General features: G+C 40.7%; 1 protein-coding gene across 2 annotated transcripts; it reads left to right on the top strand.

The window, feature by feature from the left end:
* Positions 1–21,814: 21,814 nt before the first annotated feature.
* Positions 21,815–44,107, top strand: rdh12l (retinol dehydrogenase 12, like). Of its 2 annotated transcripts, none has more exons than XM_042067041.1 (7): positions 21,815–21,975; positions 33,165–33,280; positions 33,984–34,139; positions 34,233–34,337; positions 34,568–34,777; positions 38,001–38,193; positions 43,622–44,107. In XM_042067041.1, the coding sequence occupies exons 1-7, from the start codon at positions 21,962–21,964 to the stop codon at positions 43,722–43,724; spliced, it is 897 nt and encodes a 298-aa protein (XP_041922975.1). In that variant the 5' UTR covers positions 21,815–21,961; the 3' UTR covers positions 43,725–44,107. The 2 variants fall into 2 exon arrangements, with proteins under 2 accessions (XP_041922975.1, XP_041922977.1); XM_042067043.1 differs by lacking the exon at positions 43,622–44,107 and adding an exon at positions 41,554–41,674 and having other exon boundaries at positions 38,001–38,223.
* The last annotated feature ends 16,841 nt before the right edge of the window (positions 44,108–60,948 follow it).

The raw sequence follows: 60,948 nt of genomic DNA, 5'->3' as shown, positions 1-60,948 counted from the left end.
GGATAAAAACTTCTCCTGAGTCTCTCAGTTCTGGCTTTGTGACTACATAGGCGTCTTCTTGATTTCAGCGGTAGGAATAATCCATTGTTAGGATGAGAAGAGTCCTTCAGAATCTTTTGGGCTCTTAGGAGTACTCTTCTGGAATAGATATCTTGTAGAGCAGGGAGTTGAGTTCTTATAGTACGTTCAGCTGAGCGCACTACTCTCTGCAGAGTACTACAATCTCTAACTATGGAGTTCCCATACCAGGTGATGATGCTACCAGTGCCTTTGTAACGGATGCCAGCTAGCTTAGCTCTGCTTGTGGAACGTTGGTAAACCTCACTCCCCGACGCCTCAAGAGCTGGCATGCGAGCCAGTAGTCTGGGCTATTGGCTCAATTGTTAGCGCGCTCACCTCCCGATCCGAGGTGCTGCTGTTCGCGGGTTCGAGTCCGGGCGTGTGCAGGGCTGAATCGCGCAGATTCAACACAACGCAGGTTACATTGGTGCCGTGACCCGGATCGGGAGTGAGGTTTAGGGGGGTGAGTGTAACGGATGCCAGCTAGCTTAGCTCTGCTTGTGGAACGTTGGTAAACCTCACTCCCCGACGCCTCAAGAGTGCTGCTGGCATGCGAGCCAGTAGCCTGGGCTATTGGCTCAATTGTTAGCGCACTCGTCTCCCGATCCGAGGTGCTGCTGTTCGCGGGTTCGAGTCCGGGCGTGTGCAGGGCTGAATCGCACAGGTTCAACACAATGCAGGTTACACCTTCATGATGGATGTAGAAACTTTGAATTTCCTTAGCTGACGAAGGAAGTAGAGCCGTTGTCTGGACTTCTTCAGAACATATTGAGTGTTAACAGTCCATGTTAAGTCTTCAGTAATGTGGAAACCAAGGTATTTAAAACTTGTGACTCTCTCTACAGGTTGCCCGCTGATCATTAGTGGGGTATAACTGTAGTTCTGCTGCTGCCTTCTGTAATCCACTACCATTTCCTTTGTTTTATTGACATTCAGTGTTGCTTTCAATCTTACCCAGTTACAGAGGTGCTATTTCCTGATTGGCTTTTATGGCCCCTTTCTTTTTTTCCTTGTTTTTTTTTATTGGCAGGTAAGTGACAGGCTCGAGCCATGACTAAAGCAGGCACGGAGATGCGCTGATGAATGCCGTTTCCAACGAGAGCAGCGCTAGAATTTTACCGGGGCACTGGAGACTTTTACTAAGGCACGTGCCCCAGTGAATAAGATCTAGTGACGCCCCTGTAAGCTGGTGTAGCCTATTAGCCTACTATTAATATGCACCGACAGTAGGCTACGTGTAAATAAGCTATGATGTTATGCACGTAAGTGAAAAGGGCCTCGCACCTGTCAAGTTCGCACAGGGCCTCGCACCCCCTTGCGACGGCCCTGCAGCTCCTCCTAAGACAGCGGGAAAAAAGTTAAAACACGTGATAAACCCGGAAAAAGTTGACAGGTAGGTTATGTTTCGGTCCCGGTGATTATTTTTGAAATTGTGCAAACGACAGCCTTTTCAAGGCATTTCAAGGAAGGAGTGGTAGCATGCAAGCTCCCAAATTGACCCAGTACAGAAGGCTTCAATACATTGTTGGGGAGGGTCATGCGTTTTTTCTCAATCACTTTGGAGGGTCATAGAAAAAAATCTTGCTGGCGAGGGAGGGTCACGTCTTTTTTGACTAACGCTCCCAAAATTCCTCCGGTAGCCCCTTAAATAAATAACGAACAGTCCATTAGTCCATTTAAAATGTTTTTGTGTAAAGAAAAGTCTTTTTCCTTCTTACTATTCTTCTCAAATATATTCTCTACACTGTTTCCTCTATTCCTCTCCATTCCTCACCTAGTCATCTTGTCCTTTCCTCCAGCTCTCCCACATAGGCACCAACACTCCTCTACCATCCTAAGACATTCTCTCTCTCTCTCTCTCTCTCTCTCTCTCTCTCTCTGTGCCCCCTCCACTGTGGAGTGCCAGTCTGCACAGCTAGCCTCACCCTCAAGGAGCTAGAGTTACCTAAGGGCATCAGAGGGTCACCACTCTCGCGTTACCACCTGTTGGCGGTGGTTGGTGATTGGCCTTCTCCTGCCTATCTCCAGTCACCCTAAGGCCTCACAGCTCCAGGGAGAGAGCCCTGGACTACACTATGCTACAAGGCTACTGGCCAACAGAGGGGAGGAATGAAGGAGGCCTTTGAATGAATCTTTTGTTCAAGTGCAGACTAGTGGATCATGAATGTCCAAAACCTTCAAATGAATTTGGGTTTAGATACACGATAATGTGACTTATATGGCAAGCTGGAATCAAATCCTCTGTTTCATTGTTTAGCCTTAATCCCAAACGTTTTACTAAATGTTATTAGCAGTCTTCGAGTTTAACAGAGAAAAAGTCAAAGAAAATAGCATTAGACTATTTCTATTGATAATGCTACTTCAAGTCATTTATCCCTTTCGATTTCTCTTCATTTTGAAAAACACAGAGAAAAATCATCCAGAGAAAAAGATTATGATTAACTTGACTTGCATAATCTTTGTAAGATGTCATAACATTGGGAGTGGAAAGATAGTGCTAATTCCCAAAACATTATCCTATAAATGTCCTCAGTCATCAAATCTTTATGACACTTAATAGCTAGCCGAAGACAGGATCAATGGAGCAATGGCTATAACTCATGTTGCTAAACAACTACTCAGCTATACTCTAGCCTTTCATGTTGCTTGTCTTGTGTGGTTGAGAGGGTGTGTGCTGATGTGGTTATATCTTCTCTTTACAGACAGATGAGAAAGATGGTGTCTCTGTCAACAATGAACAAAAGACTGTATCAGTGTAACCCATGGACGTAATAGTTACAGACTCTCACACATAAACACCAAGACAACCCCCTTTCCCCAAACACACACGCACACATACACATGGGGGCTCACAGTGACATATACTGTACCTAAGCAGGAAATACAGGTCTGCTATTATGTAATCCAATCAATGCTGTTTCAAAGTACAACAATGAGTCTTCATCATGAAGGGATTATTTAAAAATCGTTTAAATCCTCAGCCCAGTGCATCCCCATGGTCGCTTTGGCTTAAGAAGATAAAAGATTAATCTGAAACTAAAAAAAGTCTGGACCGCTCATAAAATGGAAGCCACTGGAAATTGCCCTCGAAGGGAGATGGAAAATGGCTGGTATATGTAGCAGTGGAGCAATGGGAGTGTTTATGTAACATGTTTATTGTCCCCCGGGCAAAGATATACTTTGTAAGTCACTAAAACATTACAAGGGGTAATGCATCCCACATACAGGACTATATTTATTTCCATGGTCTTGTTTAGAGTAAAATACCTGAGATATGTTAGTGTAATTTCAAACCATTTGTGTAATGCATGATTTGTTGATGAAATGTATTGGCAAGACACGATTCTCCTTGTGACTTGATTATGACAGGTTTACACAATACAGAGTGTGTACAAAACCTCTTTTCTATGCCTCATCTCACCTTGCTTTGCCCTTCTTCCTTCATTCTTTCCTTCTTGTCTAGTTTCTCTCTCTCTCTCTCTTTCTCTCTCTCATTGGTAAAAGCTTTATATCGATGGCAAGGTGATTCCATCTATGTAGAAAAAATGGAAGAGTTTAGACAGGTGGTACAATTCCACAACGAGTGACCGAGGTCAGGTCTTGGAGCTTAAAGTATTCATTGTTGAGGCTAGGGAGGTAGTGGAATCCACTGGAAGCAGTTAAACATGCGCAAGGTGCAATGCAGCATAGGGCTATTGCTGGGCAGGTTGCAGAATGGAAGAGCAGGATTTGGTCTTGGTATCAGTTGGAAAGAAAGGGGTGAGTCTACAGCACAGAAGGTAACCAGCCACAACACTTTTGTTGGCTTTTGGTTTTTGAAGACAGTCACTGAAAGTAGCTCTAAAGAGTTAACTGAAAAGGCAAGCCCATTTGACTGAGGAATTTGTGGGTGTTTGTTGGTGCCACATCAAGGGCTTGCATTTTGTTTGGTTATGTTGCTGATTGGATTATGAAAGCCATATGACCGAAGACATTGTTAGTAGAAACCATCATTAATGTGGAGGGGGGTGGGTCTCTGGGTGGCCAGACACCAATGGGACCGATATATCATCCAACATCGGTATCGGCCAATATTGGCCTTATTTACTGATATCGGCGATCAGTAAATTTACCGATATACTGTATATGACATTTACCGATGGCAGTGGCTGATGTTTATCTGTTATGTTGCATCAGTTCTGCACTATGTATATGTTATGTGTTATGAAAGCCTTTTAAATGAACATTTTGTTTCCACTACAGTGTATAATTGCATACATAATAAATAAACAAACAAAGAAAAAATATTGGCATCTGTTATCAGCCAAATTGTTATTTTATGCATTGGTATCAATATTGGCCCAGAATGTAACAATCGGTAACCGCTTCGGTGTATCGTCATCGTCTTGCTGTCCCCCCTCTGTTCTGTGATTGGTTCCTTCGTTAGCAGCGTGAATAAATCGTGCGCAGGGAATAAATAAGGCAGCATGGGAAAACCCAGGCTATATGCCTAATTCAACAAAATACAGGTCCCTGCTTAATAACCCCAGTACAATGCTCATGAATGCTGCTCCGTTGATGATGCTGATTTGCGTATGAAAGTTGCATTGCTGGTGATTTTGTTTTTGTTGCTTTGGTTCTTTGGTTGGATATTCATGTGATAACGAGGGACGTTACGGATCCTGCGTACAACATACAACGTGTTTGCGACTGTCACCAGCCAACTGTGTATTGTCATTGTATCCTATTGTAGGCTTGGTTGTTGGTTTGCCACTGTAGGAAATTCCATACCAACATCACAAAAAAAGTAATACCTCTCCTGTGACATGAAGTGAGACCAAGTCAGCATAGCCCAAACCACATTCCTGTTCTGTTTCCTGAAGTGGACCACAATCAGAGATTGGGTATGATCATGTCCTCAAGACTGCTGACACCCCTATTCCCCTGTGGCGCCTTATGGTTACCATTGATGACAGATGTGATCGGATGAGATTACCATTACTGAGAATGTATGACAAGGATATAGTCAGGAACAGCACAGGGTTCACAAGAAATAAAGACAAGATAAACTGGATAATTGCGTGATTAGCTAGAGTGGTTCAGCTTGAGCTGTGCAGTGGTGTAGCTTTTGCCACTGTGAGTGTCTGGTGATGACTGAGCAATCATGTAGGATTTGTGAATTCTCACAGTTATGTATTATGTAACATAAAAAAAAACAAATACGTCAAAGATACCTAAATGACTTCCTCATACTTAAATGTTAGCATGTCAGTTTTATGACTGTGTATAAAATAAGTTGACAAGCAAGAATAGTTTTCTCATTGTGATGTAGCAGTCCTCAGCAAGTGTAAAGAAGACGGGTGTGTATATGGTGATATGCACCATATTATCACCCAGACACATACATACACACACACACACACACACACACACAAGCAATCTATCTCTTTAGATAACATTTATGAGACTTATACAGCCATCTGTCAATCCTTATCTTTAATTTTTGATATGATATCCCACAAACCCTCGCCTGAAAGCCCACTCAATACAGTTGGTGTTTACTGACCAGTGTTTACCCTGTCTGGTCTGATAACACAATGTAAATAAACACACACACACACACACACACACACACACACACACACACACACACACACACACACACACACATCCTCCACCTCCACACATCCTCCACCCTCCTGGAGACTTCACAATGGCTAGCAGGACAATGCACTGACCTACTGTGATGACTAAAAACATTGTGACGGTGATAAACACACATCATCCATAAATAGTCATGGACACACAGCCAGAGGGAGCAGCAAACAGTGACTCCAACGCCCTACACAAAGACGCATTTACTGGCCTGCTGGGCCCCGCATGCTTCTGCGGAAGGCAATATGTATTCCTTGTAAACAGAGGTTCCTCACAGGCATTGCATTGGGTATTATGTTGGACAAATCACTGATTGAGAGCTCATGAATGTGTATATGAAAGTCTTTGTGAATGATAAGATTTTGATATTCTTTTCAGAAATAACTTAATTTCAGCTCTGTAGAGCATAGCAGCGTCTGTCTGTCCTGATAAAAAATAGATCTCTTCTGCAGATATGGTTGTCGTCTTACATATGATAATTTATGTTATACCCTGAGTCCTTTCCCCCCTGCTCAAGCCAGTTTTACAGCGACTGGCTCTGTGGGGTGGAGTCTAATCTCTAATCTTCAGATGACCCCAAAACTGCTGTCACAGTGCACCAGATTCCCGATAATATATTTTAAGAAGCAGGACTTATCAGGGATGGGGAGGTGGGGTTAGATGCATCTGCTGCCATAGAGATGGCAGGCAGATCACATGCGAACTGGGGTGGATGACCAGTGAGAAGCACTGCTGTTTCATGAAAATGTTGTCGCAATGGATATAAAAAATCATAGACATTGCTGTGACTTCATTACATTGTGATTTGTGCATTCTTATTGCCAGAGGTATAGAGAATGTATACTTTATGAAATATAACGTGTAATATTAGAACTTTATAGATTGGGTGTTGTTACTTTATATACAGATATTGATTAGTAATTACATCTTACTGCCATAGAAAGCACACAATGAACGCTGACGCAGGGCAAGTTGTTGGAGAGCAAAAACAGCTGATCAATAAAACTGAATCAAGTATTTCATGATGGAATATCATATAAAGAAAGTGCACCAAACATTACAATAATCCAGTCCAAAACCGTGTTAGGTTTTTTTTTTTTTAATTTTCAAAAATGACAGCGCTGTAACAGAATCTCTCGTGGCTGATGAGTGATTGTGTAAGAGACTTAGAGAAGATGGAGCCACAGGAAATTTACACAGCAGCTTGGCTACAACAATAAACAGAGGTGGGATGTTTGAAGCCACAAGTCCAAACACAAGAATGAACGGGTGAATGGCAAGGGAAAAAGACACAAGGAGAAAGCAAAAGAAAGACAGATAGAAGAGGTTCCAAAACGCTATATCTCCATTTTAAAAAACATTAGAAAGTCATGTTATTTAATCGTGTATTTCAAGTTATATCAATCAACTTGCTTTTTTGTTGTTTTGATTGAGTAAGATAAATCAAATAACAATACCAGTTACAGTTCTACTGAAATTACTTGCGAAACAAAATGTAAAAAAATGATTTATGAAAATTCATTAAAATAGTGGATAAAGCGTTTTGGAACCAAACTCTTCATATATATATATTGAGAAAGAAAGAGAGAGAGAGGAAGAGTGAAGGAAATATCTGTTTTTATAAATGGTCATTCCTGCAGCTGTTTGACCAGATGGATAGAGTCCACTCTCCTTCTGCTTGAGTCCATGTTACATCAGAATGCTCTGCACACGATCCGCTGACTGTTTCATAAGCACTCTGGTTTCTCACAAGGCACATGCTAGGGTGCAAGCACTGCATTTGCAGCATAACAAACATGCCATAATGAAGGCACTTTGGGATGACCTTTCCATTATTTTTCACATCACATTATTAAAATATTGTACATTGTTGTGATTGTTTTGGGACTTTCATTAAATGTTTCAAGACTCATCTGTTATTCTTTCACTTAATTAATGAATTCTCTTACAGCCTAATGGTTTGCATGTGTATGGCTTTTGTTAATATCAAAACTCATTATTTTGATTATTTATATTATGGTGGTCTAGTGTTTATAAGTCGCTTTGGACAGAAGTGTCAACCAAATACCATAAACATAAACATAAATGTAAACATGAATATAATAAGAATTAATGGTGATATGCAAACTCACACACCATGAACTGATGCTGAGGGGCAGAAATGGCAAGTATTCACTGAACTTATGATGACCTGTTTTTGATTGATGACCTGCACGCATGCAGTTTGCAACCGGCGCCTGATCTATCCGATTTACCCACATGTGCGTGAGCATACACACGGACACGGACACACACACACACACACACACACACACACAAATACATTCAGTCATTCACTCATACAGACATACATGCACACAAGACAGATCTACACATACACACACACACACACACTGCACAAACATACAGCATCATATCTCTCTGTTGGCAAAGCAAACACAAATACCTCTGTCATTTGAAGCCATAACATGCTGTTCTAATGGACTGTCTGATTGCCATCACTTCCTCTCCGACGTCTTAACAAAGGTGGGGGTGAACAGTGGAGGGACTCTAGGGACCTTACACAACCCCTCATGGGCACACTGAAGAGCCAACCAGGAACAAATAACGCCTGTACAGTGTTCACTTGAATAGCTGGCTTGCAGTATTACAAGTTTTGGCTCTCAACTGGCTCACAACCACTTACAGCCTGTAAAGTTGTGCTGTTTCAACTTCTGATGATGGATAACTGGCTGGACTGCTTGTTCTACCATCTGCGTGATTTGACATATTACATACAAGTCCACTAATACAGTACATGTTTGGTACATTAAATGTATTGAGTTAAAATCCATGTAAACACCTTAATGACTAACAGCATATAATATCTTAACCGAATCCGTCGAAACCCAATTATGTGCTTATTACCAGGATTACATCTCAGTGTAGACATGTAGGCTATGTTCTGTACTTAATACATGCTATGAAGGGTTTTTTGACATTGTTTGAGAGATTTGTTCAAATGATTCTTTAGTGTAACATAAATCTGATCTGTATCTGGTGTCACTTCTAAAATAATTGTAATGTAAAACAGAGAGTGAATGTGTGTACCAAGCTTAGTCCTATAGTTGCTGAACAGTACATTCATTGATGAGTAAAGTCTGTTGACAATTGCAAGTTAATGGGGACTAAACCTGTCCATTATGTGTACAAGTATGTGAAATAACTTTTGGCATGCTGTGTATGAAATCCATAAATTCTACAGATTCTTTTTATTTTCTGCTGAAGAGTGCTGATTAGCTTGCACGTATCCATGGAAACTGATTTTAAAGTTCAAAGTCCAAGTATTAGCATTGGCAAACCAGTCAAAAGACATGTTCTGAACAACTGAAACACTCTTATGATCCTTTTTTGAAGGGTCAAGTAAGAGGCATGGGCAGAACATCATGGATTATAAAGCACACTTTTCAGAAACAAGCCAGCCAGCTATAGCACCTTCAAAAAGAGGCTTAACAGAGAACAAAGGTCTTCATTTATCAAATATTGAAAAAGGCCTTAATTGTATTAATCACCAGGGCATTGTGCTTTCAGACAAGCTTACTAATGCATGATTTGAGTCAATGAAGAAATAAACCCATTGAAGCCAGTCTCTTTCCCAGCCATTATTGAGAAAACAAAAGGTAGCCTATTGTGCGGAGTGCCGATTCAGTAAAACACATCCATGCAGTTGTGGGTCAAGGTGGTGTCTCGAGGTCTGTCCTGTTGAAAGCAGATCTCATTATCCTAATATAGAACACATCACTTTAAGCACCTTAGCTAAATCCGCAGCATTAGCACATATGCCGTTCATTAAAGACTCTTGCAGCCGCCAGCATCCGTGTCTGGAGAAGCCTATGCCTCGATGACTAGGATTAACAGGATTCAATGTAATTTACAGAAAACTGAATGACCTTTGTAAACATTTAAGACCACAGTAATTTGTTAATTTAGCATTTCTTAGCATTGCCTCCATCCCCCCAGCTGACTCTTAAAGTATGGGAGGCCAATCAAATTTTGAGCTTCCATCCAAGATGTAACAACATTCAGGGATGGGCAGTATTTATGATAGCCTACATGTTTGAAATACGTATTTCAAATACAAAATAGTATTTTGTAATTTGTATTTTATTGGATTGAAGAAAATGACTTCATATTCTGTATCAAAATATGTGTATTTTTGTTCTTTAAAGTACTGCCAAATATTTTTGGTAAAACCAATACTTTCGGTGATGTGATGACATCATAAAAGTGCAAAACAATTAATGTAGCCTCTGACTGGTGCTGGCTTCTGGGAATCTGCCCAGAGTTGTTATTAGAATATTGAGATTCAGGAAGATGATCCAGGGCTAGATCCGTTTCTCAGAATCAGTTTCCTCTCACAGCAACCTCAAGTTTTTTGAGAACACAGCAACCTCAAGTTTTTTGAGAACCCCAATCAGAACACATGGAACTGTTTATGTGGTTGCCCTGGAGCATTGCTCAAAAAGTTGCCCCATGCATTGCCCAAAGCATGACACATTCACATTTATGCCCCTTGGCGTCAACACACCATTTAGCGCTTGGTAACCAGTTAGTTAAAAACCAACTAAATCATGATCCTTCCTGATCAATAGCATTACCCAGTGCAATATCAAGCAATCTGGGCATGCACTGACAATGTCATAGACTTGTCTCCACTTTGTACCAGTTCAGTTTTTGACTTTTTTAGTGTATATATAGTAGGCTATGAGATGTAGCAGTCAGGTCAGGATAGTTGATCTGGTGACGTTTGTAGGCTTATGGCATGTGTCATATACAGAGAAAAGCTGTTGCTCTCAAACACTGTCCACTTAATCTCATCAGTACAGACCTGTACTGATGAATGAATAGATTATATGGAAGGTTTGCAAAGTGATTTCATGCTCCCTTTACAGTATTTTTAGTATTTTCAAAATACAAAAAAAACAGTATTTTATTTTAACAGTAGTTCATTTTTTGATACACTTAAAATTAGGGTATTTGATATTTTATTTCAACATACATTGTGATGCATTTTTGCCCAGATGCTTGATGTATTTATTCCTGACAATATTAAGGCTTTTCCATTTTGCAAACACAACATAATGAGATCAAGTTAATGCATGTATGAATGCTCCTGCTTTTGCATACAGATTGATAGGCTGTCAATGTCTTTCTAGTGATATACAGCTTTGTACCCATTTCCTTGTCACACCTGAAACAAGTTGTATTTAATGTAAAACCCTCCTCTTATCCACTCAACTGTATTCCACCAAGGGTGGTGAAAGAGGCATTTGAGAGTGTGGGTCCCTCCATCCTCTCTATTATCAATTCATCACTTATCTCTGGCCAAGTACCAACTCATTTTAAACATGCAATAGTGCAGCCCCTGCTTAAAAAGCCAGAGCTTGATGACACTGACTATAACAATTATAGACCCATCTCAAAATTGCCCTTTCTTTCTAAAATCCTAGAAAAGGTTGTCTTTTAACAACTCCAATCCTTTCTATCAGAGAATGAGATGTTAGACATCTTCCAGTCTGGATTCCGACCTAAACACAGCACGGAATCTGCTTTAATTAAAGTCACTAACGACTTGTTACTATCTGTGGATGCAAAGAACTGTGCATTACTTATGCTGCTAGCTCTTAGCGCCGCCTTTGACACTGTAGATTACTGCATTCTTTTAGAGCGCCTTGAGCACTGGGTTGGAATTTCAGGTACTGCACTGAAATGGTTTGCCTCCTTCTTAGAGGAAAGAACCTTTTCAGTTTCTTTCAATGATACAGTACTTCATCTTCATCTGCCCCTTTATCTTATGGTGTTCCACAGGGATCAGTGCTTAGTTGTATTTTATTCTCACTGTACATGTTGCCACTCAGTCAAATTATGAAAAAGCACGGTATATCCTATCATTTCTATGCGGATGATACACAACTGTTACTCCCATTTAAATGTGGTTCCTCTAGTGCTCTAAACCCATTGCTTGATTGCCTAAAAGAGATTAAACAATGGATGTTGACCAATTTTTTAAAACTGAATGAATCCAAAACAGAAATTCTATTTTTTGGTTCACATGAAGCTGCAAATAATGCAATTAGTGAACAAGGGTCTTTTGCCAGGTATTTAAAACCTTATGCAAGAAATCTTGGCTTTCTAATTGACCCTGATTTTAAATTTGAGAAACAGATTAATGCTGTTGTTAAGTCATCTTTTTACCACTTTAGAATCTTAAGCAAAGCCAAAACTATGTTTTCTTTCAAAGACTTTGAGATATTGATTCATGCCTTTATTTCATCCCACCTGGACTATTGTAACTCCCTTTATTTTGGTGTCACTCAGTCCACTCTATCCCGACTTCAGATGGTGCAAAATGCAGCTGCAAGGCTGCTCACCAAGTCTAAAAAGACACAACATATTTCTCCAGTTTTGAAATCTCTGCAATGGTTACCAGTGAAATTTAGAGTAGATTACAAAATTCTTCTTTTTGTCTTTAAAGCTTTAAATGGACAAGCTCCCCAATACTTAAGTGAGCTTGTACACTTTCACTGTCCTCCCAGAACTCTGAGGTCATCAGATAAACTACTGCTCTCAGTACCTCAGAGTCGTCTAAAAAATAAAGGTGACCGTGTTTTTCAGTAGCTGGGCCCAAGTTGCCTTTTCACATTAGATCTACACCAACTATTGGTGCTTTTAAAGCCAAGTCAAAAGAACATGCTATTAATGGCTTTTAAATGAATCGTGGAATGTAATTATATAGGCTATGAACATATTATTTTAGTTTTATTTTCCTGTTGTGCTTTTTTTGTGTCTTTGGTCAACCACAGGTTGTTTTAAATTGTGCATAAACTTGACTATGACTATGATATGGAATAGCATCCCTTTCAACAAGACAAACAAAAACAATGCTTGAACCTTCTATTTTGTTCCCAATCTACTTCCCCTTCATATGGAATGTTAAAACGGAAGCCTTGTGGGAACAACTATGATGCTGATCATGGAACTCTCTTGAAATGGTCAATACACATTTTTTCCTTTGTTACATCATTAAATTATCAATGGCCATTGTGTATCTAGTTTATGATCAGCTTTGATCATTGGTTTTGATTTTCTGGTATAAACAGGATACTATACTACAGCCTATAATCATATGGGATAATTCCATTTCCCTTTATTTCCAACAGGATTTCCTGTATTTACAACCCAAGATTTCAACGGGTCCTGTGTTTATGCAATCTGGCTGATCAGTGATAAGACAGAAATCTGAAAAACTTGCAGTAAACATGAAAAACTGTGACCTCAAAGGAAAGGCTAACCACCAGCCAGCATTATAGCCCTGGTTTTGCTTGTGATGGGGAAACACTAAGATCATGTTATAGCCATTATTTGGCCATACAAGTTGCATTCTGCTGGCATGTTTAGGCTATACACCAATGTCTTCAAAGGAACTTCAAGGTGATCACTTTAGAACAATGCTACACAAAATAATTAGAGTTACTGAGTACACTGCCCAATCTGTAACAGCTGCCTGGTCTACTTTGCAGAAGTGCACATGCACATAATTCGGCAGATAAGCTTAATTTAACATCTTTTACGCCACTGCCTAATCCAAACCACAAAATTGGTGACAGATATGACTATGTTTGCCAAGCCTATAAAATGCATAAAAAAGTAAAACCTAGATGATCACATTTGGGTCATATAAAGCCTTACACAAATTAATGTGCCAAAATGTATGTTTTCCTTTATGCTTAAGTTGGCTAAAACCATGCTAGTTAAGTCTATACCACATTGATTTTGAGGACAAACCAGCTAGCATTAGCTTGCTAGCTTGACCAACTTGAACTCATGGCCAACGCTAACTCTTAGGCCTAATGTAACTCTTCTTTCTTCTATTGTATTGCTCTAAGCTCTTTCTATCCCTACTACAGGGCTGGCAGGACCCAGTGTGATCCATCAAGCACTAAAAACCTGTCTCCAGACCGGGTGGGCATGGGAACACCATGGCCACCCATACAGAGAACTGGGCCTTAACATACATTAGCATTTTTAGCCAAAGTGAAAGTTGCATGGAAATAAATGTTATTGTTGTTGGGGTTTGTTTTCAGAAGGATTTCTGTTTGGCATAGGATGGCATGTTGCGAACTACCAATGAATTACACAGATATTGACCATACAGTCAGCAAAAGCAAGTTTCTCAGCTGAGCAGAGGACCCACAGCCTTCCTAAAATCCATCCTTTTTTTTTTTTTACTAATTCAATGGTGGACCAGAGAACATGAGCTGGAAAAGTGGCCATTATGGCACCATTAGACCCACTCGCCCACATTTAACCAATGGTGTAGGCTACTTGAAAATGACAACATTATTGTCTATTGACTCTGTGGCTCATAAAATATCCGTAACCATGGCAACGTGTTAATCTTTTATTATGGATTGGCAAGAGCAAAATATGTGGCATGGGACAACTGAGATCTTTGTTGTCCCTGTCAACAAAAGGTGTGGTGGCATTCTTTTTCACACTGCAGACAAAAATACTGGTGTGATGACTGGAACGAAAGTGACAAAAAGGTGCCTTTAAATGGAATGCCTAATAATTACGTCTGACTGTCTTTTGCATTAAACCTTCAGCTTACTATAACTTACATACATGTTATCTGATAGTTTAAAGGAGAATTCCGGTGTGATATTGACCTAAAGTGTGTTGAAACATGATACCGAGTGTGAACGTATGTCTCATAGCCCATCTCGGCTTGTCCCCTGCACTCCAAAATCTGGCGCTAGTTAGCCGATGCTACCAACAGCTTTTTCAATGGTGGTGCTTCGGCATCGGGCTAGCTATGCAAATAAATCACTGTTTTACACCATTTACGAGGCTCAATGTATCTCCACACTTCATTGATTCACTTTTATGCATGGTTTTTGTTGGATCGTGTCGTCACAGGAATGTATTACGGGTGCGAAATCATGATAAATGATCGACAAAACCTTATTGCTGAACAAACTAGCCATGAAGATGAACATGTTTTCAGCATGTTCTAGTTGGAATAGTAGGCTAGAAGCTAATGTAATAGTGTTATTTGATGCGATTTACCGTGATATTTTAGAGGAGGCTGAGCTTCCCCTGTAGTCTTAGAGCAATCGCCTCTGCTGCAAACGCTAAACTTCGTGAAGATACTGTCTGTATAAATCGTCTTGTAAGTAAACTACCAGTGCAAAGTTCTCAATGTCTCGTTTTAAATGTCAGGGCCCTCGGAAGTCTACCAATGAAGTGTGGAGATACATTGAGCCTCGTAAATGGTGTAAAACAGTGATTTATTTGCATGGCTAGCCCGATGCCGAAGCACCACCATTGAAAAAGCTGTTGGTAGCATCTGCTAACTAGCGCCAGATTTTGGAGTGCAGGGGATAAGCCGAGATGGGCTATGAGACATACGTTCACACTCGGTATGTTTCAACACACTTTAGGTCAATATCACACCGGAATTATCTTTTAAGCTAACACTCTCTGATGTTCTGAAGAGATTCTATCTAAGGGAATGGAAGTATACTATTTAAGTAAATTTGAACATGTTTTCAGATTACCTTAATGTCAGAGAGGGCTCTTAGCCCTTAAAAATAGCTTCCATCTGCTTCCAGACCCTTTAGCACAGGACCGGCGCAGTGATTTTACATGATTCAGTTTTGTTAATCCGTTTGCTAAAATATATATTTTTTTACAGACCAATGGTTGAAACCATAAGTTTAAGTATTGTTTGACTAGACTAAAAGGCCCATTAAACAAATTCACCTCTGATGGAAAACCACTCCTCTGATGAACCAGCCACATCAGATAGATTTTGTGATAACAATCAATCGTTGCCCCAATTAGTGTTTGTCAATCTGTCTCTGGCCCCCTGTGTGTGTGCGTGTGTGTGTGTGTGCATATATGTGCTTTTGTGTGTGTGTGTGTGTGTGTGTGTGTGTGTGTGTGTGTGTGTGTGTATGTATGCATTTCTAGCATAAATAATTTGACCTACCCTACCTTTCCCTCCTAAACTCAACCATGTAATAAGATGTGAAATAGATATCAATAGTGCACAGACTAAAAGCATCAAACCATCTCCCTGACTGGAGGACAAAATACATACAACAAATGGGATAAGAGTTGCCTGGAATTGGTGGACTGTTTAATTGGAAGCCGTCTGTTAAACAGTGTTAAAGTGTTGTGTCAGTGTTAGTCAGTGTCAGTGAACAGTTGTGTCAATGTTACTCTCAACCCTGTTTACAGTAGATACATATCAGGAATGAAACATATTCCCTTGTGGAAAGAATTTTGATGATTGCGCAGAAAGATCAGAAAAGAAGACGTGTCCTTCACATTGACGTTCACAGTGAACTCTGTCCGTGACCTGAAATAGCTCAGCGAGCCCACACGTGTGATTCAGGGGGATTTCAGTGGAAACTGCAGTCTCACATTTTTCATATGGAAAAAATAGCAGCATCTCACTATGAGCAAATGTAGTTTTGCCAGCCAGAGTAAATCATGTTAGACTCATTTTTTTTATAGTCACACTTGATGTCCACTCCATATCAATGCCCAAGCTGTGTTTGGAACCCTGTACATCTTGACTGTGTATGTGTATGTGTATGTACTGTATATGTATATGTGTATTCATATGTGTATGTACTGTATATGTGTGTGCGTGCGTTTGTGTGTGCGTGCGTGTGTGTGTGTGTGTGTTTGTGTGAAAGGGGGTGGGGAGGTTACTGAGTTCTTTTTTATGGAAAGGCTTGCTTATGTGCGTTGTTAAACGGGAAAGGCAGTACTATTTGTAATTCTTCCATTTATTCCGGGCACTGGTCCATGACTAAGATCCAAACTGGCTAGCCATCCTGCCTGGTTTAAACGTGGATGACTGCTCTGCTCTCTTTCCTGAAGGCATGGTTGCCTCCTTTCTCATCTGTTACGTCATTGGTGCCAACAAGCATATTGCTCCCTGTTCCTCAATTATGTCCAAACAGTGGCAACAGAAGACATGTACACTGACAATGGCAATGGTTTTCTGAACTGATGTTTTGTAGAAACATTCTAGCATTTAGTTTGTATGTTTAGTGATTATTTTGTTAATCTTTCAACCACTACACAGAAAGGGTCTGGAAGGCTCATTGCTACATTTTCTGACAATATATTTGAAATGGCTTTCAGTGGGCATTTAGGGGGATTTTCTTTTTTTAATGGAGTGCATTATGCAACGGACACTGTCTCTGAAGCTTACAGTATGATTTTATTTTTATTTTTTATGTGGTAGTAATGGAGCAGTAAGCAGGCCATGTGTTGGCAGAACATTCTTTATTGTGAGTGTCTGGCTCAGTGGCAGCACCACTGGCCGTTGGTGAGATGATTTATGTGCACATCACCTCAGCTGTCAACCGGCTTGCGAGAAAGCAGGCACTGGATTTAGCTCATCAAGGAGCTCTCATATCTCCCATCTGATCTGAACACATGGGTGCGGCAGGCACAGGGCGTCACGGGGCGGTTGGGAGTCACTAGTCTCTGTTCTAATGAGAGCAGAGTCCCCAGATCACAGATCTGTCCTGTGTGTTGTGTCCTGCACTCCTGATGAAAGGAGCGCCAAGAAGATAAGGTCAGAGCAGATTGGCGCTGTGTATGGGCAAAACTGAAGTCATAGCTAGCTTTAATTGGGTAGCCATACAATCAGCAAATCAACTTTTACTGAATGACCAATAAGCGATATACTGTAAACATTTATAACGTCATAAAGCTACTCCTGATGTCCTTTATCAAAGCTCATCCTTGTAAAAGGGGTTGTCTGATAATTTAGGAAGTGGCAAACAATTCGGGGGGGCATTTGCCTTGCAGTGGTGTAATCATTTACCGTTGACCTACAATATTGACTCCTTCAGACGACACTAAAAATAACCATCTCGCTGTCATCTAGTATTGCCAACGCCTGCTTCTTACACACCTTCTCAGTACTGCCATGCTTCTGACATTACTGCTGTAAGGACCCATTGAATATAGCTTAGTTAGTCATTAGTGTAATCATTGATGAAAAGCGAATTTTAGCTTTTCCCTCTTCTGAGAGTCTATGTTTATACCTTGTTTATAAACGCATCTGGAGAGATCAAAGAGTGACATCAAACGCAACACACTGTAGATTAAAGCAAGGAGGTTTGAGGAAGTTGAGATTGGTTATGCAACCTCTTTGGCGAACAGGATGCTTCTTTGACATACAGTACAGCATCAGGGCAGGGACGACGCTGTGTTTTCAGACCTCAACTCTTAAGGACTATTGTGCATGGTAGATTGTCACAGAGGGCTAAAAATAGCAGAAATTAGGTGGCCAAGATTGGGAAGAAATGAGATTTGGCATCAGAACACTGTTGGATAATCACTTGTCTTTGCACTGATATGTAGTCTCTGGAAATTGTAACTAAACTGATCAGATATGACAGAATGAGTCAGCTGAAAGGTTTTTCATTCTCATTTTATGTATTAAGTGGACATAATTACCATTCAACGCATTAGAAAAAAATGGGCCAATCACAGCTTTTACTGGAATAACTCTTTTAGGGAGCAGATTTGATTGAGGCAAAGGGTTTACATAACATGCATCCTTATCCATCAAATGAGGTTGAGCAATTACTGCCTTTGCTACTGAGAACAGTTGTGGGGATAGATGTGATTTGGTGGCAGCTGGAGGGCAGTATAGATGCCTGGTACAATGTGTTGGCCTGTACCTGACAGCCTATAGGGGTTTTACCTGGAAACGTCTGTATGAAAACATGATAAAATGGAAGCTTTGATATGTATTGGCATGCACATCATTTTTAGATACATGCAACAGGTTACACCAAAACACAGTTAAATGATCATACTTAGTGACACATAATATATGCAGATAAACAGTAAAATTCCAGTAGCAGATTATTAATTCTGAGATATATTGCCATTGAACTTAATAGTAAATAGTAAAACATAAAACAAGTCTTCACTATTTATAGCACTATATGCACCTGTGTTTTCTGGCACATACATGCATGCATGTGTGTGTGTGTGTGTGTGTGTGTGTGTGACTAAGGCAGTCTCATGTGCTCTTATCAAACCTACATCACTATGTTGACTTACGTTTAGGAAGCAAAAAGAGATACGAGGAGCAAAATTTACATTCATCAATGCAACCACATTTTTGTGTTTTCCATTTCCCCGCAGTTTGTTTTTGACATAACATAGGATTTGAAGGCAAGCCAGGTCAATGACTTTCTTCAGTCATTGTGCATTGTGATGATCCCACACACACACACACACACAGACACACACATAGACACACACACAGGAGCGTTGCAAGCGTGAGGGTTATGGGTGTTATTATAACATCCCCACTTTTGCTGAGACACAATTGTACCCCCCACACACACACAGACACACTTTTTGTCACGAAAATGTAGAAGTCAAAGACGTTGAAAGCCGCCCACCAAGCCACTTGTTGTTTCTGTTCTCAGATATGCTTTCTCTGTCTATGATCTGCAGCTTTTCTCAAACTACGGGCCTCCTCGCTGATACCGTGGGCTAGAAGCAACAATATTGAGATCAACAGACGATGTGGGTTCCTGTAACTATCCATGGAAACAGCATAGAAACTGCATAGCCTATAGTCTTTGAATTGACATTAATTAATAAGTGATACCTCAAAATTAAGCTGTTGTCTGTTAGGCAACTTATAGCCCAACAGAGGTAGTCTATATTGTAGCAAATAGCCTATTGCGGTAACAGCTTTAAAAACATCCACTTGTCTCGCTGGAGTGAACGCAGACCTTGCACAAATAAACGAATTAGTCAGATGACCTGCATCTCGGTTCACCTAAAGCTTTAGTTGTGGTAACCCATTTGCACAAAACATAATTTCTGAAATGTTTTCTTTATTGATAACATGAGGTATGTCTCCATGTAGGGTAGTGTCAAGCAGTGAAGTCATAGCAGGTAGATAATGTAGGCCTACATGTCACATGAACCACACAGAAGAGGGGCGCTGCTTGCTCTGTTCTGTCCCTCCCAAACTGCATCAAAATGGTGTGTGTTTAGCAACCAGAATTTCAAAATTTTCCCTGGGGAGAAACCCCCAGACACCCGCCAATATTGTCTGCACCCCCTCTCAGAAAAATACTTCCCTATCCCAGAACCCCCCCCCCCACACACACACACACACACACCCCAAAGCTTGATACGCCTCTGCACGCACACACACACACACGCACACACACACACACACACACACACACACACACACGTGCGCGTACACATTTTCCTGTGCATCAGGCTCTTTTATTTATTTATTTAGAGGGTCAAGATGGGTCATCCTGGTGTCATTGTTCTACTTCACTGGAATATTTTCAGGCGCCAGTATTTGTGAACTGACTTTGTAAACTGTTGTGGTTCAGAATTTGTAAACTGTTGTGGTTCTTCAGAATCAACGCAATGTGGACAAAATATCACAATAGCTCAACCATGACATTGCAACAAAAGAGCAAACGGTAATATGATAACTAAAGTGGTATTGGTAACCTATGCTGCTTGTATAAAGGACCCCCCCCCCCCCCTCCCATAGGAAAAGAGGGAAATTATTCAGGAAGCTGCGAATCTAAGGTTTAATTAGCATTTGTCCAATAGGAAATTCACAGGAGGTTTAATCGTAAGCAATCTAATAATAGTGCCTCTTCTCTTATGCCCATTCAATGGTTAGCATGGGAAGGAAATGCTTACTTAGGTACGCACTGTCAGATTAAACAGATTAAACACATCCTGTCTCTATGCCTCTCTTGCGTTATGTGTAGCAAGGTAACATCTCTCTGGTGGTGGTAACAGTAAATGTATAATGTTTACCCGAGCAAAGAATAAAATACACAATTGGGCAGTCTGTTCAAATCAAGTGTTGATGGTTTCTACCTTTGTTGGTCAAAAGGAAACACTGCCCCCTGTTGGAAAACAACTTAAAAGGATTAGAATGCTTTTGTATTTTTACTGTAAAAATGCCTTCACTTATCAAGTGGAGGGTAAACCCTAACTTCCTTATCAATTCTAAAGCAGAAGTCATTTCAACTTTCAACAGTGCTACTTTCAGCATTTTCTGTTAGTTCCGGACAGGTGATGGCTCCCTCCTCATGGTGAGAGTGACTTACACAGCCTAATTCAGATACCTCCTGGCTCCTGCTATACAACACACATAGTGTGAGTGTGTACACTGTGTGTGTGTGTGTGTGTGTGCGTGCGTGCGTGCGTGCGTGTAAGCGCGGGCGCGCGCGTGTGTGTGTGTGTATGTGCGTGCGTGTGTGTGTGTATTACTGTGACTCTGACAGTTATACAGTTACTGTAGGGGGCAATGATGAGGATTACTACCTGCTGGGCAGATTACAAAAACACAATAATAATCACGTAAAGTCATAAATGACCTCAGTTGAACTAAGGTCTATTTAGGGAAGGGCTGTCTGTGCTAGCCTACAAGCTCTATCAAAATGACAATTGACCACTGGTTTATTACATTAAGTCAGTAAATTGCAATTGTAAACCGACATTTGCTGGATGAAACGATGTTCGTCAAAACAGTTCCCAAATTAGAAGGGCATATCCATCATCACTGCTTTTACAAATACACGCGTAGGCTATGCTGCCATCTTGTGGCACAATAGCACCTAGGATCTACTTCACTCGGACTTCTTTCCGTGTTCATTTGAGTTGACCATTCACATTATTAATAGGCTACAGTAATAATTAAAGCTCGGTCAATTGATAACAAATGTTTATCACAAATATATTTAATCTGCTTTCGTTTGCCTATATGTCAGCATGTGAATCGAAATCTGCATTTGTCTAATTAGCCTAGGGCCTACCAATATTTCAGTAGCAAAGTAGACTTTGCGAAATCAATAATAAACTATTTAAAACAAACAAATAAAACATGATTATCAAAATATGTTGATGTATCGGCAATGCCCTACTCTTTGGTATGCCTATGTCTGTGGCGAGTGTGTCCAGTGTGAACGTCAGGAACAATGTATCCAATCATAAAATCTGACGTAGCGTATGTTTACTTCCGCATAGACTTAGTTGGAAACTGATTGGAAAGCAGTTCGATCCTGCTGGAAGTCTACATTGTTTCACCGTATCCATGATTTTGTGAGGAATTTGGAAGAGGCTGTGACTATTCGCAGTATCAATATTTTTTTTAACAAAGAAACATATCTACATTGCTAGCATGCAAAGTATAAGGTAGGCTAGAATTGTTTTCTTTTTTTCTATGCGACTAGCTTTTTAATCATAGGCTAGTAGAAGTAAAGTGAAGTGAAGTGGTGTAGTAAAATCATGATGATGTCTTAAACAGATTGACTGACTGCACGTTTACTGCATGTCTGGCAGAAATTAACCAGCCAGACAATAAATTACCAGATTTATGCTATGAATGGTAGTAGACCTGCGAATGACAAGAATCTGTGAAGTCATGATTGACAAATAGCCAAGTCACTGTGGGGTGTGACCATGGAGCAGAATTAACCTGACTCTCGCCAGATGAATTTCGTTCCGCTTAGCTCCGCCTAGCTTCACTCACATCTATCGAGAAGCCCCTGGCTGCAGCTTGCAGATCGAGGCTGGGCTCAATGTGGGGCGGAGCGCAACGTTGAGCTCAGCTCACCTTCAGCATGTCTTCTCACGCATGTCCGTGGGGCCTACCTTGTTTCCTACTGTCCAAGTTATATTAGTCTCAACATAATCTCTAGAAAGAATGCTTAAATCTATAAAAGCATTTCCTCGACTCAAAACACTGAGGTTAGACTCTCGCTGCAGGCTAACAGTACTACTGGGGTAGCCTATAATGCGTAGGGGAGAGGTACAATTGTAACAGCGGTACAAATGTATCAGTGTTTTATTCTCAAGATTAGGGGCCTGGGGGGTATTCCAGAAAGCAGGTTTACTGGCTTAACTGGGTATGTTAACCCAGAGTTAGCGGTAAACCTGGGATTTCAGTTCCAGAAAGCTCAAAAATGATCAGGCTATGTAAGTAGGGGAGAGCCGGGACGATTGAAACACGGGACGAATGAAACAATCCAGTTTTCTCCGAGTGTAATGATGATAGACCGACGTCCTTCGGTCAAAACATAGAGCATGTTAACCTCCTTCTATCAGCCAAATATCTTCCTGCTATGTCATTTTATCACGGAGTTACTGGCGATAAACGAGTTTTGATGCGCAAAAGTAAACTTCATTAGCGGTTACATTTTTTCGATTATCAATGAGTGTTTTTCATTTAAAGGTTTGACTTAATGCTTATTCAGTAGACCATTTAGTGTTCTCCACAATCCCAGACTTTCATATCGCATGCTTGTTTACATGGAAAGCAAAACAAGCTATAGTGACATATGTCTGTGTCGGGACGATTGAAACACGTGTTTCAATCGTCCCGACCAGGCTGTAACTCCATGTATTTTAATTAAATGCACAAATAGCTGTGTTTAAACAATCATTTATGGAGGTAAGACATAGAAAAACAGTTTTAGGAAGATGAAAATACATTTGGGCCCACCGGGGGTTGAGTTTTCCCATGTTATCCTATGGAGACTGACGGCCGGTGGGTTGTTAAGCCTACTTATTTGGATGTGCATTGGCCAAACCCACGTAAAAACCTAGCGAAACGACATTTTCAACAATATAAACATGATATAAATGGGAAAGCTTACCGTTCTAGCTATAAACATGGCAGAATCATCCACAGGGCATGATATTTCAAAAACCCCTTCATACACGCTTCATGATGATGGCAATGAGTTGTTAACAGACATGCACAAAGACGTATAGCTCTGCAACAATCTATCTAAAATAAAACCTTTTGGGAGTACCATTCATGATATGTAGTAAAATTTCGAAGTTGTTGGACGTTTATATGGCTTAAACTGTATGTTTCATTCGTCCCCTTATGTTGTTTCAACTGTCCCGACCAGGAGGGACGAATGAAACATTACGCACGTCCCACTTTTGTTGTAATAATTCCTGAACGGTTTTGTTCAAAGCTGAAAATGCATCTGTATTTGACAGAGGACAGTAGGTTACTAGTGACCAAATATTAGCTTTCAGTGTGGTACGATTGCTTTGTAAATTACGTTTAATTAAAAAGTGTTTCAACTCTCTCAACTCTTTTCAGCTGGCCATCGCAAATAATAGTGGAAAGCCGATTATGGAGGGGCATTCGGTCGGATTCTGGTGCTGTGGAAATGTGTAGCCTTTATGTGCAGGGTACAGTAATATGACATTCAATTCAACAAAAATTGTTAATATTGTGATTTTAATTTATTAGGCCTACTGTAGGCTATGTCCGATTTATTTTAGGCTATTCTTGCTCAGATGTTCAGCATACTGTAGGCCTATGTCCGATTTATTTTCGGACATACAGTACAGTATTCTTGCATCACCGATGGAATACATGAATGTCCACGTAGGCTACGGGCATTGCTATGAGACGTCTTCCTAGATCATCTGACAAAGATAACGAATTCCCTCGGCTGACAATATATATCTTCATCGAGAATATCGTCCGGGTAGGCTATATATATTTTCTGGCGGTCTCTAAAACCCCTCGCCCTGCGAAGAGAGTCCCTCACGATTTGCGCTCCAATGTCGTATGGATCATCCAGGTACGCCAACATATCTCGGGAGAAATTGTTAGTGGAGGGGTGGTACTTATAAAGGGTGTGGTTAACGGAAACCTCGGGTTAACCAAGAACATAACCTGGTTGGAGCAGGTTTGAGATGCAGCGTAAATTGCCATGGCAGCATACCTCGGTTAAAACCTATCCACCTTTCGTAGTACGGGTTAATCGGGAAGTTACGCCACACGTGATCAAGTTACTCTCGAAGTTACCCAGATAAGCCAGTAACCCCGCTTCGTAGTACAGACCAGGGCCGTAGTCACCATAGACATTGAGGGGGACGTGTCCCCCCCAATATTCAAATATGACCAAAATGTCCCCCCCAATATACGGACATAGAAAAATAAAGAAAGAAAATGCTATACTGCAGGAAACCAAGAAGCACCACAATCTGAAATGTAGTCAAACGTAAATAACGCACACATTAGTGACCTATGGTTCCAGAGAGAGTAGCATACACCCCCTGAGTGGTTTGTTCTGGTGGTTTTTTGTTATTGGTGTGCGCTATAAAAAGCTTCCATTTACTGTACCATAGGGCAGGCTACTGCGGTGCGGTAGTGCTATCAACAATATCACTAAAGCTACCGGTCCAATTCTCACAAATCTTGTTGGAAAGGTGGAGCACAGGCTAAGGAAAGCCCATTATTTTTTTCAGAGCCGATAAGGCATTTTCCATATTGTAGGCTATTTTCCTCGCAATGATAGCGAAAATGAAATAGTGCCCATTTATTTTAAATGATAAATTTGTGCATGCATGTGTCGCTGATTTCTTTCACGTCTTACAACATAAATAATGCATTCATATGCTAGTAGTAATGTCAGACATTATCCCGTTTATAGGCCTCTTAGAAATAGTTGTTGCATCTTGCATGTTACATTTAGATGTGCACTCAATCGCGCATCCATGCAGGCAATACGTATAGGCCTACAGTACAACTCAAATGTGGCGACGGCACACAATTTGTGAAAAAACGTTTACAATGCACTGGCGGTGATAGCCTACACTTAATGTGAATCGCAGACAATGACCAAAGAAAGGAATTTGCACCTCCATTCACCAAGTAAAGGCTGTAGTAGGCCTAGTGTTTCTACATGTTGGCACAAAACGTCATTCCTGTCAGAAAGGAGCCTATAATGCATGGGGTAATGTGAGGTGATTCAGGCAGAAGAGAGGCCTTAGCCTATTCCTGAATCCTGTCCCTTTCAAACTATGTTAAAATTGTGTGATTAGCCACCAGCATAATATAATCAAAATCAAAATACAAAATCCTATTAGGCTTTAGGTCCAAACCTATTAGTCTAAGTAAATATTTTCAGGTGTAATTAGTCAAAGAGCCATCGTATTCTGTGTAATATAGAGGTTAATAAAGATACTCTAGTTTGTAATTTCTTTTAAAATATTAATTTGGTAGACAAATGGAGTCATACCACACGTCTATGTCCAGGGATGGATTACTGAATGGGCCTACTGGGCCCAAGAGCTCAGGGGGTCCTGAAGCCCAAGCCTCTGCGTGAAGTTGCTTCTTCTCCACCCTTCTCTTTCAATTCAATTTCAATTCAATTTATTGTGCTTATAGAGCGCCAAAACATAACACATGTATCATGGCGCTTTACAGAATGTAGGCAATCAGAGAAAGAAGGGAAGAAAGGAAGAAAAGAAAAGCAAGAGAGAGGCCCATGGGTAACAGGGGCGAGGAAAAACTCCCTAGAATTGGATATATATATAGGAAGAAACCTCGGGCAGATCCACGACTCAAGGGCCTGACCCATCTGCCTAGGGTCAGTACATGACAGTAAGGTCTGTATACATGACAAATGCATATGATAGTCGGGTGTAGAGAATAAGACATGGTGTTAAAAGCACTTGAGCTGAAAGTTACAAGAGGTGGGATGATTACGTATCCGTTATGGTAATTTATTATTCCTGATTTAGTGACAGAAAGTTCAATAGTCCAGCGTTGGAATTGTCCAGGGGAAGGGAGTTGTCGAGGGGCATGTGGTGGGTTGGCAGACGGGCCAGTAATCCGGGCAGAGTTGCCATAGGCTGGTGGTGGGTCGCTAGGCTGTACGGGCCAGGAGTCCAGATAGGGGGTAGTAATAGGGCAATCGGGGATGGGACGTCAGGTGAGATGGTTGAGAGGAGGGCCAACACACGGATGGTTGATGACTGGTGATGATATACCTCACAAGTGAGGTACAGTAAGGGGGAAGAAAGAGAGATGTAGAGTGGGTTAGTATTACTGAAAATCAGAATGGTTAATGTCAATAAGTAATCAGTAGTACTATATATTGTTACAGTATACCATGGTGGGAATAGGCAAGAGAGGGAGAGTTGAGAGAGAGAGAGAGAGAAGGGGGGAGAGGAGAGGGGGGGGGGGGGGGGGGTTGTACGGCGTGACACATGAAAAGTCCATGACAGCACTATGCTATAGCAGCATAACTAAGGCATGGTGAGGGGTAGTCGACACCAGCGCAGGTATGGTCAGTAACCACCATCGCATGCGCGACTGGGGTGCCAGTCACACGAGGACTCAGCAGGGTGGTCCATTCCAAAAAACCCTGAGGTGGGTGAATTTCCACGCACCATACCTAACTATGGGAGGCAGTAAAGAGGTATGTTTTAAGTCTAGACTTAAAAATAGGGAGGGTGTCTGCTCGTCGAATTGAGGTAGGAAGATTATTCCAGAGGAGGGGTGCGCGATAGCTGAAAGCTCTGCCTCCTACTGTAGTTTTTGAGATTCTTGGAATTACAAGAAGGCCAGTATTCTGTGATCGTAGCGGTCTGGGTGGGTTATATGGGACTAGGAGATCTTTAATATATTCTGGTGCCTGGCCATTAATGGCTTTGTATGTTAGAAGTAATATTTTGAAGTCAATGCGACTTCTAACAGGCAGCCAGTGTAGAGATGCCAGGATAGGGGAAATACGTTCATATTTTTTAGTTCTAGTGAGTGTGCGAGCAGCTGCATTTTGTATAAGCTGTAAGCTCTTTAGACAGGTGTTATTGCAGCCAGCATATAGAGCATTGCAATAATCAATCCTTGAGGTGACAAAAGCATGGATTAATTTCTCAGCGTCTGGTAGGGATAAAGACTTCCTTATCTTTGAAATGTTCCTTAAATGATAAAATGAAGCTTTGGTAATCTGTTTTATGTGATTACTTAGTGATAGGTCTTGGTCAATTGTAACTCCTAGATTTTTAACACATGTGGATGAGGATAGTCGGAGATCAGTAAATGTAGCTTGTGATGAGGATAGGATATCCCTCATCTTTTTAGGACCTAAAACCATGACTTCTGTTTTATCGGAGTTCAGAAGCAGGAAATTGTTCGTCATCCATGTCTTTATGTCTCGTATACATGTGTCAAGTTTGGCTAACGGAGTCAATTCGTCAGGTTTTATGGAAAGGTATAGTTGTGTATCGTCTGCATAAGAATGAAATTTAATGCCATGTTTCCTATTTTCTGAGCCTAGAGGAAGCATATAGAGAGAAAATAACAGGGGCCCTAGTACTGAGCCTTGAGGCACCCCATATTTTACCATAGTCTGGGTAGATGGTTCATTGTGAACCTGTACAAATTGTCTGCGGTTAGAAAGGTATGATCTAAACCAAGCGAGTGCTGAGTCTTTAATGCCTATCGAATGTTCAAGCCTGTGGAGTAGTATGTTGTGGTCTATGGTGTCAAAGGCAGCACTGAGGTCCAGGAGGACCAATATTGATATATGTCCATTATCGGCAGCGATGAGGAGGTCATTAAAAACTTTAACTAAGGCTGATTCAGTACTGTGGTGAGCTCTGAAACCAGACTGATATAATTCTTGGATTTTATTCATATGCAAGAAGGTACCAATTTGTTTCGACACTATTTTTTCTAGTATTTTTGACAAAAAAGGGAGATTAGATATAGGCCTATAGTTGGCCAGGTTGTTAGGGTCAAGGGTAGGCTTTTTGAGGGATGGCTTAATGACAGATAACTTAAACGACTGTGGTACATGGCCTGATAGCAGTGAGTTATTTATAATCTGGAGCAAAGCATTGTCCAAGAAAGGGAGAGCAGTCTTCAGAAGATGAGTAGGAATAGGATCTAGTAGACTAGTTGTAGAATTTGATGAAGAGATTGTGGAAGTGAGGTCTAATATGTCAATAGGTGTAAATTAATTCAACGTTGTTCGTCTCATCTGTGAGTCAATTATGTTTTCGCTACCGTTCAGCAATGGAGTATGAATATTTGGTGAGACTGACTGGATATTAATCTTATCTCTAATTGTTTCAATTTTGTCATTGAAAAAGTTCATGAAGTCATTACTGTTTAGGCAAATAGGGATAGATTCGGTTACTTCGGTGTGGCTCTTCGTCAGGCGGGAGATTGTGGTAAAGAGAAATTTTGTATTGTTTTTGTTTTCTTCGATCAGCGAGGAGTAGTAAGTTGACTTGGCCTCGTTGAGTGCTTTTTTGTAAGTGATAAGGCTATCTTTCCATGCTTGGCGAAAAACTTCCAATTTAGTGGTACGCCATTTTTGTTCAAGTTTACGCGCTGTTTGTTTGAGTGTTTTTTTGTCTGTGTGGTATACCATGGAGCACGCCTTACTTCTTTTCTCATGCTCTTTTTGAGTGGTGCTACTGAATCAAGGGTTGAGCGTAATGAGTTCATCACATTATCAGTTAACAAGTCGACCTCGGCTGGATTAAGGAATGGGCTTTCTGATAGGCCTACCACATGAGTCCGGAATGGGGCAAGCGTAAGCGAAATTTTTTCTAGAAAGTCTGCATTAGTTTTTTCAGATAAGCCGCGGCTGTAGTATTCAGCTAAATTAGGTACTGCATGTTGTAATGTCATTGTAAAAGTAATTAGATGGTGGTCAGTTAAGGTTGGGTGTTGTGGCAAGATTGTTAACTGCTCTATGTTTATGCCGTATGACAAGACTAGATCAATAGTATGGTTATGTCGGTGCGTGGGTGAATTAACATTTTGGCAGAACCCGACATAGTAAATTAGGGATTGAAATGCAATTGTGAGAGAATCGTGCACATTATCCATATGAATATTAAAATCACCCAATATAAGTATTTTTTCTGTTTGGATAGTTAAAGTGGAAAGGAAATCAGAAAATTCCTCTAAGAATTCAGTGTAGGGGCCAGGGGGTCTGTACAATGTGACCACAGTTACAGGCTGATCAGTTTTCCAGTCTGGCGGTAAAAAATTGAGGACTAGAACTCTTTCCACAAAACTTACCAGAAGCCATCATTTAAAGGGTCATTTTTTAAAAATCTTCCAGGGGAGCAAGGCCCCTGACCCCCCTATCTTAACTGGATTTAACCATATGTCCGTCAACAGTTTGGAATAACCTAATTGACTAAGTTAACTAATTACTTGTTTGTGATTTTTAATAATATTTTTGCATGCAAGGAAATATATTGAAATTCTGTTTGGGGGTCCCCCAAACCCCGCCACAGATTTGGTCCCCCCCAATGTTGACATCATGACTACGGCCTTGGTACAGGCCCATGGTGTAGCCACGGAAACGTAAATAGACACATATCATGTAATTATGTAGAATATTACAGCCATCCAAATATGAATGGTCTACTTAAATACGACCAGAGATATTAAGAAAAAGGTGCAAAATTCAAGCATCGCGATTTTTTATTGATTCTTTCAATAGCAACTGTTTGTTTAAGTTTGCTTCGTGAAATTTGAGCGTGTGGACTTCAATCACATCTCATTCATATCTTCAGTCCCTCTGTTTCAATTTAACATGATGAAAATAAAAGTTGTAACACCCGTCTCTATGGCAAAATTAACTGATTTTATAGCGCGAACACTTCTGATTGCGAGTTATATGCGCAATCACACCCAATTAAATTTATGTAGCCTATAAACGATAGGCTATATAGAGGCCAATGTTATGTTCTCTACTCTTAGCAGACCTTATAAAGTATTCTATAAAGAAAATACCTATAGGCTAGAGATAAAATGCATTGATAATGTTATTGCTAGCCTATAGCATAGATCTATGTTTATGCAGACTGGATATAAGGATCTTTATAGCGTAAGGCCTACTTAGATTACCCAAGAAACGCCGATGGTGTAGCACAGATTCTAGAACGCTAGGGGGGAAGGGATATGATTAACGTGGGCAGTAGTTCAAGGAGGATACGCTTTAATAGAGTTGTAGCGTCGGTGGATGTACATGTTTAACGTTGAATGAGTGTCTCCCAGAATGCAGTGCGAGTGAATGCTATAACGTGTAATGTCTGTTATAATAGTTGTAGTTACGTTTACCATGTTGTGTATTTGTTAGCGTGTTAGTCTCTTTGGTTGTACCTCATGTGTTTATCCTCGTGTTGATGTGTGTGGTAAACCCTTATTGTGTGTTACATGTGCGGCTGAGACTACCCCTGTGTTGCCCTATGTAGTTATCCTAGTATGTCTGTGTACGTATGACTCTTCCTGTTCCAATAAATGGCCGTCCTGGCCAAAGGTGATTCTGGTCTGAGGGCGAGATCGCTACAGAGTTAAGCATTTCTTCCTTGTCCGGGTAAATAGACGGACACAGAGAGGTCAACGGGTAATGACGAGCTGATTTTGGGCTGAGCTCAACGTTGCGCTCCGCCCCACATTGAGCCCAGAGCCCAGCCCCGATCTGCAAGCTGCAGCCAGGGGTACTTGGATCCATCTGGGACCTCTTTCATTGAGAGTGATTTCAGCACGAGATTGTATGGTAGAGCCAATCAGGACGCAGGACAGGTTTCATAGATGTGACATAACGTAGAAGCGACTGTGAGACTGTTATCAGCGTCACGGGTTGGCTTCGATGTGAGTGGTTGAAGTAGCACGTCAATAGATGACGGACAAGTGGCTTATTCAATCATATGCAAGCATTTTTTGATTAGGCCCAGCCTTCTGAAGCAACACTCCAATGGATTGGTCCCAGATGGATGAGTGGAGCTAGGCGGAACTAGTTTAAGAAATGCATTTTTGAATGGCATTTAGCCATAGACAGTAAAAGATATGGACAGAGTCATCACGTAGACGTCAATCAAGGCGGGTGAAGCAAATTTCAACCGTTTCCTGTTGGTTGACGAGGCTTTCTGCGCAGGCTCAGGGGACGTAAATGTAACGTAGGCACGTAGTCTGACTTGTGTAACTCTTGTGATGGCTGCACCGAGAGATTGGGTATGTAGCTACTTACTTTGTTACCACCATGTCTACATTACTGTTCTAAATGTCCTAGTTGTTCGTAGATAAATGTGATATAATATAAACAGCACTCGCCACATTCATAGCCTAGGCTACTGTCAATCCATCAAAACTTCGCTGAAATGTTGTGCTCCGATGCTTTCGTTCTTATCCAGAGAATACGGTTATTTTGCTCCTGTGCGACGCTTTCACCCGCTCTGGCTGTATGCTTATTACGTCACTTTAGCATTGATTTCGGAAAAAAGTTTATTACTCAGTCTGTAAGTCAGTTATGAGGTTATGATGTCAATCACACAATGTTGTATTACTCCGGAAATAGAAAAAGTTAATATATTCTGTGATATATATACTCATATATTCAGCTGTAACGTTATTTGATGTCAAAGTGGCGGCAAAATTGAATGGGCTTCAATGGGGATGGCTAGGTGAACTGGTCTACTATTTAGCCTCAGATCCGCCATAGTGTCTACACTCTCCGAACGTTCGCCTGCCCCCTTGCATTTAGCCACCACTATAGAGCTGGTAAGTCCCGCACATCCGCTAAACCCCCAGTGGACCTCTAGATTGAAAAATCGTCAATGCAAGTGAATGTTCTGGTCCCGTTTGAATTGTGCCATGAATGTGAACATATGTTGTCTGTGAATTTTTAATATAATTTTTCATGTTACGAGTTTGACAGTATATTATATGATTCTTCGGCTATCAGTTGTGGAAAAGACATAACAACGTGGGCAGCCGTGGCCCACTGGTTAGCACTCTGGACTTGTAACCGGAGGGTTGCCGGTTCGAGCCCCGACCAGTGGGCCGTGGCTGAAGTGCCCTTGAGCAAGGCACCTAACCCCTCACTGCTCCCCGAGCGCCGCCATTGTAGCAGGCAGCTCACTGCGCCGGGATTAGTGTGTGCTTCACCTCACTGTGTGTTCACTGTGTGCTGTATGTGTTTCACTAATTCCCCGATTGGGTTAAATGCAGAGACCTCACGGGATCAAAAAAGTACAGTATATATACTTATACTATATACTTATAAGAAAGACTACATGTCGCCTGTGACGTAAGCTAGCTCTAATCGCTAACATTAGCTGAGATGCTAGTTTTTGTAACGGCAGGAATAAACACACATGGTAACAAAATTATTCGAAACATGTCTAGCTTCACTCAACACATTAACACTATGATACAGTGTGATTGTAAAGTTGTATGGTTCACTGTGTTCAAAGTCGATCATAATAACCCTCTACATCTCGACCAACTGATGGTTGTTATAGAAACCTAGTTAGCTGTCGTCTAGCGGAAAGTTGTAGTCCACAAAGTGCTCTCACACAAAGTTTAACCGCATCAAACTTCTACCCGCTCAATTGTAGCATTCTTTACACGAAAATGTATATTAAAAAATCACAGACAACATATGTTCACATTCATGGCAAAATTCAAACGGGACCAGAACATAATTATTTTCTCACATTCACTTGCATTAACGATTTTTCAATCTAGAGGTCCAGCGGGGATAGCGGAAAGGGCGGGACTTACCAGCTCTATATTTGTTAATCTGTGTTTTTAGAAATGCATTTCGCCGTGCATGGTCGTCTGATGTCAGACTTGATGACAAAACAGTTGTCATCACTGGAGCTAATACTGGGATCGGGAAAGAAACTGCTATTGATCTGGCTAAAAGGGGTAAGTAAACCTGGGTGACTAGGCTTTATTTTTTTTCAGGGTGTATTTTGACTCAACTTTTGCTCCATTATAAATATGACATGCTAGGCCAGTGTTTCCCAACCTTTTTTCCTTGAAGGCCCCCTTGCCTGTGTCTAAGACAAGCCCCCTACCCGAACTCCTACTGTACACACACACAAAAAAAATAAAGTGATTAATTACAAACTTATATGTTCAGAGTTCAGAGGTAATACATAGCTACATTAATTTAATTGTGGAACAAAAATATGTTTTAATTTAGATTATATAGATTTTTGATTATCCAGTTGGGTGTATTATTGGGATTTTATACATTTAATGAGTGCAAATATAATTTTGGTAACCTTACAACCTCAGCCCAGGCAACATTGTGGACCCCCTGCAATCTCTGGCAACTATCCTGGAAAATTTCAACTTCCAAGTGAATGATTATTAAATTATTAGTTTTTAATGTCTCTACCCTCTATTCCACACCTTCGTTTGCCATCCAGTCTCATAATTGACATTTGATTCTGTTCTTCAAACTCAATGTTACAGTAGGTCAAAAACCAACTTTGGCAAAGTGAATGATTTCAATGATAATTGGTAATAACAAAGACAATCTGCAGTATGGTCTCAAATTAAGGAGACTTTTCATTTTGAAGAATTCAACATCTGTTTGCTCAGATTTTTTGTTTTTTTGCAGGTGCAAGGATCATCATGGCATGTCGAGACATGGAAAAAGCCAGTGGTGCACTGAAAGACGTTACGGAAGCTTCTGGAAACCAAAATGTGGTGATACAGAAACTAGATCTGTCAGATACAAAATCAATTCAGGAGTTTGCAGAGTTGATCAAAAAAGGTAGGCCAAAAGAAGAATGACGTATGGGTGGTCTTATGCAATTGCAGTAAGTGTGTTTTTTCATTAACTTGGGTTTTACATCTTCATTTTCAGAGGAGAAGCAACTGAACATTCTAATCAACAATGCTGGAGTGATGGTGTGTCCATATGGTAAAACAGCAAATGGCTTTGAGATGCAGATCGGTGTGAATCACTTTGGTAAGGGAATAGTGAATGAATGTAGTTCTACTTATTTTTAGGCAAATTTTATTAGCATACATTGGTTAGGTTGGCTGTATATACTTAGTAGGAATCACAGCTTCTAAAAGCAGGGGCATGTTATCAGAGTAATTTTCCTAATGTTTTTCATTATACCTCAGTCACTTAGGCATAGCTTGCTAAAGTGTGATAATAAAACAAATCCCTCTTCTATGGCTCTTACCTTGCAGGACATTTCCTTTTGACCTACCTGCTCCTCGACTTGATAAAAAAATCTGCCCCCGCCAGGATTGTCACTGTCTCTTCCATGGCCCATTCATGGGGCACAATCAACCTCGAGGACATCAATAGTGAGAAGAGCTATGACAAGAGGGCAGCCTATAGCCAGAGCAAGCTGGCCAATGTCCTGTTCACACGCTCACTGGCCAAGAAGCTCACAGGTCAGAAATTCAGCAACAGAGAAATGGTCTAAACATGTGAGAAATATAAACTGATGACTAGTGTATTGTGACTGACTGTCATATGACCAAAAATCAAAAATCAGTTGTAGTTATCTGACAGGCATTGTACAATCAGAGCATTCAGAAGTTCTTTCTGAAAGCTCTATGAGCTCTGAAACATTTGCTAACTGCGTAAAGGCAGATTCTAGAGTGGCCTTTGTCTGTATTTCTTCTGTGCGTGCAGTAACTCAGTCTGATGCAGTCCAGCCTAGCTTAGCGTAGCTCATTGAAATGGGCAGAACCAACTAGCCTAGCTCCCAAAAGTGACAAAGGAACTCCAACATCGTCTTATTCACATGTTGGTTCTGCCCACCTCAATGAGCAACTGTATGCTAAGCTATGTTAACGGTGGGTGCGTCAGACTGAGTTACTGCATGCACAGAGACAAGATACCTGGTATTACCATCTTATCTAACTCTGGGGGAGACGGTGAATAAACTAATTTCCCAAAAGGTTGCCATGTTCCTTTAAGAATACCCTTGTGCGTGATGGCAAGGAGGGGAAGTGTGGTGAGATACTTCTCTCAGAGAACCAAGGTTGCGTTAAGTAACCAGACATTCTCTTACAAACATTTGTTCGATATCTCACTATAGGACATATGGCCCAGTCCCGGATTGCATGCTCTTACACAAGTCCAGACAGACACAGAAGTCACAAGAAGCAGTTGCAAGAAGTTGCAAGAGTGGCAAGCTCAGTTCTTGCAAAGCACTAACGCCGAGTACTGCAGAGTACTGTGAGGGAGCAGTAATATGTCTATTCGATAAAACCTTAGACATTGGCGTCTAATTGTCGAAGTGGCGGCATTAACATTAATTTTCAAGCGTCCCACTACTGCGACAATTTTTTTCCATTGTCGGAGTAGCAACACTTGACCTTTTTTAAAACGTCCTGCCAATCCGACACGAGTGGCGTGATCAGGATTTTTCAACGGAGTGGACTATTGCGAAGTAGGCCTAGGGTGGGCCTTTATTTTTTTATTCCAATATGGGCAGTATAGCCTAGGCCTACAGTAATCCCAACTTTAAACAACACTCGATTTCATCACAGCTCAGATGATTCATGGCAAAAAACAATAAAAGGCTACATTGATAAATAACAGGGGCAACAGGATTGGATTCTATAATAGCCTACGCACAATAACTTCAACCGAAAGGTTAGTTGCGTTTCAAGGAGTCCAAGAGTGCGCCTCACACACACCAGCTCTGTTGAACAGAGTATTTTTCGTGTTTAAGAGCTAAAAAAGTTGATTAGAGAGTCACATTTGAAATGTCGGGTAGCCTAAATTATAGTCTATAGCGCATGCATCTCAGAGGAAGAGATTTTGGAGAGAGAGAGAGGATTTAACCTAGGTGATGATTATTTGTGTCTGGTGGTAATTAGACTTGAGTATGGATACCTACGAATTGTTTTGAATAAAAAAAGATAAGACAACAAATTAAATGTGACCCTGCAAGGCGAAACCAGTCGTTTTGGTAAAATTTACAAAATTAAAGTTATTGTACTCACACGAACGGCCATAAACTAAACTTTTCAATAATATGCATATCGAGGGTATTGGAAATAGTATTGGGTATTGGATAGTCGCCGACCCTCATTAGATGTGGATATTTGGAGGTTAGGATAGCCTTCAAGAAACAAGGTTATCGCAGTTGCTGTGAGACATACGGCCCTTCTCCAGTCTCTCTCAAAATCAAAACACACCCAATTCACGCTTGGACTTTTCGATTACGTTTCTAAATGTTGGGACTGATGGACACTGAACTCTGGGGGTTATTTGAACGTTCGTTGTGAAGTGGTTTACTGTAAAAGGAGCGTCGGATATCCCGCCTGTCTTTGCACAATTATAGGGCCATGATAATGCATGTGCTAGCCTAGAGTCGAGAGAAAGAAGACTAAATAAATATGCAGACATGTTATGTGCAATTCAGCAACTGCACGCATGACATATAAAAGATATTGCTAGCCTACATTATTGTGTAGTAAATTGAGTTTATCCAACCTGCTGGCAAGCCAAAATGCGTTGCACATGGCTTTATCATTGTCCTCTAAAATGCAATATAAGCAACTTGAATATATCGCACATCCAGTTTGAACACCCTGATGGACACTGAACTCTGGGGGTTATTTGAACGTTCGCTGAAGTGGTTTAGGCTACTGGAGCGTAAAAATTCTAACTTGACTCGCTAGGCGAAACGAAATTCATCTGGCGAGAGTCAGGTTATAAGAATTCCGCCCGTCTTTGCACAATTGGCCATTGATTGATGGCCATTAATTAATTAATATAGGTGGCCTGCACGCACAGAGTTTGTTTGATGCATGGAGTTTCCGACCGTTTTCCCCTGAGAGCTTAGAGAATAAAATGAGGAGAGCTACCTGTGTTTTACATAATGTGTAGCCTAACATTTATTCACATGACCAGTTAAAAATCACCTGAGGTTTTGACTGAAATGTGTGCCGATATCAATTATTGGGGAAAACATTGTTTGGAGTGGATGGTGGGTGGATTGTTGATGTAGCTGCAGGTGCAGATGACATGACTACAGCTCATCCATGCATCTAGGATGTTGGAATTTGATAGGATACAGGAACTGCAGAGATAAACTGAAAATGAGGATTGGTAATGTCGGAATAGCGGTACTAAAAAAAATCGGAGTAGGGGCATGTCTAAATAGAGGCATGTCGTAATAATGGTATGTCGTAATAGAGGGTTGTCGTAATAACGGGATGTCGTAATAAAGAGTGAACCCCGTTACTAATCATACAAAAATGTAGCGTAGTGGATGAGCAGTGATGCCATTGTTTTTAATGCTTTTGAGGTTAAAGGTCAAGGTTGAGTGTTCAGCAGATGCTTTTATTCATTCTGTGACTTACAAAATGTATTTAAACATTTAGAACTTGAAAAATAATTATATTAATAGATACTAGTATAAAGGTATTTTTTTTCTTTGCTAAATATTAAGATTTTATACTCTGATAGTCACCTGTCCCTAGGTGAGCAGCAGGTACATAGCTGTTCAGTAAGTAAACTTTGCCCTCATTGCCATAAGACAGCTAGTCAACAGATGCTAGTGTTACCCATGGCTTTTAACATTCTTTCTAGAACACCAGCCTCTCACCCAATTCCTCTCACCACAAGTTACAATGACATCTTCTTCTGCTCTAGGCACTGGTGTGACAACATATGTCCTGCACCCGGGAGTGGTACAGACAGATCTCTGGCGACACCTCAACAAAGCGCAACAGGCACTTATGTGGATGGTCAGCCCCTTCACTAAGACCTCTGTGCAGGGAGCACAGACCTCCATCTACTGTGCTGTTGCCCCTGAGTTGGCCACAGAGAATGGTGGATACTACAGGTATAGCGGGATTGTGTGCTCTGTAATTAATTATGACCGCCGCGCAGCGAAGCGGCGGTCATATAGGTTTAGTCAGATTTTTTTTATTTTTTTATTTTTTTTATTTATTTTTTTCGCATGCCCAAATTTCCGTCAATGATTTCCGGGACACTGAAAGACCGGGGTACACGAAACTTGGTGGGCATGTAACCCCACATGGATAGCATGGAACCATCGTTTTTCGTTTTGATCTGTAGCCCCCCCGCTGAACTGGACCCCCCGAAAGGAGGGTAGGGCAGACACAGTTTTCTGTGAATATCTCGAAAACCGTAGGGTTTAGGAGGACCATTTTTTTTTTGTATGTTGATCTCAAGGGGCCATGTCAACCCATTCCATAACCACTCATTTCATGTATAGCGCCACCTAGTTAAACACAAAAAAGTAAAAATGAGGTGTTGTAATTGAAGGTATCTGTGACCTAACATAGTCCAAACTGCACGACATTGGAAGTGTAGGATCATTATGACACCCTCTGTATGCACGCCAAGTTTTGTGGAATTCCGTTCATGGGGGGCCACACAATAAATTAATTTATGTTACTATACACCAACTGGCCTGTAGGTGGCCGGAGACAGTTTTCTGTGAATATCTCGAGAACCGTAGGGCCTAGGAGGTCCACCTTTTTTATGTATGTTGGTCTTAAGGTGGCATGTCAACCCATCCCATTACCACTTATTTCATGTATAGCGCCACCTAGTTAAAAATTAAAAAGCAAAAAATTAGGTGTTTTCATCACAATATCTCTGGCTGACAAGGTCAAAACTGCACGAAATTAAAAGTGTAGGATCATTATGACACTCTCCGAATGCATGCCAAGTTTTGTGTACTTTTGTTCATAGGGGGCCTTACAATAAAATAATTTATGTGTACATTTAGTGACGTACACCAACAAGGATTCCCGGGACACTGAAAGACCGGGGTACACAAAACTTGGTGGGCATGTACCCCCACATGGATAGCATGGAACCGTCATTTTTCGTTTTGATCTGTAGCCCCCCCGCTGGACTGGACCCCCCGAAAGGAGGGTAGGGCAGACACAGTTTTTATTATTCTGCTTTAATCGCCCCTATCTTCAGTTAAGATGTTCAGAACTGCACCAAATTTTATGTGTATGATTGACCTGGCATTCTTTGGGGGTATGCCAAGTTTCGAAGAATTTCATCCATGGGGGGGTCTAAAAAAATTAGGTTATGTGTACATTTAGTGACTGTACACTCATTGGCCTGTAAATGGCGGTGCACACATATACACATGCACACACACAGGCACCCACATACTATCGGTATTAGAACGGCCGATACATAATTACAAATTCAGTAGGATTAAAATAAAGCCAAAATAAATATTCATCATCATCATCATGGCTGCATTTTCAGTATTGGCGATAAGTAGTCGTTTGTCCACTAGATGGCGCATCGTTGCAGTGAGACATAATTTTGTTGGAAGTTAAAAGTGGGTTGGAAAAACAATGGACACTTACTACAAGGACTGTAATTTACCGCAGCGAACATCTAATAAGGATAGGACGATGTTCACATGAAGTGTAATTCCCATTTCTTCTTGAAGCCGAAATAAATCTGAGGATGTTTATCGGACATGCTTGGTTTTTACTGCAGGTACGTTAATCTTGTAATATCAATAAGGACCTAGGTAATGTTACCGTTAGCGTTGGTTGAGTGATGGAGGCCCATTTGATTGATTGCATTTATAGAAAACTATAAATGCGGTTATACCAAGCAAAATGATAGCAGCACTGTTTGTATCTTTCGACTGTCATTTATTGCACGTGCTACAAAATCATTCTGTGCAATGGAAGATTTACCAACGTTACACCGGTCTGATACAGTTTTGCCTATACATGCGTGAGACTGAGACGCCTGTTTATTTTGTTTTAAGTGCGTGCAGGGTGTGAGAGGGGAATCGATGTGCTTTGATTCCAGCTTGGTAGTTGTAGTCTGTGAAATTAAAAAGCACGTGTGTGTGAAGTATCCAAACAATGACACCTTCATTTCATTATGGCTGCTTTAGCAACACACCTTAAGCTACTGTGTAGTGGGTCCCATTTAGAAGTGGCTACTTCATTCGCGCTTTCCTTGACTCATGGAGCTGCGTGAATGTTATTACAACTTTGCCACGAAATGGCAGTTTAAGTCCGCTTGATACTGTAAGGCGTGAGCCATTGGTTTCCAAAGGAGATTTTATTTGTGTCGCCAGCATAGCCTATTGACAATTTATGTTGTAAATAGGCCTACCTTATAATCCTACCTGTAGCTTAGGGAAGCTAACAGCTTTCTATTAGGATCTAGTTTGTTAGCTAACGTTTTGTCATAACTCCCTGATGCATTTTTGCATTTAGAATAGCCAGAGCGTGTATATCTCAATCGGAAAATTAAACAATATCGGGTGCCTATGGACTAGGCTGGGTGAACCCAGCCTGATCTGCCCGCTATTTATTTTTTGATTTCTTAAAAGATTGAGCTTGGCCTGATGAAAGCCAGACTAGCCATGGACCTCAGTTACACAATGCAAGGGAACATGAATCAGCCTATATTTGCACGAACAATAACGGACAAAAGCTCTTCAACTTTGGCCCGTTAAAATGTGTATGAACAGTCTAGCGACGCATTTCATCAAGGCCCATTTGGACATGTCAGTTATTTGCACCACTGGTTAGATGTAAAACAGCATTTCGTTTCAGACTACTGTTACTTAATTTGTGCATTAACAATAACGTTTCAGACTACTGTTACTTAATTTGTGCATTGACAATAAAGTATTACATGAACTAAAGATGACTAAAATCTTATGTAGAAGAAGAAACATTCACAAAAAATCCATCCATCCAAAAATGACCTTTGTTTTTGATAGCTGTTGAAAACGGCATGGAACTGACAGAGATGTTTTTGTTTATAAATACATAAAAAATAAATAAATAAATAAATAACATTATGCTGATACCTTTTGCTTTTCCCAAATACAATGTAGCCTACAGGTGTAAGTGACCTTTCATCAATCCAGTTGCAATGGATGAACTGTGATGAACTGCCCTACTTGTGATTGTTTAGAGATTTAAAGGTTTTATAACAATGCTACATCTTCTTTGGCTATTCTACAATCTATTCACCTTTTCAGCACCAGTAGGCTACTTTCTGTGCAGCCGCACACACACACTCAGGCATGCCAAACAAGCATACACAAAAGTTTCAAGAGTGGGGGATGGAGTAAAATATGGAGACAAATTGAAGTGTGATTTATTTTCGCGGAACGGATGTACAGGACTGAGCGGCGGTCATATTTTGTACCGCTATGCGGTACATCTAGTTGAGAAATGTAATGGGCTATCATGATGGTATCAAGTCATTTGTTGATTTTTGATCAGAGATTTTGCTTACCTTTTTAGAATGATTTGTTTTAGAAATGTACAATGCACTTTGTAATAATAAACTGATAAAAGATTTAGCTTAAAAAAACTGAAAAAGAAATGAAAAAAAAAAAAAGTGTTTTTCATTTGGCCTCAAGAAATTACACTCAAAGGAAAAGGTTGTCCTTTTCATTACCGGTATTAATTAAACATATCCCCTAGGTTGCACAGAAACAATACACTTGTGTTGGGAGGTACATACTCTGCTTAAGTAAATGTCTCCTTTTAAGGAACAACAGGAGTTTTATTTCTATGCCTTATATAACTATTGAATTAAAGCAAAATATTGTTGTGATCGTAAACGGTAATCATTGTATACTCCAAGGTCTAAATCTCTTCCAAATCTTTGATCTCTTCTGTGGCATGTTAACCAATCCATGTGTTCATAATTCAGATTTTAACATCTCTGTAGTTGCGTGTGAGTTAAGGTATTATAAACTAGATGTACCGCAGAGCGGTACAAAATATGACCGCCGCCCAGTCCAGCACATTTTTTCCACAAAAATAAATCACGCTGAAAGGCCTATATGATTCTAACTGTCTTACTAAATTGCATTATCCACACTCAATTCTCACTGGTATCTGTGACAACAAGTACCAAAACACGATTAGTTCATAGATTTCACATGTAAAATTAATTTTATACAACCCCACCCCCATCTTGCCTGTTCATAATTCTGAGAAATTCTTGAATTGTGTGCTTGTGTGTTTGCCTGCGTATGTGTGTTTGTGCATGTGCCTGCATGCGTACATATGTCTACTGTGTGAGTATGTGTCATACGTATGATAACTGTGAATGTATGTGTGTGCGTGTGTATCTGTTTATGCACATGTGTGCACATGGAATGGGTTAACATGACCCCTGGAGGCAAACATACGGAAAAAATTGGTCATCCTAGGCCCTACGGTTCTCAAGATATTCACAGAAAACTGTGTCTGCCCTACCCTCCTTTCGGTGGGTCCAGTACAGATCAAAACAAAAAACGATGGTTCCATGCTATCCATGTGGGGTTACATGCCCACCAAGTTTCGTGTACCCCGGTCTTTCAGTGTCCCGGAAATCCTTGTTGGTGTACGGTCACTAAATGTACACATAAATTATTTTATTGTAAGGCCCCCCATGAACGAAAGTTCACAAAACTTGGCATGCATTCGGAGGGTGTCATAATGATCTTACACTTTCAATTTCGTGTCAGCCAGAGATATTGTGATGAAAACACCTAATTTTTTGCTTTTTAATTTTTAACTAGGTGGCGCTATACATGAAATAAGGATGGGTTGACATGGGTAATGGGATGGGTTGACATGCCACCTTAAGACCAACATACAAAAAAAAGGTGGACCTCCTAGGCCCTACGGTTCTCGAGATATTCACAGAAAACTGTCTCCGGCCACCTACAGGCCAGTTGGTGTATAGTAACATAAATTAATTTATTGTGTGGCCCCCCATTAACGGAATTCCACGAAACTTGGCGTGCATTCAGAGGGTGTCATAATGATCCTACACTTCCAATTTCGTGCAGTTTTGACTACTGTATGTTAGGTCACAGATACCTGCGATTACAACACCTCATTTTTACTTTTTTGTGTTTAACTAGGTGGCGCTATACATGAAATGAGTGGTTATGGAATGGTTTGACATGGCCCCTTGAGATCAACATACAAAAAAAATGGTCCTCCTAAACCTTACGGTTCTCGAGATATTCACAGAAAACTGTGTCTGCCCTACCCTCCTTTCGGGGGGTGCAGTCCAGCGGGGGGGCTACAGATCAAAACGAAAAACGATGGTTCCATGCTATCCATATGGGGTTACATGCCCACCAAGTTTCGTCTACCCCGGTCTTTCAGTGTCCCGGGAATCCTTGACGGAAATTTGGACATGCCGCTTCGCTGCGCGGCGGTCATAATAAAGAATATGTTAAATTCTCCTCATTATTAACTAATATCAATCTCTGAATCTCTCCATAGTGACTGTGCTCCAGCATCCTGCTCCAGACTTGCCTCTGATGACAGTCTGGCTCAGCGCCTGTGGGATCTCAGCTGCAAGATGCTCGATATAACATGGGAATAAAGATAGCTTTAATGCTGCTACTGCCTCTAAGGGATATTCTGTGTGGACAGGATAGACAGTTTGATGTTTACAAAACAGCAAAACCAAAGCACAGGCTGTAACCACTCCAATATCATAAATGTCTTTATAATTATATTGCAGTATGATAAAGAAGTTTCCTATTGAGGACTACATGTTTTTATGTGTTGAAATGACAACTACTGTAAGCATAACCATTCCGTGCATGAATATATTTTGTACTAATTATCAAATGTTTCTGATTTGCAAATATTTTTTACTAATGTTTTTAATAACATACAGTAGAACGAAGAGGAATTTTCATAATTATTTTTTTGAAGATAAATGTAGTATTTAACATCTTAATAAAGCTACAGATGTCTGGATTTTGAGATCCAACAGGATTGTTCAGATGTGTAGTTAATGTGTACCAAGTGGGGCCACTTTTCAGCCCGGGAGTTTCCGGCCAAAGACCGGCCCATGTTTTCCTTAGTGGTGGAAATAGAGATAGATAGATAGATAGATAGATAGATAGATACTTTATTGATCCCCAAGGGGGAATTCAAGGTCTCAGTAGCATACGGACATCACACACAACATTCACTAACAGCAGAAAAAGAGTCATTAAAAGTATATAATATAAAAAACACAACTAAGCAATAAGGACAGTAGAAGATAAAGAATATACTAAAATACAAATTATACTAAATAACACTAAATCTAAATCAAGTCTAAAAAACAGTATCCACATAGTGGGTGAATAATCATGAGGCGCTTGCAATGACTGAGGCCGAGACTGAGCCTGTGATTCTCTGTGCATAGTAAGGTAAGGTGCTCTGTGTGAGTGAGTGTCATGGTGATGGTGCAAATGAGTAAGACCCCGTTTACACGAAGGGAAAACGCAGATATTCCCCTGCGGTTTGGCCTCTCGTTTACACCAAAACCCCGTTTTTATCACAGAAAACGATTATTTCTAAAACCTCCAGCCAAAGTGGAGATTTCTGATAACGCCGGTTACAGTATGTGCTGCCGTGTCAACAGGGATAAACAGCGTTTTAGCTTCTTAAACGTCACATTATGCGCCAGAAAATCCTTAACGTCATGTGAGCGCCTGATGTTTACAGTTTCTTTGGCTACTGATCAGGATTATAATGGATGCTGTTAAGGTGCTACTAATTTTTACTTTTGTGCAAACGCTTCTGGCCTGTTTGCATTTGCAACAACTGCTCTACATGGAGGAGCAGAGGCGAAAGGTCGCACGGAGGTCAGCATTTTTACTGCTCGTGTTAGTCGTTGGTGTCGATTCTGAGGATTTTGATTGGCCAGCATGGCTTTATTCCTTTCCCTACACTGCCACCCATAGGTTTGGCATAGTTATTATGGCGCTCGACAGCGTATTTATGCGGGTTGATGTAAATGACAAGTTTTTTGAAAACAATGTTGTGTGCACGATGTTATTATTGAAAACGGAGGGGGGGAAATATTCGTTTCTCTAAATACCCGGCTATGTGTAAATGTGGCCTAAGTCCACATTTACAGTGCAAGAATAGTACTGTAGGTAGGCAGAGTAGGCAAGGTAATATAAAAAAACTATATCTATCTATCTATCTATATATATATATATATATATATATATATATATATATATATATATATATATATATAGATATATATAGGCTGCTAATACTAGGCTTATAGGCTGCTAATACTAGGCAACTAATATTATTATTAATCATAGCTATACTGTTAGGTAGCCTAATATAATATAATATAATATAATATAAAATAGCCTAATATAATAGCATCAAAACCTCCACCCACTCACGGGAAAGAAAGCAGTTTGAGCCAGACTGTTTATTTATTGTCTTAACCTAGCCTAAGCAATTGACTTTCAATGTAGACATAGAAACGTAGAAATGCCCTGCAGTGAATAAATTATTATTATTATTATTATTACTACTACTACTACTATTCTCATTAGGCCTATTATTATGACGATTATTATTATGATGAGTAGAAACTAGGCTACTCGCTCGTCTACAGATCCACTCATGACAATGTAGCCGGCTGATTCGACTGACTCGCACTCATAACAACATAACGTAACCGGTCCGCCCGGCTGATCCAAATGACCCAGGTAGGCTAGCCTACTCAAGCAACTCCATACAGAGCTTGCAATGTTTCGGACTATCTTCGCGACCTAATTGCATTTTAAAGTAGGCTATGCGTGCAGAATATATGTTATTTCAGACGTGAAAGCATGGCTTTTGTTGTGGATTTTCTTTTAACCTTGACGAGGAGTTACTCGCTCCTCTAAAGATCCACTCATGACAACGTAGCCGGCTGATTCGGCTCACTCGCACTCATAACAACAACGTAACCGGCTGGCTGATCCGACTGACCCAGGTAGGCTAGACTACTCTTCATACAGAGCTTGCAATGTTTCGGACTGTCTTTGCGACCTAATTGCATTTTATAGTAGGCTATGCGTGCAGAACATGTTATTTCAGAAGTTAGAAATAACTTCTGTTATTAGTTAGTTTTTTTTAATAGAATAGAAAAGTTTCTTCAAAATGTACAATTAAATTATTGATTCCACTTGAAAACAAGACCAGTGTTTTAACCCCCTGGCATGGAAGGATTATGAGCTACTGGGCACCTGGGTACAGACATGAAAAGGGCCCCCCTGCCCACCTGAAAAAGGTAGTAGCTCAGTAGAAAATTTTGAAAAATAACCCCTTAAATTGTGACTTCTGGAGAGTTTTGTGGAACGAAATGGACAGATTGAGACTTATGAATGTGTGTATAAGTGTAGGCTACATATGTATCAGGGATGGCCTGTTATGAAATTATTGACCAATATAAGCACACTTTTTAAGACACTTAAATACATGCATGCTTAGCATTTTGTGAAAACAAATCTTTATGGCTACATCAACTCTTAGCCATGAGCTGTATATCCTCTGATTTTAATAGTTACACATATGTAGGTATTTAAGCACAGCTCAGTTTTAAGACACTTAAAGCCCAAAATTGGAAACCATATAGAAATTTGCTACCATTTCAAAACCGGATTACTCTGGAACGGCTTATTGTACAGGATTGCATTACACCTTTGTGTTCGGTAAGGTCTGCTGTTTATTCTGGTTCATGGTTTGTCATGTGTAGAACGAAAAGTTTGTGAGATATTCCTCCTATTGAAATGAGCGCAGAGCTATAGTAGCCTAATATGATTATTTCTTGAAAGTTAATTTTCCCGTTTATCGCAGCAAATAGCGGCTATAGCACCTTATGAAAGATTACTTCAAAAGTTATTTCATGTGATGTCTGTGAGGCTACTTCGCGAGTAGTTCCTAGAGAAGAATGGGCGGCCTCATGTCTAAATAGCAGCGTGTTCCGTGAAGGTGTCGCAGACCGGATTAAAATAGCCTAGTCAGCGAATCAACAATCAGAGTAAACTGCGGTAAAGTTAGACAGAAATTGGCAGATTCGCAAGATTCGCGTTTTGCGGTTCAATAAATCATAGGAGAAACGTTTTCATTGCACAATAGAGAGCTCAATCTAACCGTAAGGTAGACAACAAGCTACAACCCTGTTTTCATCCGAAAGAACCGTGTACATATGTGCATCCCTGTGAGCGTCAGCTTTCAGCCGAGCGTGTAGGGACCGTCTACAAAGTGCAAAACTGAAAGTGGACACAAAGATACATTTGAATAGCTTCGCTGTTATTGAGCATAGAGCTTCCAAAATCATAGCACACAGCTAGTGCTCCCTTAGAAACACACTGCACCTGCCAATTACAGGAAAAATGACTCACCCTATTTATAATATATTATAATTAATAATATTATATTGGGGGTAAAATTCAATAGCTTCACTGTTATTGAGCCTACTGCTTCCAAAATCACAACACACATCTAGGGCTTCCCAAGCGTCATACTACACCAGTCAATTATAGAAAAATGGACTCGCCCTATTTATAATATATTTTTAATGGGGGAAAAAATTCAATAGCTTCGCTGTTATTGAGCCTACTGCTTCCAAAATCACAACACACATCTAGGGCCTCCCAAGCAACATACTACACCAGTTAATTAGGGGAAAATGGACTCGTCCTATTTATAATATATTTTTAATGGGGGAAAAATTCAATAGCTTCGCTGTTATTGAGCCTACTGCTTCCAAAATCACAACACATGTGTAGGGCCTCCCAAGCAACATACTACACCAGTTAATTAGGGGAAAATGGACTCGTCCTATTTATAATATATTTTTAATGGGGGAAAAATTCAATAGCTTCGCTGTTATTGAGCCTACTGCTTCCAAAATCACAACACACATAGAGGGCCTTCGTATTAACATACTACACCTCCTAATTTTGGAAAAGCTGGCTCAGCCCATTGATAATATATTATTATATGGGGGAAAATGCAATAGCTTCACTGTCATTAAGCCTACTGTTTCCAAAATCACAATACAGATGTAAGGCTTCCCAAGCAACATACTACACCTGCTAATTGGGGAAAAACTGACTCAACCTATTTATAACATAATGTTATTCGTGGAAAAAAATCAATAGCTTCATTGTCATTGAGCCTAGTGCTTCCAAAATCACAACACACATCTAGGGCCTCACTAGCAACATACTACACCAGCTAATTATGGAAAAACGGACTCACCCTATTTATAATATATTTTTAATGGGCTACAATTTCAATAGATTCACTGTTATTGAGCCTACTCCTTCAAAAATCACAACACACAGCTAGGGCCTCCCTAGCAACATACTACACCTGCTAATTATGGAAAAACTGACTCGCCCTATTTACAATATATATTTATTGGGGTAAAAATTCAATAGCTTCACTCTCATTGAGCCTAGTGTTTCCAAAATCACAACACACATCTAGGGCCTCCCTATTAATAGTTTTGGCACAAGGGATTTTAACATCTAATCCTGTGTATTAATGTAATGCTACACCTGCTAATTTTGGAAAAGCTGGCTCAGCCTATTTATAATATATTTTTATTTGGTAAAAAAAATCAATAGGTTCACTGTTATTAAGCCTAGTGCTTCCAAAATCACTCCACGCATCTAGGGCCTCCCTACATACTACACCTGTTTTTCGGGATGTCACAGTCTGGCTCATAAACTGGACAAAGATGGGAGGACACACGAGAGGTTTGCGGTATTACAATGAATAATTTATTTACATTAATATAATATATGTTCAAAACGTTGCAGATCTACAAACTAAGGAAAATAAAGAATAACGCAACCACAATCAAAAAGCCCCAGCCAGCATCTGGCCTGCGATCAGGCAGGCACCAAATGGAGGGCCAGCATCAGGGTCGAGAGAGAGAGACAGAACACTGGCAGCTCCAAAGATTTAAAAGGCTAACCTACAAGCTCTGCTTCCTCTCCAAACTTGGCCTGAAACTGGGATAATAGAGAGACACCTGGTGGGAGTAGCGACATGGGAACCCTACTGGGGCCGTGACAGGGAAATTATGCTCAGCCTATTCATAATATATTTTTATAGGGGATAACATTCAATAGCTTCATTGTTATTAAGCCCAGTGCTTCCAAAATCACTTCACACATCTAGGGACTCCCCATCAACAGACTACACCTGCTTGTTTTGGGAAATTATGCTCAGCCTATTTTTAATGATTTTGTATTGGAGAATAAATTCAATACATTCTCTCTTATTAGATTTAGTGCCTCAAAAATCACTCCACAAATCTAGGGTCTCCCTAGGAACATAATACACCTTGTAGTATGGCAAGATCTGGCTCGGGCTATTTTTCATGATTTATTTCAGAGGAAAATGTCAATGGCTTCACTGTTATTTATACCCAGATCCATGTTTATGTTTGTTAAATGATTGCTGAATGCTATTTATTTTTTTCAAAAAAAAAAAATATTAGAAATAAGGCGAGTCCCTTTTTCTATAACTAGCTGCTGTAGTATGTTGCTTGGGAGGCCCTAGATGTGTGTTGTGGTTTTTGAAGGAGGAGGCTCAATAACAGTGAAGCTATTGAAATTTTCCCCCATTAAAATATGTTATAAATAGGGCGAGTCAATTTTTCCATAATTAGCTGTTGTAGTATGTTGCTTGGGAGGCCCTAGATGTGTGTTGTGATTTTGGAAGTACTAGGCTCAATAACAGTAAAGCTATTGAAGTGCGAGTTCATTTTTCCATAATTAGCTGTTGTAGTATGTTGCTTGGGAGGCCCTAGATGTGTGTTGTGATTTTGGAAGGAGTAAGCTCAATAACAGTGAAGCTATTGAAATTTTCCCCCATTAAAATAGTGGGAGTCCATTTTTCCATAATTAGCTGCTGTAGCATGTTGCTTGGGGGGCCCTAGATGTGTGTTGTGATTTTGGAAGGAGTAAGCTCAATAACAGTGAAGCTATTGGATTTTTCAACCTTTAAAAATAGATTATAAATAGGGTGAGTCCGTTTTTTCCATAATTAGCTGGTGTAGTATGTTGCTAGTGAGGCCCTAGATGTGTGTTGTGATTTTGAAAGCACTAGGCTCAATGACCGTGAAGCTATTGAATTTTCTTCCCAATAAAAATATATTATAAATAGGGTGAGTCCGTTTTTCCCTAAATTGACAGGTGTAATGTGTTGCTAGGGAAGCACTAGCCGTGTGCTATGATTTTGGAAGCACTAGGCTCAATAACAGTGAAGCTATTTAAATGTATTTGTATCCACTTTCGGGTTTGCACTTTGTAGACGGTCCCTAGACGCTCGGCTGAAAGCAGAATGCTCACAGGGATGCGTTTTATTCATCCACATATGTACACGGTTCTTTCGGATGAAAACTGGGTTGTAGCTTGTCGTCTACCTTACTACGGTTAGATAGAGCTCTCTATTGTGCAATGAAAACATTTCTCCTATGAGTTATTGAACCGCAAAACGCGAATCTTGCGAATCTGCCAATTTCTGTCTAACTTTACCGAAGTCGACTTAAATAAAACATTCACAATCGTGAAAGCAAGAACGCATAGAAGACGACTAGCTAAATTACTATTAAATCCGCTTAGCATCATTAGCATGCGGCACATATTTGTTTAAAACTCTTGCATTGAAGTTGACTGATCATCTCAATACCAACGTTTCCCAAAAGGGCCTGTCCCAAGGAGAACAAGTATTACCTTGAAACTTAAACACACATGGGGAAACTGAACAGTCCAATCAGTAGACTATGATAGGCTAAGCTAGCCAACTATGCTACTTTGTTTACAATATTTCCAGGCTTCAACCAGACAGCTGAATTAAAGAGGTAGAGTTGTAATAAAAAATAGTAGGCCTAGGCTAGGCTAATCTGCATAAAGTGTGCTGTCATAAATATCAGTCATTCAGAAAAAAATATTTTTATATCAGGATATAAAATAATAGATATATTATATTGTAATCCTCTGATGTTCTAAGGGAGGCTATTAAAATGTTATTTAATAAAATGTCTATAAATAATAATAAAAAAAGAAAAATCGAGATTCGTATCGAACCGTGGGTCAAAAATCGTGATACAAACCGAATCGTGAGGTTGGTGTATCGTTACAGCCCTACTACCTTTCTCCTTACACTTTTGCGTTTTGAAAAGGACTTTTACGGGCTTTTCCAAAATCACCGAAGTGACGTCGACGCAGCAATAGCGGTGGTAGCTGAGAGTAGAAGCCATCAGGCAAGTGTTATTTTACTAAACTTCTGGTGTACTTACAAACGTTCTAATGCCTCGTTACTGGACTAAAGGTCATAGTTGTACTACTGTAGAAGTTTTGTACCATTCAGGGCATTATTAGTGGGGTAATTTACGAGATAAAAGTTGGTTCCATTACGACTGCAGAACGTCATTAGTTTCTGACAGCGCTACTCGACCAGGGTTCGACCAAGGGAAAAAAAGGTTCTGGGAGGGTGTTTGGCTCGGGGTCATGGTGCAAAGGACCCTAGGGTGAAATTACTCCGAACCATCGCTTTAAGTGAAGCATTGAACAGTTCAATGGCCCTGGGGACAAATGACTTCCTCAGTCTTTCTGTTGTGCAAGGCAGTGAGCGAAGTCTCCAGCAGATCAGGCTCTTCTGCTTTAAAATAGTGCTGTGGAGTGGATGACACTCATTGTCCAAAATGTTGATCAGTTTGTTCAGGGTCCTTTTGTCAGATATTGAAGTGATGCACTCCAGTTCAGCTCCCACTACAGAGCCAGCTTTCCTTACCAGCCTGTCAAGTCACCCAGCATCCTTCTTCTTTGTGCTTCCTCCCCAGCATAACACTGCATAGAAGAGGACACTGGCAACAACAGACTGGTAGAACATCCTGAGGAGCTTGCTGCACACATTGAAGGACCACAGCCTCCTCAGGAAGTACATCCTGCTCTGCCCTTTCTTGTAGAGTGCGTCAGTGTTGGCTGACCAGTCCAGTTTATTGTCCAGGCGGAGACCCAGATACTTGTAGGTGCTTACCACCTCCACATTGACCCCATCAATGGAGACTGGTATGCAGAGCGGGCTTAGACCTGCAGAAATCCACCACCATCTCCTTGGTCTTTAAGGTGTTGAGTTGAAGGTGATTGAGTTTGCACCATTGCACAAAGTCCTCCACCAGGCTCCTGTACGCCTCCTCTTGCTCGTCCCTGATACACCCCACAATTGCAGTATCGTCAGAAAACTTCTGCATGTGGTATGACTCGGTGTAGCAGAAGTCAGATGTGTACAGGGTGAACAGGACTGGAGAGAGCACAGTTCCCTGTGGCGCTCCGGTGCTGCTGATCACAGTGTCAGAGAGACAGTTCTTCAGTCTGACTAACTGTGGTTCTGTGGAACTGTGGAACTGTGCAGAAGAGCTGAAGGATGTTTTTACAGACATTTTCAACACCTCTCTGGAGCAAGCAGTCATCCCATCACTTTTCAAAACTGCCACCATCATACCCGTGCCAAAGAAATCATCACCATCATGCTTCAATGACTACCGTCCTGTAGCACTCACGCCCATAATCATGAAGTGCTTCGAACGGCTAGTCATGTCACACATCAAAGCCACCCTACCCCCCACCCTGGACCCCTTCCAGTTTGCATACCGAGCCAAACGATCCACGGAGGATGCAATCTGCTCTGCCCTCCATCCAGCCCTCACCCACTTAGACAATAAAGACTCATATGTGAGAATGCTGTTCATAGACTTCAGTTCAGCATTCAATACCATAATACCACAACAACTCATCAGCAAACTGGACAAGCTAGGATTCAGTACCTCCCTCTGCAACTGGCTGCTGGATTTCCTGTTGCAGAGACCACAAGCAGTACGTGTCGGGGACAACACCTCAAGCACTCTGACCCTGAGCACGGGGGCCCCTCAAGGGTGTGTGCTCAGCCCCCTGCTCTTCACACTGCTAACACATGACTGTACAACCACTCACAGCTCCAACCATCTGGTGAAGTTTGCGGACGACACAACACTAGTGGGCCTCATCACTAAGGGCGATGAGGCTCACTACAGAGAAGTAGTAGACCTGCTGGCTAAATGGTGCAAAGACAACAACCTCCTGCTAAATGTCAGCAAGACCAAGGAGATTGTTGTCAACTTTCAGAGAGGCCACAAACAACTGCCACCCCTGTCCATCGACGGAGATGCTGTGGAGAGAGTGAGCAGCACAACATTTCTGGGGGTGCACATCAGCGACGACCTCTCCTGGACCACCAACACAGCATCACTGGCGAAGAAAGCCCAGCAGCGCCTCTACTTCTTGCGCAAATTGAAGAAGGCAAGTGCCACGCCTCCTGTCATGACTACATTCTACAGAGGGACCATCGAGAGCATCGTCTCCAGCAGCATCACAGTGTGGGGCGGAAGCTGCACAGATCAGAACAGGAAGACCCTCCAGCGCACTGTTAACACAGCTAAGAGGATCATTGGAGCACCACTCCCCTCCCTGCAGGACATTTACACCACCCGCCTCACCCGCAAAGCACTAATGATTGTCAAGGATACAACCCACCCTGCACACAAACTGTTCAGCCTCCTGCCCTCTGGAAAGCGGTACAGGAGCCTCCGCTCCCGCACCACCAGACTGGCAAGTAGCTTCATCCACCAAGCAATCAGGATGCTGAACACTCTACCCACTCTCCCATCACTGACAGCCCCCCCCCACCCACCAGCCAACCAGGAACCTAGGAAACTAGGATCCTGTCTACCAACCCCCCCCCCCCTTCCCCCCCAACACCGCCATGTGGAACTGCACTGTGACTGCGCAGCCAAACGTGTTGCTGCTTCACATCAAGCCTGATATACTTGAATTACTGCATACTGCATATCAATGTAAATATACAGGTCACACAAGCACAAGTTTAAACTTCATGTAACTGTTAAGACTATAGAAATATACAACACAACTACCTCTATTTTTTTTTTTATATATATGTCCTATATTTCTATTTTGATACATACATGTTCTATATTTCAGTCTTGCACTTTAATTTAATGTTTATTGTCTATGGCTATGTCCATAGTATGTCTATGTCTGTATTTAAAGCATGTCTATGTCTGCATGGGAAAGTAAGAAACGAAATTTCAATTCTTTGTATGACCAGTGCATGTAAAGAAATTGACAATAAAAGCCGACTTGTAAGGCAATAAATATGGAATATGGTCGCTCGGTCAGGTAATCTGTAATCCAGGTTACCAGGTGAGCGTCCACACCCATCTGCAAGAGCTTGTCTCCCAGTCTGAGGGGTTGGATGTGTTAAAAGCACTTGAGAAATCAAAGAACATGATTGTGTCCTGTGTAGATAAGTGATGGCATCGTCCACGGGCACTTTCTCCTGGTATGTAAACTGTAACGGGTCTAGTGCATGGTGTACCTAGTGCATAGCGTAGGAAATTGGATAAATGAAGCAACATTTCAGCTCTTACTATCCTGTAGTTTTTATTAGTACCATGGTTCAACAAATGTTTAAAGGTTAATAATTCACTTCAACTGAGAAGTTAACAAAAATATTTAACTATTCCATAAGTAAACAAAAACAGAAAGAAAGCCTTTGAAATGTAGCCTATCCCACACTTCCACAAATAGGCAAATTGAACTAATGTTTAGGCTACATGTTTTTTGCATGGGTAGGCTATATTGTTGTTTGGTGATTTAGCCTACTCCTTTACTACACCCTCTTCTGAGCAAACAAGGCATAGGTTTATCATGTAGCACAATTGCTCTTTCTTACATTAAATATCTTTAATTTATCCTCTCTACTTGTCCCTGTAGTCATGGCCTCCTCATCAATTTCGGGCTCATCATTTTCAGTGGTCGCCTGGTTGATCTGCTGCTCAGAGGCTACAATTTTTACCGCATAGGCCTACACAGATCAAGCTTCAGTTTTGTTATCAATATTTGCATATACTGCAAAGTCTATGAATTGGATACAAAAGGCTAATATTTTAAGTAATTTAATATGTTGCTTGCGAATAGCTTGACAACGCTACAACGTCCAACCCAACTAGATGTACCGCATAGCGGTACAAAATATGACCGCCGCTCAGTCCTGTACATCCGTTCCGCGAAAATAAATCACACTTCAATTTGTCTCCATATTTTACTCCATCCCCCACTCTTGAAACTTTTGTGTATGCTTGTTTGGCATGCCTGAGTGTGTGTGTGCGGCTGCACAGAAAGTAGCCTACTGGTGCTGAAAAGGTGAATAGATTGTAGAATAGCCAAAGAAGATGTAGCATTGTTATAAAACCTTTAAAATCTCTAAACAATCACAAGTAGGGCAGTTCATCACAGTTCATCCATTGCAACTGGATTGATGAAAGGTCACTTACACCTGTAGGCTACATTGTATTTGGGAAAAGCAAAAGGTATCAGCATAATGTTATTTATTTATTTATTTATTTTTGTATGTATTTTTAAACAAAAACATCTCTGTCAGTTCCATGCCGTTTTCAACAACTATCAAAAACAAAGGTCATTTTTGGATGGATGGATTTTTTGTGAATGTTTCTTCTTCTACATAAGATTTTAGTCATCTTTAGTTCATGTAATACTTTATTGTCAATGCACAAATTAAGTAACAGTAGTCTGAAACGTTAATGCACAAATTAAGTAACAGTAGCCTAGTCTGAAACGAAATGCTGTTTTACATCTAACCAGTGGTGAAAATAACTGACATGTCCAAATGGGCCTTGATGAAATGCGTCGCTAGACTGTTCATACACATTTTAACGGGCCAAAGTTGAAGAGCTTTTGTCCGTTATTGTTAGTGCAAATATAGGCTGATTCATGTTCCCTTGCATTGTTTAACTGAGGTCCATGGCTAGTCTGGCTTTCATCAGACCAAGCTCAATCTTTTAAGAAATCAAAAAATAAATAGCTGGCAGATCAGGCTGGGTTCACCCAGCCTAGTCCATAGGCACCCGATATTGTTTAATTTTCCGATTGAGATATACACGCTCTGGCTATTCTAAATGCAAAAATGCATCAGGGAGTTATGACAAAACGGTAACGTAACAAACTAGATCCTAATAGAAAGCTGTTAGCTTCCCTAAGCTACAGGTAGGATTATAAGGTAGGTCTATTTACAACATAAATTGTCAATAGGCTATGCTGGCGACACAAATAAAATCTCCTTTGGAAACCAATGGCTTACGCCTCACAGTATCAAGCGGACTTAAACTGTCATATCGTGGCGAAAAGTTGTAATAACATTCACGCAGCTCCATGAGTCAAGGAAAGGGCGAATGAAGTAGCCACTTCTAAATGGGACCCACACACGTGCTTTTTAATTTCACAGACTACAACTACCAAGCTGTAATCAAAGCACATCGATTCCCCTCTCACACCCTGCACGCACTTAAAACAAAATAAACAGGCGTCTCAGTCTCACGCATGTATAGGCAAAACTGTATCAGACCGGTGTAACGTTGGTAAATCTTCCATTGCACAGAATGATTTTGTAGCACGTGCAATAAATGACAGTCGAAAGATACAAACAGTGCTGCTATACATTTGCTTGGTATAACCGCATTTATAGTTTTCTACAAATGCAATAAATCAAATGCCTCCATCACTCAACCAACGCTAACGGTAACATTACTTAGGTCCTTATTGATATTACAAGATTAACGTAGGCCTACCTGCAGTAAAAACCAAGCATGTCCGATTAACATCCTCAGATTTATTTCGGCTTCAAGAAGAAATGGGAATTACACTTCATGTGAACATCGTCCTATCCTTATTAGATGTTCGCTGCGGTAAATTACAGTCCTTGTATGAAGCGTCCATTGTTTTTTCCAACCCACTTTTAACTTCCAACAAAATTACGTCTCACTGCAACGATGCGCCATCTAGTGGACAAACGACTACTTCTCGCCAATACTGAAAATGCAGCCATGATGATGATGATGAATATTTATTTTGGCTTTCTTTTAATCCTACTGATTTTCATTTTTTACCGGGGGGGGGGGCAAATCACAAATCACAAATGACAAATGAGTGATTATGAGCCAGGTTGATGTGGGCCCTTGAGACCAACATACCATAAAAGATTCACAGAGAACTGTGTCTGCCCTACCCTCCTTTCGGGGGGTCCAGTCCAGCGGGGGGGCTGCAGATGAAAGCGAAAAATGACGGTTCCATGCTATCCATGTGGGGGTACATGCCCACCAAGTTTTGTGTACCCCGGTCTTTCAGTGTCCCGGGAATCCTTGTTGGTGTACGTCACTAAATGTACACATAAATTATTTTATTGTAAGGCCCCCCATGAACGAAAGTACACAAAACTTGGCATGCATTCAGAGGGTGTCATAATGATCCTACACTTTTAATTTCGTGCAGTTTTGACCTTGTCAGCCAGAGATATTGAGATGAAAACACCTAATTTTTTGCTTTTTAATTTTTAACTAGGTGGCGCTATACATGAAATAAGTGGTAATGGGATGGGTTGACATGCCCCCTTAAGACCAACATACAAAAAAAAGGTGGACCTCCTAGGCCCTACGGTTCTCGAGATATTCACAGAAAACTGTCTCCGGCCACCTACAGGCCAGTTGGTGTATAGTAACATAAATTAATTTATTGTGTGGCCCCCCATGAACGGAATTCCACAAAACTTGGCGTGCATACAGAGGGTGTCATAATGATCCTACACTTCCAATTTCGTGCAGTTTTGACTGTTAGGTCACAGATACCTTCAATTACACCACCTCATTTTTACTTTTTTGTGTTTAACTAGGTGGCGCTATACATGAAATGAGTGGTTATGGAATGGGTTGACATGGCCCCTTGAGATCAACATACAAAAAAAAAATGGTCCTCCTAAACCCTACGGTTTTCGAGATATTCACAGAAAACTGTGTCTGCCCTACCCTCCTTTCGGGGGGTCCAATTCAGCGGGGGGGCTACAGATCAAAACGAAAAACGATGGTTCCATGCTATCCATGTGGGGTTACATGTCCACCAAGTTTCGTGTACCCCGGTCTTTCAGTGTCCCGGGAATCATTGACGGAAATTTGGGCATGGGAAAAAAAAAAAAAAAAAAAAAAAAAAAAAAAAATCTGACTAAACCTATATGACCGCCGCTTCGCTGCGCGGCGGTCATAATAATTACATTGCTAATAATCATTGCCTACTCAGCGGCGTTAGTTTGAGCACATAATTGACGCTTTGTTTACATGTGTTCAATGTAAGTCAATGGGAGCTGCAAATCGGTCAATGGCGGCGTCCAAAGAATATTTCTCCGGATGACGTGACAGCGGTGAGGGAGAGAGGGTGGAAGTTTCCAGCTGGCTTGTCATTGTCGGTAATTGATTTCACCTTTTTAATATAAGAAACTTTTAAAAGGAAATCATGAGAACAACAAAAACAACGCGAGGAGATTGCGGAATTATCCGGTTCACACTATGCTGCTGACCATTTATAGGCTAAAATGTGAGACCACCTCGCTATCCGGAGAAATAATCTTTGGTCACCGATATTTACCGATTTCCGGCTCCCACTGACTTCTATTCACCACATGTAAACAACGTCAATTATGTGCTCAAACTAACGCCGCTAAATTATGCCAGCAACCATTCCACTTTGATAAGAAACTACATTTTCGTACAACATATATACAGCAAAAATAACAGAATTTGGATCAAGCAACGTGGAGAAATCTCAGGATGAAGAAAATTGACGCTGTGTGAAGGGGAGTGCTTTGCATTTCCCATTGTCCATGAGTCACGTACTCTGGCGGCCGTTATTCCTTACTTGTCAGAGTAATTACATTCTAAAACATACCTTCATTTTACATCACAATTTATAAATGAAATAAGTTCAAAAAGAAAAACACAATATATATTAGAGGGATTACACAAATAGTTAGTAAGAAAAAACAAGATTTCTACCGTAATTTCCCAAGTAGCCTATCCTGGTAAATTAAATATTTCATAGCGCTATTGCGCTGCACGGCACCAGATGACGCCATTTCACTGCTTGCTTTTCCAGCCCAAAAATCCCCGAAGTGCAGTGAAATGTCGCCATCTAGTGGCCTGAATTATGTAATGTAGCCCATTACATTTATTAGAAAAGAAGCGACCGTCGAATAATCTTGTACCTTCTTGTCAATTATTCGTGTAATCCCTCTGACATATTGTGTTTTTCTTTTTAAACTTCGCTTTATAAATTGTGGAGTATCATTAAGGTACGTTTTGGAATGTGATTACTCTGACATTCGACATTAAACGACCACAAATTTAGGCAATGGGCACAGTCTTAGGGGCTGACACTTTGCATAAAATTTCTCCTCACTGCTTAAGCCAAATTCTGTCATTCCTGCTCTATATATGCTGCACCAAAATGTAGTTTATTATCAAAGTGAAATGGTTGCTGGCATAAGTCAGCGGCGTTAGTTAACCACATAATTGACGTTTTGTTTACATGTGTTGAATGGAAGTCAATGGGAGCCGGAAATCGGTAAATAGCAGTGACCAAAGATTATTTCTCCGGATAGCGAGACAGCGGTAAATGCGAGGGCACTTTGACATAGGCTGCACGCACACACTGTGAATTGGACTTTGATAAAATATGAAGTGGTCTTTTCCTTTGTGTAATGGAATTGGTGAGTCTTGAAGTCTTAAATAATCCAGACATCTCAACCTGCAAAAAGTCATTGCAATTTTCACATTTTGTAGTGTTTACCTGTATTAATCTATCTACAAAAAAAAATTGAAGTCTCTCTCTCTCTCTCTCTCTGCTTCCGCTGACTGCCGTTCCAGAGTTGCGGGTTGCGCATACACTAGTTGCGGGTTGCACATACACTAGTCTTGCTTTTCTCTTCATTCACTGACTTTTGTACATAGTTCATTTATTTAATAAATATCATCTTAATTTTGAGCAGCGTGTGGTCTCCCCTTTTATGTTATGTTTGCCTTGAGCCGGGCAGGCACAACATAATGAAATCAGGAATACATTTTGATGATGTGTGTAGGTCTTTTCAAAATTATGATTAAACACTGTAGCCTAGGCCTATACATTTTCCTGGATAGAATGGAAACTTAACCAAATGCAGATGATAAAACAAAGTTCTCCCACACAAATTAGGTAGATTAGGATGTGATCGGTTGCCTTTATTTGGTCATTTTATATTACTGCAATTTAAAGCTGCCTGCTTTGCGACTAGCTTTAATTTCCCAACTAACCTGCAGCTACACTAAACTTTAGGATTGCATTGATAGAATTGACAGCCTGTAACAACTTGGGAGTTTTGACTAGCCGGCAGCAAGTTTCAAAAACTCGTGGCAGATTTAATGGATTTGCTTTCTCGTCGGTTGTTTGGTATGGATTTTAACCAGGGTTCAACTAAAGGTAGGCTCTAAATTAGGCTACTACATTCCTGCTGCTGATGTGTGTGTGTGTGTGTGGAAGGTGTGTCGTTGCGGCTCCAAAAAGCTCGCGTAGTTTTCAGTCAATTACTATCATTTGGGTGTGTCGTTGCGGCTCCAACAAACTCGCGTAGTTTTCAGTCAATGACTATCATTTGCTGGCGAGAGCTAACATTTTTTTCCAGTTGACATGTAGCCTTGTATTACGGGCTGTGATGTAAACCATGCTCTAATGCACCGCTTGTTACTGAATATGTTCTTGAGTTTAGGCTTTTAAGTTAGGCTAGGCTATCAAGATTAGCCTAGGCCCTATCTTTAATGCACCAGCATAATCATTCCTTGTCCTTGGCATTTAGGCGAGGCT

This window comes from Alosa sapidissima, chromosome 17 (genome assembly GCF_018492685.1).
Source record: "Alosa sapidissima isolate fAloSap1 chromosome 17, fAloSap1.pri, whole genome shotgun sequence".
NCBI classification, from domain to species: domain Eukaryota; kingdom Metazoa; phylum Chordata; class Actinopteri; order Clupeiformes; family Clupeidae; genus Alosa; species Alosa sapidissima.
Note: the sequence above shows the minus strand (reverse complement) of the source record. Positions and strands in the feature narration are given on the sequence as shown.

Bases quoted from the DNA above. Each gene is read 5' to 3' on its own strand.
- rdh12l (XM_042067041.1), top strand. The intron at 34,140-34,232 runs GTAGGCCAAAAG...CTTCATTTTCAG, and splicing joins TGCAGAGTTGATCAAAAAAG to AGGAGAAGCAACTGAACATT. The intron at 34,338-34,567 runs GTAAGGGAATAG...CTTACCTTGCAG, and splicing joins GATCGGTGTGAATCACTTTG to GACATTTCCTTTTGACCTAC.